At 46.4% G+C, this 71,849-nt stretch overlaps 2 protein-coding genes and 1 long non-coding RNA gene across 4 annotated transcripts in view; all 3 read right to left on the minus strand.

Moving 5' to 3' along the window:
• Positions 1-4,660: 4,660 nt before the first annotated feature.
• LOC118990958 (uncharacterized) lies at positions 4,661-27,387 on the minus strand. Its single transcript, XR_005067323.1, has 3 exons — positions 27,368-27,387; positions 22,031-22,034; positions 4,661-4,840 (listed from the first exon to the last, which is right to left on the minus strand). It is a non-coding gene; the product is annotated as an uncharacterized LOC118990958 (long non-coding RNA).
• A 10,047-nt stretch (positions 27,388-37,434) lies between these two features.
• On the minus strand, positions 37,435-50,728 carry ANHX (anomalous homeobox). Its single transcript, XM_037051776.1, has 9 exons — positions 50,480-50,728; positions 47,633-47,760; positions 45,600-45,723; positions 44,288-44,546; positions 43,761-43,875; positions 42,569-42,873; positions 39,301-39,448; positions 38,128-38,212; positions 37,435-37,928 (listed from the first exon to the last, which is right to left on the minus strand). Exons 1-9 carry the CDS (start codon positions 50,726-50,728, stop codon positions 37,842-37,844), a joined length of 1,500 nt encoding a protein of 499 aa, XP_036907671.1. The 3' UTR covers positions 37,435-37,841.
• A 9,169-nt stretch (positions 50,729-59,897) lies between these two features.
• Positions 59,898-71,849, minus strand: part of ZNF268 (zinc finger protein 268) — a 12,876-nt gene continuing 924 nt past the window's right edge. Inside the window, exons 2-5 of one of the 2 annotated variants that reach the window (XM_037051777.1) lie at positions 68,686-68,889; positions 64,258-64,384; positions 63,626-63,718; positions 59,898-62,326 (exon numbers count right to left, since the gene is read on the minus strand). In XM_037051777.1, coding sequence (XP_036907672.1) covers positions 60,312-62,326; positions 63,626-63,718; positions 64,258-64,384; positions 68,686-68,889 — 2,439 coding nt within the window. In that variant the 3' untranslated portion in view covers positions 59,898-60,311. Of the gene's footprint in view, positions 62,327-63,625; positions 63,719-64,019; positions 64,151-64,257; positions 64,385-68,685; positions 68,890-71,849 lie in introns of those variants that run through there. The other variant, XM_037051778.1, reaches the window with a different exon arrangement.

The raw sequence follows: 71,849 nt of genomic DNA on the forward strand, positions 1-71,849 counted from the left end.
TATTTAATGCTATTCAGACCTAACATCTTCATTAAAATATCAAAGTCCTTTAGGGTATACACCTACACACACACACACACACACACACACACACACACACACAGTGCTTCCTTCTCTCCCTGCCCTAACTCCGGTTACTGTAACTCAGGAAAAGGAGCACACGTCCATCTTTCAGGCCACTGGTACCATCAGCTGTGTCACTGTCCAGGCAGGATCTCCAATTAATCCAAAGTCATGCGGCACCTTCTCATGGTCCACTGGCAAGAGTTCTTTGTACCCATTTTTCCAGGCAAAGTCTCTCCTGCTTTCCAGGCCACACGGCCAAAGGGAGCACCCTAAAGCTGTGTGGGCCTCTTCTACCAAAGCTGCAGGGGTCTGCGCTCCACCAAAAGCGTGTGGCTTTCTTCTTCACCTGGCCACAGGGGTCCCCACTCTGGCAAAACCGCGTGGCTCCCCCTGCCACCTGGGCAAGAGGGGGTCCTCACTCTGCCAAAACTGTGTGCTTCTCCCCCTCTCCTGGGCAGGTGTGGCCCCATGTCCTAGAGCCAATCTTCTCCAAGCTCCCACGCAGGCGCAGGCGCAGGTGCTGTAACTCGGGGGACCTGTCGCTCAGTTACATCTTGGGGGGAAGTGACTTCATCCCCCTGGCTCCAAGCCTGGCCACAGCCATTTAACATATCCAAGTGACCCGCCAAAGGCTATAGATATGTTAAATGATCATGCCATGGATTAGCCGCAAGGCTGTGGTGGTACAAAACAGCCCTGCATGTTCCTGCTCCGTGTGTCCCTTCCCCCAACTCACACCTGTGGGTGTGAGGACATCGTATGTGCCTCTCCAATATCCCTGTGCACCTTGAGTTCGGGACACCATTCCAAATCCCTTTTTGCCCCCCCCCCTTGGCTGCATCCTGTATCAATATGATCTAGATGAAAATATCAGCAAAAGAATGTTTAATCCTCACCTGAGGACATGCTTATTGATTTCAGAGAAGGGAAGGGAGGAAGAAAGAGGGAGAGAAACATTGCTATGAGAAATATCAAAGGGTTGCCTCTTGTGTTTGTCCCCACTGGGGACCGAACCCACAACCTAGGCATGTGCCCTGACTAGAGCTTGAACTATGCCCTTTTGGTTTATGGGAGGAACTTGGTTCTCCTTGTCGATGCAATAAAGAATTACAGATCAGCCAGTCTATTAGTGAGCAAGCAGGGTTTATTAGTGATACGTTCTCATGGAAGAGAATGGGCCTTGCCAAGGTGGGAGTGAGAGGCATAGATTCCGGGCAGGGCAAGGTAAAGGCAGCAACGGGCAAGGGCAAGGGTGGCAAGAGCCTCAGGTCCTTGGTCCCGAGGACTTATATACTTGACAGGATGGGGGTGAAGAACTTGCATATTGATTGGTGAGTAAAGGTGGTGCCAGCTTGCATGGGGGACGTGACTACCCAAATGTGGGTATGTGGGGGGTCTGTTAGCCTGAATCCTTATCTCACTCCAGACCCCATTTTTTCCTTTGGTGGTAAAACAGAAACCTGACAGGAGGCAGTTAAAGTTGGGGCAGTCGCCCAAAGTTATTTACAGTCTCTTTTGGTAAACATTAGGGAATCCCTAATAAAATAGACAATAACCAGAGGTAAGCAATTAACCAAAGTCGTTTTGTGGGCTTTTTCTTTGGGCCCTATGAACCCCTCCCACCTACCAACCAGACCATGGAATGAACACACAGTTTCGAAGGCTTTCTTTCCCAGACAGTGGAAACAATACATAGAATTTCAAGGGTTCCCTCCTCCCATGCTGCCATGGTGTTTTTTGTGATGTTCCGAACACCTGGCACTATTATCAGATCTCAGATCGGTCTCAGGACGGCTGAGTCAGTGGGTGAGACATGTCTCCCTCCTCCTCCTTGTCTGGGTTTGCTCTCTATCCTACCTAACAGGACAAAGCTCCAACCAACTGAGCCACATTGGCCAGGGCTCAGCAAAATTTTTTAAAGTAAAACAACCTCAGTTTAAGTTTACCTGTTAAAATAAGGAAGAATTAAAATGTATCATATTATGAAGCTACAGTAAGTACAACAGTGGATTAATATCTTATGAATAGACAGATGGATGGAAAAGAATACAGGGTCCATTAATACATACAGGTCCACATAGAAATTGTGTTTTGTTTTGTTTAGTTTTTTAAATTTATTGATTTATTTTTCATTTGGAACACCTATCCTTTGCCTCTCATATGCTCCCAACTGGTGACCTGGCCTAAAACCTGTCACAGGTGGGCACAAGTAGCCAGGTTCTTGATGTTTGCAAACAAAGAATTGAACAGAACACAGAGATTTTATAGCAGACAGACAGAGAGCAAATTTATTAAGCAATAGTACACGATGTTGTGGACCACTCTGCTTGGTTCTAGGAATCATAACTCTACCCCCTGTGACTAAGGACCTCTGGAATTTGAGCCACAGGAGACAAAGCTTGTCTCTGGCAGCAAACGCTGCCTCAGCTTCCTCCCTGCCCCCAAATCATGGTCAGACGGGTAAGACCCCTCAGAGGAGGGGCAACCTAGGCAGACACAATCACTTGGGAGGCCTTCATGGAAGGATTCGGGGGCTGCAACAAGGAGGGAGCAATAGACTCTCGTCCCCTCGCTTTGACAAAGCCCAAGTCCCCATGTTCTCTGGGAGAAGTGCTTCCTGGCTCTAATCCCCTTAAGCCTGAATACCTGTTGGGGAGGGGTGCAGCTCCTTGCCTTGCTAGAGGGTGTCCTGGGGGAAAATCTGGCATCACAAAGACTTCCTGATAAAACTGTGAAATCTGCTCTGCTAAGAGTGCTTTCATTCATATGTTAAGGGTTGGAGCAGGAAACCCTAAAACTCTGTTCCTGACAGACTCTGACTCAGACTAAGCCCTCAGATTTCTTTGAAATATCATCTACTGTTTGATCCTTGCGGCCCTGTATTTCTGTGTATTAAAACCCAATAAAAGGCCCTGGACAAAGGGGCTCAACGCCTTTTTCCCCTGAGAAACTGGCCACTGCTCACGGCCTTTTTCCTCTGGGAAAATGGCCACTTCTCCTCCCCAAGCAGATCACATCATGTCTCAGTCATGTTTACTCTCATCCGTGGCACACGGGGGGGACTTGTGAGGAAAGTTGCCCCCACAACACTCTGTAGAACATGGAAGCGGGCTGACTCTGAACAGAGATTGATCTCAGGGGCTGGAGGGATTCTATACTTACAGGGCGATATTTCTTGGCTAGTTTTGGCAGGGTTTTATTGCCCGTGTAAAAGTAGTTATATTACTTTAAAGCTACTGTGCATGGGGTCTCCCATGATCTTCTTTGATTGACCACCAGGGAAGGGGGTCCCACAAGGCTGATTTATTATAATGCTGTTATAATGAAGCAGGGGTCATGTAGCATCTTCTGTGCAGGTGCAGTTATGACTCGCCATGATTCAGTGCTTTTCCAGAAAGCAGGAACAACTGGCCTTAGAACAGGGTCTCTGTCCTGTATTGATGTCCTTTATCTCAGCCCTGGAGCACCTCCACAGTTTCCTCCTGACCGTCTGCTGCCTCAAACCCAGGCATGTGCTCTGACTGGGAATGGAACTGGTGACCTTTTGGTTTGCAGGCAGATGCCTGCCCACTGAGCCACACCAGTCAGAGCCATTGCTTGAGTCTTGCATGTGGCTTGACCAGGGATGGAACCTGCAGCCTTGTTTACTCCCTCCCAAAAAACCCTGCATAGATATAAAAAACTTCACACACGCCCTGGCTGTTGTGGGTCAGTAGACTCAGCTCACAGGCTTGTGAACCAAACGGTCGTGGTTGGATTCCCAGTCAGGGCACATGGCTGGGTTGCAGGCCAGATTCTCAGTTTGGGGTGTGTGAGAGGCAACTGATCACACATCGATGTTTCTCTCCCTGTCTTTCCCCCTTCCCTCCCCCCCTCTCTAACAATAAATAAATAATTAAAAATAAACTTAACATGAGCAGCAAAGTTGGATTCAACATTTAGGGATGACCCCACTATACCTGACGTTTCCTTCTGATCTGCACCAGGGTGTTTTCCCAACGTGAACACCAGATGGCAGAAGAGAAGCACACTGGGAACATTTTTTCAGTGATCACATTGTACTATAAAGCAAGTTTCAACAAACTTCAAAACATTGAAATTATGCAAAGCGTATTGCTGACACTAACTGCAGTCAATCTAGAACTCAGTGACAAAAGGTTACTAAAAAGTCCTCTTTTAAAAGTGACGAAATGCACATCTAAATAACGGATTCCACATTCCTAGATGATATGCACTATACCCACTTTTCCTGCAGACCTGCAATAGGCATCATTTCCCAAAATTACCACGAGATGGCAGCAGAGACCGACAGATGCAATTCATATCCTACTAATGGCCTGGCTGAAAGATTCCTTAGCTTTTTACCCTGAGTTGCAATGACAGACACACTTTTCACTGTCCCCCTACAACAGAACTGCACAATGTCATCACTGTTTTCTTCCACTGCTCTCTGCCACCTTCATGCGATTTCACCATTCCATCATCCCACAACATTGTTCTCTTTCGGAGCAGAGAGCTCTTCCAGGTGTCTTATGCAGTCTTCCAGGGAATAGAAATTTCTCTCCATAAAGAATAATTCAGAGAGACAAACTAAATGGCCTTGGGAAGGAGCAAGGTCTTCTGAGTACTGTGGAGGAATCGGGACTGCACAGCCAGGCTGGAACCATTTTCCCTGGTCACCAAAGAGATATATGCTCTCTCACCTAACCCTAACTTTCCGTATCTCTGCTGACAAATTCCGGACTCTTTCCCTCGGGTGGAGCTTTCAGTTGGTCTGCCGGGTGCAATATATGTTGCCACTAATTTGCTGGCTTTCTGAAATGAGCTCCTACTGCGGAAGGGAGTCCTGAATTCACTACAAGGGCATCATCACTTTCTTTGGGTGAAGACCGCCCTTTGGAGGGGCAGGTGGTAGTTCCTTTGTTTGCCCACAACCTCTCCCATTCCACATTATTCTCAAATAGCAAAGATTCATCCCCCCCACACACACACAATTTTCATGGAAATGGAACATTTTCCTTACATTTCAGTGGAGAACCACTTGTGGAAATCCACTCATGAAGGGTCCCCCACCATCCCGGTGAACTCCTGTGGAGCCCAAAACAGCAAAGGGATTCATGTAACCAAGCTGATACAAATGATTTTCGAAGCCTGATTAGGATGCTTTGAACATGTTGCCTGTCTCCCGTCTGCCATGATGTAATCTGTCCTCAGTGAACATTTGTCGTTGAGGGCCCTCCATGTCACCTGGTCTGCCTGCCTGTGGGAGAAATCTCCAGCATGAAACTTGGTGATCCACTTCTGACACATTCCGTCTGTCACAGCATCTTCTCCACACACAGCACAGATCTTTTCTTGCCTTACAGTTGCCCTTGTACCGTTCTTGAAGTGACTAAGCCAGAGGGACCAAAAATATTGCTTAGTTCATGCACCTTCACTGTGAAAACAGCTAACTATACATTCACCACTTGTGGTGGGATTTTATCACACGCTGATAGGACACCTGTCATGATACAGTCTAACACAACAGTTTCAAATGAGGTTAAAGACAAGCCATGGTACCCACTGCTACCCCAACCCCTAATCCTACCCCCGAACCGTGCCACACACCAGACACCAGAGCAGGTGTCCAAAGCCTGTCCCTGACCCCAGATGCATGACTCTGAACATCATACTCCAGAGAACAGTCTGTCCTTCTATTTAAACCTGTAAACCCTTGAAATGTAATCACCTCATGTCTAAAACCATAAAGCAGGTTTCTGTGAAACCAGTTATAGTAAATCAAGCAAATTAAATAATGCAATGATGACATACATAGTATGGGTTACATAAGACCTGAAATGCATGAGGCTGCTGCTTCCATATCAAGGCATACCCTCCCAAAGCAAAACTGATTGAAGTAAATGAGTAAATGTGGGGTCCTCCTGATTAAAAAATTCTGGGGAGCAGGAGAAGCTATTCACAGCATAAGAAGACCACCCACGAAATTGAAGGAAAAGGTTGCACATTACACTTTCAATCAAACTCTTTCTTCCACAACAAAGAGCTGTATGACTCATCAATGAAGAGACACCTATACTATTTTAAACATTTTATTTATTTATTTTTAAAGAGGGTGAGGGAGGGAGAAAGACAGGGAGAGAAACATCAATCTGTGGTTGCCTCTCACACGCACCCCACTGGGGACCTGGCCGGCAACCCAGGCATGTGCCCTGACTGGGAATCGAACCTCGATCGTGTGGTTCACAAGCCCGCACTCAGTCCACTGAGCTACACCAGCCAGGGCAGACATTTATATTTTTAAAAAGCTTGACTAGTCCCTTCTAATGAGAAGACATTCATAGAAGTGGCAAAAAACACCAGAGAAGATGTTCCATGGCTACATCCCAGCACAATACCCTTTCCCAGACCCTACAAAGGCTATAATGAGAAAGCAAAACTGAGAAATGTTTATGATCACAAACTAATATTAGAACAATTGACCATTTCTTTTGAAAATGTAAAATATTGCAGACCTCGTATAAAATGGTTTGATGTTTCCTCAGAAAAATTATCCTACTCTGTTCAATACCTCTACTTGGAAATATAATCTGAGAAACTGAAGACAGGTGTTATAACAAACTTATACATGATTATATATAACAGCACTGTGAATAAGAACTGAAAGGTAGAAAGCATTCAAATGTCCATCCCCAGGTAAACAAATACACAAAATTTGGTTCTTCTGTCACTGAAAAGGGACTGGACCCAAGGGGGGGTTGCCCTGGAAAGGTCTCATGTGTGTAGGTTCTTGACGTCCTGCAGCAAAATTTCACAACACAAATTTGGGGAGTTTCGAGAGTTTGTGTATTAAATCCAAGGGCAGTGAAACAAAGAAAGGGCTTCAGAGAGAAGAGGCACAATCACAGCAACAAGAGTGAGCACAGGCAGAGCTGCTTCTTGGGAAACAGAAAAGTTAGCCGCAAAGAATAAATAAAATATGTATTTATTTATTTATTTGTCTCCGGTCCTTGGAGACAGGATCAGGGGTTAGTCCAGGACAAACTGCCCACTGCGCCCCTGACTGCAGGTCTCCTAGGACCTTTGGAAAAAGGAGAAACAAAGTGAAGACATGCAGCAAAGAAGAGAAGGCGCATGTGCGCTCAATGAACAGCTCACACTGAGTCCTTTTTTTAGGGTTTTACCTGTTTTCTAACATTGAGGACTTTAGAGGTCTTAGAAGAGCCATCTGCACAGAACACTCAGCTCTCCAGGGGTGTCACTGATGTGCTCGTGCAACAAGAGGACTACACGGAGTGATCAGGGTCCTGCTCTGGGGACCTTCTCCTTCAGAAAAGTCACCAGAGAAGGGCTGGGACTGAGGTGGGTCTTCCCCTGTGTGGTCTGGAATGTGTGAACTCTTTGCTCTCAAATGCCTTTGGTCAGGGAAGATAAGAGCCTTAGATTTATTATCTGGCTATGAATTGCTAGGCCTCATTTAGCTATCTAACTCACTTTTGCCATTCCACTTGCCAAGAAATTGTCCTACTTCTTTTACAAACCTGCCTCAACTCTATACACTTGGGGACTCACATTGGCACTGAATTTGTCAAAATGATCATCTGTTGACAGACACCAGACACCACAGCCAAACTCAGGATCCTGGACACAGACCTTTGACTCCAAAACCTGGACCCTGGAGTGGACCCAAACCAAAACCTGGACTCCAGGCCCAAAGCCCCAAACCCAAAGCCGTGTGCCCTCACCCAAGCCAGACCATGAAGTCCAAGGCCAAACACCAGATGCCAGGGACTGACATTGGACCCTTAATGCCAGATTCCATTAACCAGAACCAAAAGCTTCATCTGCACATGGACCTCACATGCAAACCCAGGACACAAAGCCACATCCTAAGAGGTGCAAGACTGTAGACACACAACCAAATACATTTTGACTCTGAAGCACAGGCCCTGGACACAGGACACCAAGGCCAGATTTTGGACTTGGAGCCAGTTGCCAGAGGTCACAGGCAGGAGCTGAACCAGTTTCTCCCCTTTCAATCAACCCCGTGATTCAATAAGACAAAACCCTTGCCTCTCCAAATGCAAACTTCAAAATTTTACCAAACCCAGCAGAAACAGGCCAAAAGACAGAGTCAAGAAAAAGAATGGTGACCATGGAGGGCATGATCTCTCAGTTGCAACAGGTTCAGGAGTTAGCACTGTCTCACCATTCATTCCACACTGCCAGCTTTTCAAAACTGTGGGAGATTAAAAAGAGATTATTTTCCACAAACCTTGTCAGCTCTAACACCAGTAGGATAATAACAAAAATAACATAATGAGACCAACACAAGATATTCAACCTTTAATACATGCATGAGAACAAAGTAATACCGGACACTGAGGTGTGATATCAGGTATATAGGACCTTTGGGAGTGTGGGGAAACAGGGTCTTATAGAGGTAAGATGGGTGATAGAGACAGGAAATTTATGAAAAGTGCAACCTTCATGGAATGTTACTTTTTGATAGGCAATTCTACAAACTATAAAATGCAAGCTAAACTAATAAACTTTCCTGAATTTTATTAACATAATCATTCAGTTTAAAATAGTTTGCTTTGCTAAAATTATTAAATCTTGTGGCAACAGCAGCAGACACGGCCTGAGAGAGCAACCAGCTGCCAGGAGGGCCTTGCATCACCCACAGGGGGGTCAAAGGTCCGAGCATCGCTGTCCAGTGCAGTGTGGACTGTCCTCCTCTGCCTGCAGCCTGCGGAGTGAAGTGGAGCCCACGAGTGCAAGGCAGGTGACCATGAAGCCACAACCAGGAGGCGAGTAATGGCCACATAGGTGGGACAATAAGATTTGTCATCTCAAGTGACACATGACATGGCAGCAGAGAGCCACACTTGGGACATTTTTTCAAAGGGACTATCCTGTGCTAGGGCCAGTTTTAACAAATTTCAAAGGACTGAAATTATACACAGTATGTTTCCTTCTGTCATTGCTGTTAATATAGAAATCAAGAACAAAAGGTAACTAGTAAGTCCTTATATATAAAACTTACTAAATACACGTCTAAATAACATTGCAATCAACAGTCATTGATATTCTACTGCATTCAACCACTTTTCCTGCTGACCGGCCACTAACGTGGTATTCCCAAAAGGCCCACAAGATGGCAGCAGAGATGCACACCGGGAACATTTTACCATCTATTTGACCAAAAGATTCATTTGGTTTTTAGGTAAAGAAACAATAAAAGAGATGTTATTCCTTTTCACCATTAATTTCATTGAAGAACGTATTTACCATTTTGTCCCACTGCTCTCTTCAATCTTTCAAGCATCTTCATAATTCCATCTTCCCAAAAGTTCTTATCTTTTGGCCAAGCCAATATAAAGCCAGTTTCAACAAGCATCGCAGCATTGAAACTATATACAATATGTTTCTCTAACTGCTCTCATTGCACTTAAGATAGAATTCACTAAAACTGAGTGACGGGAAAGTCCTTATATTTGGTAGTTATGTAATACACTTCTAAATAACCACAAAAACAAAACAATTTGAATTGCAAAATAAACTGAATGGGGATAAAGATACCACTTACTAAAACCCATGAAAAACATCCTCACCCTTAAACACACAGTATCAAAAATAAAAGCTGAAAATATACAACTTTTTTGCCCATACTCATAACCTAAAATAGTAACTAAAATCCAGAGAAAGTAGACAGAAACATGCACATCGACATATCTGCAAGTGTATATACATAAAATGATAGTAGTTCTCTTTAACTCTTAGCATAGAATTTTGAATAAATGTTTTCTCATTGTTTAAGTAAGCAGCAACAAAATAAATTTAAAATGCTTTTCAAGCACACTTGGAACTTTTGAAAAAATGACTACATTTAGCTATAAAGCAAGTTTCGACAAATGTCTCACAAACTATGTTTATTGCTCTCTTTGCCATTAATCTGAAAACCAGTCACAAGGTAACTACAAAGTCCCTGTATTTAGATGTTTCAAAATACACATCTTTTTTTAAATATATTTTATTGATTATGCCATTACAATTGTCCTATTTCCCCCCTTCATTCCCCTCCACCCTTCACATCCCCTCCCCCACCATTCCCCCCTTTAGTTTATGTCCACGTGTCTCAAGTTCTTTAGATTCTATATTTCCCCTACTATTCTTGCCCTCCCCCTACCTATTTTCTATCTACTGTCTATGCTATTTTCCGTACCTTCTCCCCCCTTCTCCTCCTCCCCCTCCCCTGTTGCTAACCCTCCATGTGATCTTCATTTCTATGGTTCCACTCCTGATCTAGCTGTCCTCTTGGTTTGCTTTTGCTTTAGGTGTGGTTGTTAATAACTGTGAGTTTGCTGTCTTTTCACTGTTCATATCTTTTATCATCTTTTTCTTAGATAAGTCCCTTTAGCATTTCATATAATAAGGGCTTGGTGATGATGAACTCCTCCAATTGGACCTTATCTGAGAAGCACTTTATCTGCCCTTCCATTCTAAATGAAAGCTTTGCTGGATAAAGCAATCTTGGATGTAGGTCTTTGGATTTCATGACTTGGAATACTTCTTTCCAGCCCCTTCTTGCCTGTAAGCTCTCTTTTGAGAAATCAGCTGGCAGTCTGATGGGAACTCCTTTGTAGGTGACTGTCCCCTTATCTCTTGCTGCTTCTAGGATTCTCTCCTTCATTTTCATCTTGGCTAATGTAATTATGATGTGCCTTGGTGTGTTCCTTCTTGGGTCCAACTTCTTTGGGACTCTCTGAGCTTCCTGGATTTCCTGGAAGTCTATTTCCTTTGCCAGACTGGGGAAGTTCTCCTTTATTATTTGTTCAAATAAGTTTTCCATTCGTGGCTGTTTCTTTCCCCCTTTTGGTACCCCTATAATTCGGATGTTGGAACGTTTAAAGATGTCCTGGAGGTTCCTAAGCCTCTCCTCATTTTTTTGAATTCTTGTTTCTTCCTTCTTTTGTGTTTGGTTGTTTCATTCTTCCTTCTGGTCCACTCCCTTGATTTGAGTCCCAGTTACCTTTCCATCACTATTGCTTTCCTGTGCATTTCCCTTCATTTCAATCAGTTTAGCCTTCATATGTTCCTCTAATTTGTGACTATAATCAACCAGTTCTGTGAGCATCCTGATCACCAGTGTTTTGAACTGTGCATCTGATAGGTTGGCTATTTCCTGGTCACTTAGAATTATAGGCTCTGGGCCTTTGAGCTCTTCTTGAGTCATAATGTTTGGTCTGTTTGCACCTGTTATGTATGAGGGGCAGAGCCCTGGGTGTTCACCAGGGCCAGGCAACCCAGGTCGCTGGGTTGTGACACTGTACGTGGGGGCGAGGTCAAAGAGGGGCAATGGCGGTCCCCTCTGCTGCTTCCTGCTGCTGGGGCCTGTGTGGTCAGTCTCACTGCTCGCTCCTTCACCTGGTTTATCTGCACGTGAATGTGTGACCGCAGTCAGTCTGCTGCCTTGCACCCTCACTGGGTCTGCCTGTTGCCACCCCTACGCCTGGGATCTGGCAACCGCCACCTGCGCTCCTGGGTTGGTCTGGCCGAGTTTTCCTGCACAGCCCCTCTCCACCATTTGCTGGCTCCGCCCCTCTTACCAGTCTGGCTGAATGGTTCATTGTTGTCGGACTCCCATATGGTTCAATTTTCTGTGTTTTGGTTGCGTTTTTGTTACTAAACCTTTGTTGTCTTTAAACTTGGTTGTGCAAGGAGGCACAGTGTTTCCACCTATGCCTCCCTCTTGGCCAGTTAAAATACACTTCTAAATACCTTTGCATAATAAATCACAGCCAGGGTGGAAAATAATTTACATGGCAAAATAATAAAAATACTGTATACCAAACCAAGATCTTTCTGGTTTCAAAAATGATAAAAGCTTCAAACTGTTTCTCAACCAAAGGGGACTTCAGGCAAGTGTTGAGCCATTTTAGATTGTCCTGAGAGGAAAGGAAGTGAGGGTGTTGATGGTGAATAGAGGTATTGGATGCTAACAGGCACCTACAATGCAGAGGACAGTCCCCCAGGACAACAAATTCTCTGGCCCCCAAAGTCCACAGTGCTCAGAATGAGAAACCGTACTCTGTATCATGAAGACTCCATTAGAATACAAACAGCATGTCCCTTCGCATCCTAGATCTGAAATGCTGCCTTTCTTGGAACAAGAAGCATGGAAGCTGAAGAACAAAAAAGAACAAAAAATGCTAGCCATCTTGCCAACATTGGGGAGAAGTGTCCTGGGCAGTAGGTCAGGAGGCAAAGGAAGATCTGTCCACTTAGGAGACCAGATCCCACTGTGACTAAACAGAGTAGTCACCTGAGGATCCCTGCTTCTTTCCATTGCTCACACATCACTTTAGTAACTGATTCATGATGTTACTTAGAACAAAGAGTCATGGTGTGTTAAGATTACAGATTTCACCATTCTGAGTTTTCCTCTTTTAAAATGTGGACATTTGCTACATTCTGTGTTCCTCAGATGACCTACCCAGGGGCACACTGCCTGTCACAAAATACTTCTGATTTCTGGAACACCATGCTTCCAGGCCCTAAACTCAGTTAAAATGCTAAGAAGGATGTTACTATTTTATTTAGTCATTAATGTATTTATGACTAACAAAGACAATTTTTCTAGCTCCTCCCATTACCTCACTTCTTCTTGTTTTCTTTCAAGCTTTAACTATTTCTAGGTCACCTACAGCTACAACCATGTAATGATCATTATTGCATGAGAGCATGTTTACCTTCATAACTCATGAGAATCAACTGAAAAGTATCACAAATAGAATTTACTGCACTGATGGGAAATAACATGAAAAAATAAATATATAGAAATAGTAAATTAAGTATACAATTTTTTTAAAAAGATTCAATAACAACAAAACAGGTAAAAAAAAAACCCTGGGAATCAACAACAATGTAAAGGATGTATATGAACAAACTTGGAAATTGCTACACAGTAACAGAAACTTAAATCAAACACATCATCTTGTTTTGGGGTTAAACATGGGTATCACTGTATATCCATTTACAAAGTTATCTATAACTGAAATATAATCTAGATAAGTATAGAAAAATGGTCTCACAGGAAGTGGTCAGCTAAATTAGACCTGAGACATGTACCCCAGAAACCGTCTGGCCCCCCGTTCCTGCTCCCCACGGGGTGGCTCTATCTGCCCCCCACCCCCTTCACCTTATAGCCCCATGCAGCTCACCTCCTGCCCTGAACTACGGTGCCTGCATCATGTTAGACTGCGAACATCACTACGTGACCGCGGAGACCCGCAGCCCGCAGCGCCTGACCTCCAGTAGGTGCAGTTGTTCATCTCTCCACCAGAACTGCCGGCCCCTTATGCCTGCCAGCCTAAATTTGCCTCCCACCCAGGCCCACCCACGTCTGTTGCCTGTCGCCCTGTCACCTCCAGCCCAGTCCTGACTCTGACCTTAGACAGCCCCCCGCCACCACACTCATCTGTAACTTTGATTTTTAGTGGTCCATGTAAACAAAACCAGCCAGGAATCAGGTGTGCTTGTGGACATGCAGTGTGATGAATAAATACACGAATAATGTATACTTTATAAAACTGAACAGTACTCTGAAAAAATTCAGATAACAAAAGGACAAGACACAAACTGGGAGAAAATATGAATGACCTAAAACATGGGGTGAAAAAACATCCAAAGTGAAAGAATGGGAAAAGATACACAGGATGGTGCAAAAGCAGCTTTACAGTTGTTCACATGGACAAAAATGTCATAATTATTAAGTAATAGGACAACAATAAACTTTGTTTCTCATATTTACAACTCTGAACCTACTTTGCCCCACCCTGTCTTATGCAAACATAAACCACATGAAAATTACATACTAACATGCAGTGGACTTCACAGTAACAAGCATGACTAGAGATGAAGAGTACTTCATACCAATGAGTTTAATTTACCAGGAAGATCCAAATTCATGAACAATGTCATAAACATAAATTATATGCAACAGAGACACAAAAATGTATAATCATAATAGATTTAACAAACCTTTTGCATCAGGAATACAACATTCCACTTTCAGGAACAATGGAACACCTCAAAAAATTAAGTGAGGATATGAGAAACACCATGAGCAGCAAATTGGATTCAACATTCACAGATAACTTACACACAACTTTTCCTGCTGACCTGCCTAAGGTGTTATTCCCAAAATGACCACGAGATGGAAGCAGAGATGCACACTTCGAACATTTTTTACATTGACCATATTGTAATGAAGCAAGTTTCAAAAAAGGTCAAAGGATTGAAATTATATGAAGTATGTTTCTTGCACTCATTGTAGATATTCTACAAATTAGTTTCAAAAATTAACCAGAAAGTTTTTACATTAAAAGTTATGAAATACACTTCTAAGTAACCCTCAAAATGAATCACAATTGGAGTTAAAAAATAATTTCAACTAAATAATATTAAATACTTTAAAAAACCTATGGGAAAACAAAGTAATAAATCCACACATTAATGGGAAGCAGTTGAAAATTCACATGTTTTGCATTCATATTACAAACCCCCCCAAAATAAATTAAATCCTGGAAAGTAGAAGAATGGAAATAGGCAAAGAGAGATGTCTGGAGGGGCATATACTTAAAACAATAGCAGCTATTACCCAATTGGGTGGGATTTTGAATTCATTTTAATTTTTCTGTATAATTTAAGTAGGCTGCCACCAACAAAAAGCATTCTCAGTTTGGGTTAAAAAAAAAGGTACAAGAGAAAAACTTGGCATAATTTTAGAATAAACAGACTGCAGTGGAAACAATACCAGAGGCCTTTTCTCTGCTCTCCCAGACTGATCTCAGAGGGGCACCTTTTCCAAAGTGCACTTTTTGTGTGTGCAAATGCAGCCCAGCAGAGAGGAAATGACAGGACCAGACCTGAAAGAGCAGAGCCCTGCTGGGCAGCACAGCCTGAGGGGGAACTTGCCCTGGGGCTGCCTCAATTTGGGGGGGTGCTCACAGCCAAGACTCTTCACAACTGAGCAACAGCACCACTGGGCTGACCCACACAGGTGCTGCTTCATGATTCACCTGGAACAACACTGAGCTTCCTAACAGTCATGCTGCACTCACACCCATTAGTACCAAAACACAGCTTTTTGCACTAAACACAGTTTCTTTCTTCCCCAGACCCCAACTCTGGAACTCCTCCTGGCATTGACTTGGAGCCAAGGACCATCAGTTCATAGACACCAGATGCCACAGACAGACTCAGGACCAGACACAGGCCCTAGACTCCAGAACCTGGGCCCCAGAGCAGACCCAGAACCAAAAGATGAACCCCAGACCCAGGCCCCAATCCCAAAACTGTCCCCACGACCCAGGCCAGACCATCGACCCTTAATGCCAGGCCCCAGATGCCAGAGACTGATGGCAAATGCTGGACACCAGATTCCACACAACAGAGACTAGAGCCAGAGCTGCACATGGACCCCACACACCCACCCAGGACACAAAGCCACACCCTAAGAGACTCCAGATCCCAGACACACAGACACAGATTCAACCCCAAGCCACAGACCAAGGAGACAGAATGGAGATCTATATCCAGGACCCCACAGCCAGACTCCAGAGCTGGAGCTGGCCAGTGGAGCCCACTTGCCAGATGCAGGAGTGGAACCAAGTCCTCACAATGTAAACAGAGCCAGGAGCCAATAAAGAACATTCCTGACTCTCTGAGTGTGAGCAGGTAGTCTGAGAAATACTTTCCCATGCCAATGCCAATGTACAAGGGAAGAAAATAACTCCCAGCACTACTAAATTATCCTGAGCCCTGCAGAAATAGACCAAAAAGGCTGACAGAGGAAAAAATAACAATGCTTACTCTTGCTGGGATATGTCCATGATCTCTCAGAGGCTGCACTTTCCAGAAGTTGGTGTCCCAACCATAAATGTCCCATGGATGGCTCACAAAACCTCTGAGGGAACAAAAAATTATTTTTGTCAAAAATTCTAAGTTCTGCCCTGGCTGGTGTAGCTCAGTGGATTAAGCACAGGCCTGTGAACCAGAGGATCGCGGTTCGATTCCCAGTCAGGGCACATGCCTGGGTTGCAGGCCGGTTCCCTGCAGGCCAACTCCCAGCAGGGGATGCACGAAAGGCAACCATACATTGATGTTTCTCTCCTTCTCTCCTTTCCCTCTATAGATAAATAAATTAATTAATTAATTTTAAAAAACTTTTAAGTTCTAACAGCTGGAATAACAATCAAATTCACATAATCTGATTAATGAGAGGTTTCCAACGTCTAATACCTGGCCCAGGGGACTTCGTATCAAAGTGAACACCAAACATAATGAGGTAATATTGAGCATATGGGATATTTTGGAAAATGGAAGAACAGAGTCTGAGATTTCAAAGGTCAAGTGGGGGGCATGCAGGTTATTTAGAAAAAAAGGCAGCATACCTGCCAGGTCAATTTCTGTTGGGCAACTCCCACAACTTTAAGACACAAGGAGTACAGGAAGACAGTCCACAAGCTCCTGCGAGGAGTCTTACTGTCTGAAGCTGAGGTGATTGTGCTGAAGCTCTCTTCCTAAACCAAGCTGTGGCAACTAAACCTCTTAGGAGGAAATGAGATGACAATCGTAAGGAATTTCTCAGTCTTCCCTTTCTGAACAGCCAGTTTAACATCAACTTGCCAAGTGCAAAATGCTGGCCCTCTCATGACCGCCCCTGATACTTTACATAGAAGTTGTATATCCACCACCTACATTAGTACGTTGTTCCATATTTCACTGACATGATCAGTTTTGAGAATCAGTTACTTTACTCAAATAGTTAAATCTTACTTAAGTAAATGGTGACATGAATGTACTCCCCAAACTCACCCCATATTAAATACCTGACTGCTTGCTTATGTGGTGGGGAAACAGCCTTTCCTGGAACCTCAGGAATCTTTGGGCTGCTCTAATAATCCAACAGGTATGACACAGATTAGCAAATGAAAATAGCCAAATGTCAGACATACACACAGCCAGGACCACCTCACTCACAGGAGAGAGTCAGAAACCCCCCACACAGAAGAGCATGAATGAGGCAGCAGTGATGTGAGGGGGCGTGGTCATTTTCTTTTTTTTTAATGTTTTATTCATTTATCTTTAGAGGGGAAGGAGAGAGGGAGAGAAATATCAATGTACGGTTGCCTGTCGTGTGTCCCCTACTGGGAACTGGCCTGCAACCCAGGCATGTGCCCTGACTAGGAATCGAACCGCGATCGTGTGGTTCGCAGGCCTGTGCTCAATCCACTGAGCTACACCAGCCCGGGCTTTCTTTGTTTTTATTTTTATTTTTTTGCGGCTGTGGTCATTTTCTATGACAAAGATCTACCCTTAGATCTGTGGGGAAAATATCTAAGATGTAACAAAAGGAGTTGGAACAACTGAATGGGAAAAATGTTGGGCCCCCTACATTACATCCTCCACCAAAATCAATTTTTACTTGATTTCAATAGCCACTCATAACTAACATAAAACACTGAAAGCTATCTAAAACTTACCAAGAGATCTAAAGTGAAAGAATGGGAAACATATACTATACAAACATTAACGAAATGAAAACTATATAACATATAATAGACTTGAAGGCAAAAAATGAACCACTACTACAAATAAAGACCAGTAGTTCATATCAGTAAGCTCAATGTACCAGTTAGCTCCAAATTTTTATTCACTTAATAACATAAACTCAAAATTATATGGAACAGAGCTTCATGAAAAAACACAAATTAATCATCATAATAGGAGATTTAACCAACCTCTATCATTCAGGTTCTGTATTGGAACCAATAAAGCCCACAAAAAATAGTAAAAGTATTTTTAAAATGACATGAGAAAAAATGGCATTCAATGTGCATAAGTACTTCACTACATCCCCAAACTGCAAATTACAGATGCTTTCCAAGCACCCTGGGAATTTTTTTAAAAACTGACAATATTGCAATCTAAAGCAAGTTCCAACGAACTTTAAAGGATTGAAATTTAATTATACTGATGTTTTATATATATATATATATATATATATATATATATATAACACATATATGTATACACACACATATATACTTCTTGCTCTCACTGACATTAATCAAGAAATCAGTAACGACATATAACCAGAAAGTACTTATATTTACAAATTATGAAATACACTTCTAAATAACCACCCCCCAAAAAAATCACAATTGGAGTTAGAAAATAATTTGCATGGAATGATAGTAAAAAACACTTCTTACCAAGGACAGACCACTCAGGTTCCAAAGATGATCACAGCTTCCAGATCAGTGGTTTTCAACCTCAGGTTGAGTTTACCCCCAGGGGACATTTGACACATTGTATGGAGACCTTTTAGAGGTTAAGGTGGGAATTACTGGCATGCACTGAACAGAGTTACTAATAAGCATCTATAGTGTGGAGAAAAATCCCCCTAAAGAAAGAATTATCCACAGCAATGAGAAACCCTACTCTCTATGGAGCAGGATGAAGAGTCCATTAGAATACAAACAGCATGTGACTTTGCACCCTAGATCTGAAATCACGCCTTTCTCTGGACAGGAAGCCTAGAGGTTGAGAGCTAGAGAACAACAACAATAAATAAGTAAAAATGGCTCTGGTTGGTGTAGCTCAGTGGATTGAGCATGGGCTGTGCACCAAAGGATTGCTGGTTCTATCCCCAGTAAGGGCACATGCCTGGGTTGCAAGCCAGGTTCCTAGTGGGGGCCACATGAAAGGCAATCACACATTGATGTTTCTCTCCTTCTCTTTCTCTTTCCTTTCCCCTCTCTGTAAAAATAAATTTAAAAATTGAATAAAAAAAATAAAAACTCCAGCCATCTTGCAAAGACTGGGGAGGAAGGTCCTTGGCTAACAAGACACCTGCAAAAGCTCAGAAGCCAAAGAAGATATGACACCTTAAGAGACTGAACCACAGTGTAATAAACCACAGCCCTGAGGGTCACTGTCCCTTTTCATTGCCCATAAATCACTCTGCAATAATTGTTTCTTAAATAACTTAGAATTTACAATTTTACTCTTTTAGACTCCAGAATTCACCATCAAATGTTCTCCTCTTTCAAAATGTGGACATTGCCATATTGTGAGTTCCTCAGATAACCTATTAGGGGCACAATTGTACTTACATAATACTTCTGATTTCTAGAACACCATTGCTCCAGGTCCTGAACTCATTTATAATGCTAAGAATCATGTTACTATTTATTTAATTATTAATGAGCTTATAACTAGCACATTTTTACTTGTCTTCATGTTTTATTCCACGCTTTAACTATTTTCATGCTTTATATAGCTAAATTAACATAATTTTATTATTGCATGATATCTTATTTACCTTGACAACTCATGAATATCAACCTAAAATTATCAGAAATAATACAACTTAGTAAATTGTGTGGTAAATAACATGCAGAAATAAATATCTTTTATATATACAAAGAATAATGTAAAGATATAATCAAATAACCAATGGTGAACCTCCAAGTGCGGTGTCTGGTCCGGATGATGTGCTCATAAAAAGTTGTTCCAGGGAACTGGTCACTGACATTGGGATCTGACACTTGTACCTCGAAACAGTCTTTTAAAAAAAATCAATGGTCACTGATATTCCGCTGTAATCAACCACTTTTCCTGCTGACCTGTACTAAGATGTTATTCCCCCAAATTTCCACGAGATGGCAGCAGAGGTGCACACTTGGGACATGTAATAGTGGCTTGGCCAAACAGTTTGCTTGATTTTTCATGTGTAAAATGATAGCGTTTTATTTTTTTATCCTCTTGGGTTAAATTTTATTCTTTTAAAAATATATTTTATTGATTATACCATTACAGTTGTACTATTCCCCACCTTCATTTCCCTCCACCCGCACACTCCCTCCCCCACCATTCTCCCCCCCTTAGTTTATAACCACGTGTCTCAAGTTCTTTAGATTCTATATTTCACCCACTATTCTTGCTCTCCCCCCTATCTATTTTCTATCTACCCTCTATGCTATTTTCTGTGCCTTCTCCCCCCTTCTCCTCCTCCCACTCCCCTGTTGCTAACCCTCCATGTGTTCTTCATTTCTGTGGTTCCACTCCTGATCTAGCTGTCCTATTGGTTTGCTTTTGTTTTAGGTGTGGTTGTTAATAACTGTGAGTTTGCTGTCTTTTCACTGTTCATATTTTTCATCTTCTTTTTCTTATATAAGTCCCTTTAGCATTTCATATAATAAGGGCTTGGTGATGATGAACTCCTTGAACTTGACCTTATCTGAGAAGCACTTTATCTGTCCATCCATTCTAAATGAAAGTTTTGCTGGATAAAGCAATCTTGGATGTAGGTCTTTGGATTTCATGACTTGGAATACTTCTTTCCAGCCCCTTCTTGCCTGTAAGCTCTCTTTTAACAAATCCGCTGATATTCTGATGGGAACTCCTTTGTAGGTGACTGTCCCCTTATCTCTTGCTGCTTCTAGGATTCTCTCCTTCATTTTGGTCTTGGCTAATGTAATTATGATGTGCCTTGATGTGTTCCTTCTTGGGTCCAATTTCTTTGGGACTCTCTGAGCTTCCTGGATTTCCTGGAAGTCTATTTCCTTTGCCAGACTGGGGAAGTTCTCCTTTATTATTTGTTCAAATAAGTTTTCCATTCGTGGCTGTTTCTTTCCCCCTCTTGGTACCCCTATAATTCGGATGTTGGAACGTTTAAAGATGTCCTGGAGGTTTCTAAGCCTTTCCTCATTTTTTTGAATTCTCATTTCTTCATTCCTTTCTGGTTGGATGTTTTATTCTTCCTTCTGGTCCACTCCCTTGATTTGAGTCCCAGTTACCTTTCCATCACTATTGGTTTCCTGTGCATCTCCCTTCATTTCAATTAGTTTAGCCTTCATATGTTCCTCTAACTTGTGACTATAATCAACCAGTTCTGTGAGCATCCTGATAAATAGTGTCTTGAATTGTGCTTCTGAGAGGCTGGCAATCTCTTGGTCACTTAGAGTTGTTGGCTCTGGGACTTTGAGTTCTTCTTGCGCCATCTTTTGGGCTGTTTGTCCCTGTTACATAGCAGGATCTGAGCCCTAGGTGTTCACCAGAGCAGGGCAACTCAGTTGCTGGGTTGTGAAGCTGTGCGGGGGGGCGGAGTCAAAGAGGAGCAATGGCGTCCCGTCTGCCGTCTCCCGCCGTGGCCCCCACAGGTGCTGCAGCTGCCACCGTCACCGGGGCCCGCGAGTTTCGTCCCACTGCATGCGAGTGTGCCACCGCCGTCAGCCCTCCACCACTGGGTTCGCCCCCTGGGGCCTGCATGGTCCGTCTCACTGTGCGCGAATGTGTGACCGTGGTCAGTCTGCCCCACACCCTGACTGGGTCCGGGCTACTTGCGCGCCTAGGTCGGGGGATATTTCCTGCCTGACCCTGCTCCGCTGCTGGCTCCGCCTCTCTTACCGTCCCAGTTGAATGGTTCGTTGTTGTCAGACTTCCGTATAATTCAATTTTCTGTTCTTTGGCTGTGTCTTTGTTCTCCAAACCTTTGTTGTATTCAAACTTGGTTGTGGGAGAAGGCACAGTGTTTCCACCTATGCCTTCATCTTGGCGGAAGTCCTAAGATTTATTTTTTTAAGATTTTATTTATTTATCTTAGAGGGGAAGGGAAGGAGAGAGAGAGAGAAATATCAATGTATGGTTGCCTCTCGTGCATCCCCTGCTGGGAACCGGGAACTGGCCTGCAACCCAGGCATGTGCCCTGACTGAAAATCGAACTTCGATCCTCTGGTTCTCAGGCCCGCGCTCAATCCACTGAGCTACACCAGCTAGGGCAGTTAAAATTTATTTTAAATGAATTTCACTTTCTTCATTGTTTAAGGAAGCTGCAACAAACAAAGCACATTACAAGTGAACTTCAAGCACATTTGGATCTTCTAAAAACCTGACTCTGTTACACTATAAAGCAAGTTCCCTCAGTGGATTGAGCACAGGCCTGTGAACCACAGGATCGAGGTTCCATTCTCAGTCAGGGCACATGCCTGGGTTGCAGTCCGGTTCCCTGCAGGCCAACTCCCAGCAGGGGACGCACAAAAGGCAACCATACATTGATGTTTCTCTCCCTCTCCCCTTCCCCTCTAAAGGTAAATAAATAAATAAAATTTTTAAAAAGCAACTTCCAACAAATGGCACATAAAACACATTTATTGATTCCTTTGCCCTAATCTGTAAACCAGTCACAAGGTAACTGGGCATTTAGATGCTTTAAAATAAGCTTCTAAATACCATTGCCATCAACAGTCATTGACATTCCACTAGAACCAACCACTTTTCTTGTTGACTGGCACTAAGGTGTTATTCCCAAAATAAACAAGAGATGGCAGCACAGAACCGAGCTTGGAGGGTTTTTTGTTTGTTTGTTTCATTGACCATATTGTACTATGGAGCAAGTTTTTTTAAGAAAATCAGATTCTTTGAGGTTCTGGCCAAGATGGAGGCATAGCTAGAAAATCTTCACTTCCTCACACAACCAAAGGAGGATAACAACCAATCTACAATCAATAAACAACCAGAACTGCCAGAAAATCAAACTGCATGGCACGCTGACAACCAAAGAATTAAGGAAACAGTCAACCAGACCAACCAGACTGGTGCGCCAAAACAAAGAAATATGGCCCAAATGAAAAAACAGCAAAACTCCAGAAAGAGAGTTAAGCAATGAGACAGCCAACCTATCTGCTGGAGAGTTCAAAGCCTTGGTAACCAAAATGCTCACAGAACTGACTGAGCTAGGTCAAAAAATGAAAGAAGAAATGAAGACTACTCCAGTGAAGTAAAGCAAAATATTCAGGGGACCCACAGTGAAAGGAAGGAAATCAGGACTCACATCAACTATTTGGAACAAAAGGAAGAACACACATCCTACCACAACACAATGAAAAAACAAGAACTCAAAAAAAATTAGGAGAAGCTTAGAAACCCCTGGGACAACTTTTAAATGTTCCAATATCTAAATTATAGGGGTGCCAAAAGGAGAAAAACAAGAGCAAGAAATTGAAAACTTATTTCAACAAATAAAGAAGGAAAACTTCCCCAATCTGGTGAAGCAAATAGACTTCCAGGAAGTCCAGGAAGCCCAGAGAGTCCCAAAGAAGGTGGACCCAAAGAAGAACACACAAAGGCACAGCATCATTAACTTACCCAAGATTAAAGATAAACAGAGAATCTTAAAAGCAGCAAGAGGAGAGGAGAGAGTTACCTACAAAAAAATTCCCATAAGGCTATCATCTGATTTCTCAAAAGAAATCTTGCAGGAAAGAAGGAACTGGGAAGACCTATTCCAAGTCATGAAAGGCAAGGACCTCCATCCAAGATGACTCTATCCAGCAAAGCTCTCATTTAGAATGGAGCGGCAGGTAAGTGCTTCCCAGATAAGGTCAAGTTAAAGGATTTCATCATCACCAAGCCTTTATTATATGAAATGTTAAATGGACTTATCTAAGAATTTGAAGATCAAAAACTATGAACTGTAAAATGACAACAAACTCACAACTATTGACAAATGAACCAAAAAGAAAAGAAAAACAACAAAAATTTAAACTAAGCATACAACTACAACAGGAATAGAATCAGAGAAATTAACATCCCATGGAGGAATTTCAGTGGAGAAGGAGGAAGGATGAATGGGGGAAAGATACAGGGAAGAAGCAGCTTAATTGGAAGGCACAAAATACATGGGGAGAGAGAAAATTGGTATGGGAAACACAGAACTCAAAGAACTTATGTGTACAACCCACAGACATGAACTAAGGGGGGAAGCTGAAGTGTTGGGGGAGCAGGGTGGAGGAGTGATAAGGGGGGAAATTGAGAAAACTGTAATAGCAGAGTCAACAAAAAACTTTTTAAAAATAAAAGTAAATTAAAAAAACAAAATAACTCAACATGCCTGATAGTAAAGATGCTCCATACCAAAACTTGAGAAAGAAGTCTTCACCCTTGAATGCACAGCTTAGGAACAGAAGATGGAAGTGCACAAGTTTTGCATTCTTAGTAAAAACCCAAAACATTAAATGAAGTCCAGGCAAAGTGGAGGAAACGAGCCTGTAGACACGTCCTGAGGGCCACAGACATGAAATGAGAGCGCTTGTATTTTACTCTACTTTTTTAACCTCTTGGTGGGAATTTCAAATACATTTGGTCTCCGTGTTATTTAAGGAAGATGCAATGGAAAAAGCAAATTACAAATGACTTTCAAGCAAACTTGGCACTTGTAAAAACCTGCCTCTATTACACTACAAAGCCAGTTCTAAGAAATGTCACATAAAACACGCTTATAGCTCCCCGGGCCAATATCTGGAGACCAGTTGCAAAGTAACTGCACAGTCCTGACATTTGGAGATCTTCAACTTGGCTCCTAAATTACACTGCTGTGAAAAGTCCCCCTGCAATTAAACCACTTTTCCTGCGGATCTGCACTAAGGTGTCATTCTCAAAAATGGCCACGAGATGGCAGCAGAAACTGACAGAGGCAACGCATATTTCACTAACGGCTTTTTTTTTTTTTAAGATTTTATTTATTTATCTTTAGAAGGGAAGGGAAAGAGAGAGGAAGAGAAATATCAATATATGGTTGCCTCTCATGTGTCCCCTGCAGGGAACTGGCCTGCAACCCAGGCATGCGCCTTTACTGGGAATCGAACCGCGATCCTCTGGTTCGCAGGCCGGCGTTCAATCCACTGAGCTACACCAGCCAGGGCGTTCCTTCGCTTTTTAATGTAAAAGGCAATGACTGGTACACTTTTCATTTTTCCCAAAAATTGTGACTACACAACGTCATTGCCACTCAGTTCTACTGCCCTCTGCCATCTTCAAGGTAGCTTCCCATTCCATCGTCCCACAGTACTGTTACCTTTAGGAGCAGAGAGCCCTTCCAGGTGCCTTCCTGCAGTCTTTCAGAGAATGGAAATTTCTCTCCACTGACAGAAATTTGAAATAATGAACTAAATGTCCATGCAAAGGTGCGAGGTCTGGTGAGTGTTGCGGATGAATCACGACTGCGCGGCCGGCCGGGCTGAAGCCCCTTTTCCCTGGTCACCAAAGAGAAACGTGCGCTCCCACCTCATCCTGAACCTTTCCCGTCTACGGCTTCGACTCTTCCCCACAGGCAGTGCTTGCGGTTGGTCTGATGGGGCAGCACGTGTTGCGAATTTCCCCAAGGAGCTCCCCCTGCAGGACGCCCTCTGGTATCACCACAGAGGCAACATCACCTCCTTTGGATGAAGACTGCCCTGGGGAGGGGATGCTGGTGGTGGTTCCTTCATTTGCCTACAATCTCTCCCGTTCCACGTTATTCTCAAATTTCAACAATTCATACCCCTCTCACAATTTGCTTGCAAGCAGAATGGTTTTCATATATTTCGATAGAGAAGAACCACATGTGGAAATGAGGTCAAGAAAGATCCCCCCTCCTGCTTAACTTCTGTGGAACCCAAACATCAAAGCAGTTCATGTAATCAGGCAGGTGCAAATGATTTTCAACACTTGACTTGGGTACTTTATGTCCCTTGTCTCCCATACGGCATAATGTGGTCTGTCCTCAGTTAACATCTGGGCTCGATGGCTCTGAACTGCAAATGGTCTGCCAGGCCTGTGGCTCACCTTCATGTGAGAAATTTTGGCCAGGAAACTTTGCAAACCACTTCTGACACATTTCATCACCTACAGCACCTTCTCCATCCACACTACCAATCCTTATTCTGCATTCCAGTTGTGTCTTCACCTTTCTTGAAATGACAAAGCCTAATGTGCCAAAAGTGTTCCTTATGTTCATCCATCTTCAGTATGAAAATGGCCCCAACATCACAAAGGTTTTGATGAGTTTTTTCTTTAAATGCATGTTGGTATGACACCTGTCACAATACAGTCTGACCCAAACCTTTTAAGTGAAGTTAGACAAGTTCGAGAACCAGAGTCACAGGATGGGGTGGGGGAGTGGCGGCAGGGGGGGGTGGGTGGACTGACTTTTGGGCCAATTTGTTATAAACAAAACTTTAACCAGAATCGCATCATTGAAATCATGTATAGTATGTTTTTTTTTCACATAGCACTTAAGCTAGAATTCACTGGAAATGGGTGACTGGGAAGTTCTCCTGCTTGTTACTTCTGAAATAGACTCTTACAGACCTTCCACAATGAACCACCATGTGAGTTACAAAATAATTTGAACTGAATGATGCTAAAGATACTACACAGCAAAACTTCAGAACAAAATCTGCACCTTTGAACACACGGGTTAGTCACAAAACCTCCAATTGTACAAGAGTTGCACCCATTTTAGGAACTGAAAAGAGTAAATGAAGCCGAGACACACTGGAGGGAACATGTGTCTAGACATGTCCAGAAGGGTACGTACATGAAATTATAGTGATGTTATTTTATTTTATTTTATTTTATTTTATTTCAGGATGAAGAATTTTATATAAATTTTATTTTCCCCTTATTTAAGGAAGCTGCAACAGATGAAGCAAATTACAAACGATTTTAAAACACACTTAGAACTTGCGAAACCTAACTCTATTACTCTACAAAGCCAGTTCCAACAAATGTCCCATAACACACGTTCATTACTCCCTTTGCTTTTAGCCTGCACACCAGCCACAAGGTAACCAGAAAGTCCTGACATTTAGACGTTTGAAATGCACTTGTAAATACCATTACGGTCAAAAGTCGTTGATATTCCACTAGAATCAGCCACTTTTCCTGCTGAGCTGCACTACGGTGTCATTCCCAATTATGGCCACAAGATGGCAGAAGAGACCAACACATGGAACGCATATCCCATTAATGGCTTGGCTGAAATGTTCCTTTGTTTTTTACTATGAGATGCGATGACAGGCACACTTTTAATTTTCCCTCAAACACGGTGACTGCACAAGGTCATTACAGTTTTTTCCCACTGCCCTCTGCAACATTTCAGGTAATTTCACCAGTCCATGGTTCTACAACATTTTTACCTTTAGGAGCAGAGAACTCTTCCAGGGGCCTTCCACAGTCTTTCAGGAAATGGAAATTTTAACTAAGAGAAATTCAGAAAGACTGAACTAATGGCTATGCGAAGGTGCAAGGTCCGGTGAGCCCTGAGGATGAACCAGGACTGTGCGGCCAGGCTGAAACCTTTTTTCACTGGTCACCAAAGAGAAATATGCATTCTCACTTTATCATGAAGCTTCTGCTGACAGATTCCAGACTCTTTCCCTCAGGCGGTGCTTTCAGTTGGTCTGACAGGGAGCAATGCTTGTTGCAAGTCACCTGCCAGCTTTCTACAAGGAACTCCTTCTGCAGGACCCCCTCCAGAACCACCACAAGGGCAACATCACCTCTCTCGGATGAAGACCACCCTTTGGAGGGGCCTGGTGTTGGTTCCTTTGCTGACCCTCAGTCTCTCCCATTCCACATTATTCTAACACATCAACCATTCATCATCCCTCACAATTTATTCTGGAAACAAAATGTTTTCCTTACATTTCTGTAGAGAACCACATGTGGATATGCGGTCAAGATGGGTCCCCTCCTTGTATCCGCCTAATTTCTGTGGAACCCAAACATCAGGGCGACTAACCTAACTCTGCTGGTACAAATAATTTTCAATGCTTGATTAGGATACTTTGAGTATGTTGCCTGACTCCCATGTGCCGTAACGTGGTTTGCCCTCAGTGAACGTCTGCCCCACGTGGCTCTCCACTGCACCTGGTCTGCCGACCTGTGGGGCAACTGCAGGCGAGAAATCTCTGGCATGAGACTTCAAATTCCACTTCAGACATATTCCATCACTCACAGCAACACCTCCATACACACCACAAGTCTTTCCTTGTCTTACAGTTGCACTTGTACCTTTCTTGAAATGACAAAACCTAGAGGGCTGAAAACATTGCTTACATTCATCCATCTTCAGTGTTAAAATGGCCACACATTCATTTGCCAGCTGTGATGACATTTTTTTTAACGCAAGCAGGTATGACAGCTGTCACAATGGAAGTCTAACAAAATGGTTTTGAAGGACGATAAAGGCAAGTATTTGCAACCAGAGGGAGATGATGGGGTGGGGGTGTGGAGGTGGGAGAGGGTGGGGGATTGAACTGACATTTTTACCAGCCCCATTTAAAACGAGGTTCAACAAGCATCGCAGCCTCAAAATCCTATACAAAATGTTTTTGCCCTCATAGCACTGAAGCAGCATTCACTGAGAATGGATGACTAGAAAGTTCTGCTGTTCGGGACTTCTGAGATAAACTCCTACAGAAGCTCTGAAATAAACTGCCATTGGAATTACAAAGTAACTGGACCTGAGTGATGGTAAAGATGCTCCGTAACAAAACTTGAGAAAGAAATCTTCACCCTTGAATGCACAGCCTAGAAACAGAAGCTGGAAATGCACAAGTTTTGCACCCATACCAGGAACCTAAACTAGTAGATGAAGTCCAGGGAAAGGGAAGAAAGGAACCTGCAGACATGTGCCAAAGCACACGTACATACAACGATGGCACTGGTATTTTATTTTTCTTATTTTGTACCTCTTTCAGCAACATTATATATAAGTTTACTTCTACATTGTTTAAGGAAGCTGCAATAGACAAAGCAAATTACAAACGACTTTCAAGCACACTTGGCACTTGTAAACACCTGCCTGTATTATGCTACAAAGCCACTTCCAAGAAACGTCCCATAAAACATGCTTATTCCTCCCTTGGCCATTACCCTGGAGACTAGTCACAAGGTAACTGTGTAGTCCTGACAGTTAGACATTTCCACATGCCCTTGTAAATACCACTGCCATCAAAGGTCGTTGATATTCCACTGGAATCAACCACTTTTCCTGCTAATCTAAACTAATGTAATTCCCCAAAATAGCCACGAGATGACAGCAGAGACCAACACTTAAAACATACTTGGCCACAAGGTTCCTTTGGTTTTCCAGTAAGATGCAAAGAGAGGTACATTTTTTCATTTTCCTCAACAATGTGACTGGACAGCTGTTTTACCGTTTAGTTCCACCGTTTAGTGTCCTCCGCTATCACTGGGCCCACTTCACCATTCCATCTGCCCACAACATTGTTATGTTTGGGAGCACAGAAGTCTTCCAGGTGCCTTTTGCAGTCTTCCATGGAATAGAAATTTTTCTCCACTAAGAGAGTTTAGGAAAGGCTGCTAAAAGAACTGGCATTCCAATGGTGCAACATCTCATGAGTACTGTGGGTGAGTTGGGACTGCCCGGCCAGGCTGGAACTCTTTGTCCCCTGGTCACCGAAGAGAAACGTGCTCTCTCGACTTTTCCTGATGGACAATTACACGTCTTCTGCTGACAAGTTCAGGACTCTTTCCCTGGGTCAGTGAGTTCCACTGGTCCAATGGGGAGCAGTGCTTTGGAAGTAACTGCCTGGTTTCCAGAGAGGAGCTCCTAGTACAGGACTCCCTAGTGATCCCACCGTATACACAGCATCACCTTCTTTGGATGCAGACTGCACTTTGGAGTGGCTGCAGGTGGTTCCCTTCCTGTGCCCAGGATCTGTCCCAATCCCCATTAGTGTAAATATCAACGATTCATCCCCCTCTCCCCAATTTGTCTTGGAAACGCAATGTTTTCCTTGCGTATCAGTAGACAATCTGCTGTGGAAATGCCATCAGGAAGGGATCCCCCTCCTCCGCAGTTAACTGCTGTGCAACCCAAACATCAAAGCGATTAACACAACCCTGCTGGTGCAAATCATTCTTGAGGCTAGATTTTGATCTTTTAAGTATGTTAGCTGGCTCTGGCGTGGCATATTGTGCTCTGTTCTCAGTTAACATCTGGTCTTCAAGGCTCTCAGCTGAAATGGGTCTGCCAGTTGCTCCTTCATGTGAGAAATCTCTGGCATGAGATTTTGCAAACCACTTCTGACATGATCCATCACTCACGGCACCTTTTCCACACATGCAACAAATCTTTTCTCTTTTTTTTGCGTTACCATTGTGCTTTTACCTGTCTGGAAATGACAAACCAAAGGGACTGAACATGTTGCTTATGTTCATGTGTCGTCAGTGTGAAAATGGCCACACACACATTTACCAGGTTTGATCAGGTTTTTTGAACACAGGCAGATATGACAGGTGTCACAAAACTCTAAAAAAAATGGTTTCAAATAACTGTAAAGACAAGTATCCGGGACCAGAGTCACATGACAGGTGGGAGTGACTCTGTGGCCAACCCAATTTAAAGAGGATCCAACCAGCATCGCGGCGTCGAAGTCCTATACAATATGGTTTTTGCTCTCATAGCACTTAAGCTAGCAGTCACTGAGAATGGGTGAATAGAAAGTTTTCTCATTCAGGACTTATGAATGGACTCCTACAGAACCTTCAAAATGAACCCCCATTGAAATTACAAAATAACTTGACCTGAATGATAGTAAAGATACTATATACCAAAACTTGAGAAAGAAGTCTTCAACCTTGAATCAGGTTAGAAACAGAACCTGGAAATGTACACATTGTGCACCCGTACGAGGAACCTGAAATAGTAAACAAAGTCCAGGCAAAGTGGAGGAAATGAGCCTGTAGACATTTTTTAACACCTAATTTCTGTGGAACCCAATCGTTAAAGCAATGAACATAACCAGACTGGTGCAAATGATTTTCGAAGCCTCATTAGGATTCTTTGAGAATGTCCCCTGTCTCCCGTGTGCCATGACGTGGTCTGTCCTAGTAAACACCTGCTGTTGACGGCTCTCCACTGCACCGGGTCTGCCGGACCCGTGGGGCAACTGCACGAGAGTAACCTCCAGAATGAAACCTGGGAATCCACTTCCGATGTGTTCCATCACTACGGCAACGTGTCCATACACACCACAAGTCCTTCTTTGCCTTACAGCTGCACATTTAACTTCCTTGAAATGACACAGCCTAAAGGGTCGAAATGTTGCTTATGTTCATGCATCTTCAGTGAGAAAAGGGCAAAACACACATTCATCAGTTTTGGTGATGAGATTTTTTTATCCCACTGTGATATGACAGCCGTCACGATCCAGTCTAACAAAAAGGTTTCAAATGACATTAAAGGCAAGTGTGCAAGACCAGCACCAGTCGACATGGTGGGTACCAGGCAGTGGCATGAGGGTGGGGGACCAAACTGACTTTTGGGCCAACCCCACGTAAAGCAAGTTTCAACTGCCATCACAGCTTTGAAATCCTATATAATATGTTTTCTGCTCTCATAGCACTTAAGCTAGCATTCACGGTGCATGGATGAGGAGAAGGTTTTGCTGTACAGAACTTCTGAAACAGACTGCTACAGGACCTCCAAAATGAACCACTATTTGAATTACAAAGGAACTTGACCTGAATGATGCTAAAGACGCTCTGTACCAAAACCTGAGAAAGAAGTCTTCACCCACGAACGCACATGTTATAAAAACCTGGAAATGTACAAGTTTTGCACCCATACGGGGAACCTAAAATGGTAAACAAAGTCCAGGCAAAGTGGAGGAAATGAGCCCGTAGACATGTCATACATACAATGACAGCACTTATAATTTGTTTACCTCTTAGTGCAAAATTATGACTAAATTTTACCTCCACGTTGTTTAGGGAAGCTGCAACAGACAAAGCTAATGACAAACGATTTTGAAACACACCCACAACTTTTAACAACCTGATTATATTACACTATAAAGCCAGTTCCAACAAATGTCACATAAACTACATTTATTGTTCCCTTGGCCATTAATCTGGAAGCCAGTCTCGAGATAACGAGAAAGTCTTTACATTTAGACATTTTGAAATACACTTCTAAATACCAAGGCCATCAACAGTCGTTGACATCCCGCTAGAATCAACCACTTTTCCCGCAGACCTGCACTAAGGTGTCATTCCCCAGAATGCCCACGAGATGGCAGCAGTATGCACACTTAGAACATTTTGGAAATGTACCATCCATCAGTTTTCAACAAACTTCAGATGACTGAAAGTATAAAAAAATGTGTCTAGCCCTCAAGGATGCTAATTTAGAAGTCAGAAACAGAAAGTAAGTAGAAGCTCCTTTCATTTAAATGCGATGAGATACACTTCTCAAATAACATTTCATGAACCCTGAGTAGATAATTCACTGTAATTAATGACTTTTCCTGCTGGCCTGCACAAAGCTTTTACTCCCAAGTGACACATGAGATAGCAGCAGAGGGCCACACTTGGGACATTTTCCAAAGGGTCCATCCTGTGCTAAGGCAAGTTTTAACGAATTTCAGAGGACTAAAATTATATGCAGTATGTCTCTTACTGTCATTGCTGTTAATATAGATCAGGAACAAAGGGTAACTAGTAAGTCCTGATGTTTAAAAGTTACTAAATAGACATATAAAAAACACTGCGATCAACATTCATTGATATTCTAGAGTCAGCCACTTTTCCCGCTGACCGGCCACTAACATGTTATTTCCAAAAACTCCCACGAGATGGCAGCAGAGATGCACACTATTTGCTTGGCCAAATGGTTCATTCGGGTTTTTTTTGGTAAAGACAAAATAAAAGACATCTTTTTTAAAATATATTTCATTGATTATACCATTACATAGTTGTTCTATTCCTCCCTCCATTCCCCTCCATCCTACACACCCCCTCCCCCACCCTTCCCCCCTTTAGTTTATGACCACATGTCTCAAGTTCTTTGGATTCTATATTTCCCATACTATTCTTGCCCTCCCCCTATCTTTTTACCTATCGTCTATGCTACTTATTTTCTGTCTCTTCTCCCCTCTTCTCCTCCTCCCACTCCCCTGTTGCTAACCCTCCATGCGTTCTTCATTTCTATGGTTCCGCTCCTGATCTAGCTGTCCTCTNTGCCCTGACTGGGAATTGAACCACGATCCTCTGGTTCGCAGGCCCGCGCTCAATCCACTGAGCTACAGCCGCCAGGGCTCATTACAGTTTTTCTATTCCTCCCTCCAATTCCCCTCCATCCTACACACCCCCTCCCCCACCCTTCCCCCCTTTAGTTTATGACCACGTCTCAAGTTCTTTGGATTCTATATTTCCCATACTATTCTTGCCCTCCCCCTATCTATTTTTTACCTATCGTCTATGCTACTTATTTTCTGTCTCTTCTCCCCTCTTCTCCTCCTCCCACTCCCCTGTTGCTAACCCTCCATGCGTTCTTCATTTCTATGGTTCCGCTCCTGATCTAGCTGTCCTCTGGGTTTGCTTTTGTTTTAGGTGTGGTTGTTAGTAACTGTGAGTTTGCTCTCCTTTCACTGTTCATATTTTTTATCTTCTTTTTCTTAGATAAGTCCCTTTAGCATTTCATATAATAAGGGCTTGGTGATGATGAACTCCTTGAATTTGACCTTATCCGAGAAGCACTTTATCTGCCCTTCCATTCTAAATGAAAGCTTTGCTGGGTAGAGCAATCTTGGATGTAGGTCTTTGGAGTTCATGACTTGGAATACTTCCTTCTAGCTCCTTCTTGCCTGTAAGGTCTCTTTTGAGAAATCCACTGAAAGTCTGATGGGAACTCCTTTGTAGGTGACTGTCCCCCTATCCCTTGATGCTTCTAGGATTCTCTCCTTCATTTTGGTCTTGGCTAATGTAATTATGATGTGCCTTGGTGTGTTCCTTCTTGGGTCCAACTTCTTTGGGACTCTCTGAGCTTCCTGGATTTCCTGGAAGTCTATTTCCTTTGCCAGACTGGGGAAGTTCTCCTTTATTATTTGTTCAAATAAGTTTTCCACTCGTGGCTGTTTCTTTCCCCCTTCTGGTACCCCTATAATCCGGATGTTGGAACGTTTAAAGATGTCCTGGAGGTTCCTAAGCCTCTCCTCATTTTTTTGAATTCTCATTTCTTCATTCCTTTCTGGTGGGATGTTTTGTTCTTCCTTCTGGTCCATTCCATTGATTTGAGTCCCAGTTTCCTTTCCATCACTATTGGTTTCCTGTGCATCTCCCTTCATTTCAATTAGTTTAGCCTTCATATGTTCCTCTAATTTGTGACTATAATCTACCAGTTCTGTGAGCATCCTGATAAATAGTGTCTTGAATTGTGCTTCTGAGAGGCTGGCAATTTCTTGGTCGCTTAGAGTTATTGGCTCTGGGACTTTGAGTTCTTCTCGCGCCATCTTTCGGGTTGTTTGTGCCTGTTCCATAGCAGGATCAGAGCTCTAAAGTGTTCACTAGAACAGGGCAACTAAGTCGCTGGGTTGTGACGTTTATGTGGGGGCGGGGTCAAAGAGGGACAGTAGCTCTCACTGGTCTTGCAGGGCAACTAAGTCGCTGGGTTATGACGCTGTATGTGGGGGCGGGGTCAAAGAGGGACTCTGGCGTCCGGTCTGCCGCCTGCTGCCACAGCCCTCACCGGTGCCGAAGTTGCTGCTGTCACCGGGCCCACGCGTTTCGTCCCACTGCACTTGAGTGTGCCACCGTCGTCAGCCCTCGCCCCTTGGGGCCTGCGTGGTCTGTCTCACTGTGCGCGAATATGCGCCCGCGGTCTGCCCCGCACCCCAACTGGTTCCCGTCTGCCTGCGCACCTGGGTCGGGGGCCCTGTCCTGCCCGACCCTGTTCGCTGCTGGCTCCGCCCCTCTTACCGTCCCCGTTGAACGGTTAGATGTAGTCAGACTTCCGTATAATTCAATTTTCTGTCCTTTGGTTGTGTCTTTGTTTCTCCAAACCTTTGTTGTATTCAAACTTGGTTGTGGGAGAAGGCACAGTGTTTCCACCTATGCCTCCACCTTGGCGGAAGTCCTTGGGTAGGATTTTAAATCAACTCTATTTTTCTCCATTGTTTATGTAAACTGGAGCAAACAAAGCCATTTTTATTTTAGAAAAAAGTACTAGAGGAAAACATGGGACAGTTAAAATTGTAATAATGAAAACTGTTCTAACAGCAACACAAGCTTTTTCTTTCTTTTTTTTTCTTTTCGTTGAATGTATTGGGGTGACACTGATTAACAAATTATTTATCCAGGTTTCGGGTGCATGATTCCACAGCACATCCTCTGTGCACTGTGTTGGGTGCTCACCACTCTGAGTCCAGTCTCCGCCCATCACCGTTCATTCCCCACACCCTCCTCCACCTCCCCCCTACTGACCCCTTTTTCTTTGCTCACCCAGCCTGGCCTCTTGTCAGTCAGAAAGAAAATATTCTCTGCAATTGCTTCGCCCAAAGAGCCTCCTATTAGACTGCACTCCTTCATGTGCAATTGCAGCAGTTCTGACAGAGGGAACTCCTGAACTTTTCATCTCAAAGTGATGTGAGCCTGGGTCTGCCACTGACCAGCTATGTTCTTTTGGACACGGAACAAACCAATCAGTCTTTGTTTTGTCACTTGGGAAATGTCTCATTTTCATACCTTAGAACATTCATTGCTGAAAGACCTCAGCTTAGGACTCAGCTCTCCCTCCTGAGAGCCTGTGAGGCTGGACCTTGCAGTGCCAAGCTCCCTGTGGGCACTCACTCCTGTACCTGCCTGACTTCATTCTCAGGGCAGCACTGACCACAGCCTCTCCTGGTCCTCTGCAAACCACCCCGCTTCTCCACAAACTCAGGGTCCTGCCTCAGCTCAGGCCGGCACCACCTCACACGTTTTCTCACAGCTCCCTTTGCTTACTGTCCTCGTCCTGTCCAGTCCGACCTCCACTCTGTGACCTGCTGACCTTCCAGAACTGGAGATCTAATCCTGTCCCTTTCCATGCATGAGAACCACCGACCGCTTCCCTCACCACAGCCTCGAGAATAAAGTTTCCCTCACCAGCACAGTGTTGAGACTCTTTACCGGGCCCCACTTTCTTCTCCTGGATTTGAGGCCACATCACCCCATTTGGTCACCAGGAAACCTGGAGGTTGACATCAGCCTCTCTGGTTGGAGACTGGTGAGGCCTCTAACAGAGACACACCAGCACTGGGACTGAGCCTCAAACGTCTTAGGAGTCACACTATCGACACAGGATCAAAATTGTGTGCTACAGGAAGAGGCCCTAAGGACCCAGTGTTACTTCTGGGCCATTCCTCCCAAAAATGCATATCCTGAATTGCAAGGGGGCATCAGAGATAGCCACTTTGGAAGACATTCTGCAGAATACCTGGCTTATAATTTTCAAGTATGAAGGCCATGAGAGCCCAAGAAAAACTAAGACTGTTCCAGACTCGAGGGCATTGTGTCTTGTCACCTCAGTGCAACATGTGAGGCAGGGTGGGACTCGTTCACAATTTAGGGCATGACTGAAAGGATTCATTAAACTTTAATAGGGTGTGGCAATTAGAAGGTAAAGTATCAGTGCTGATCTGATTGTGACTATGGGACAATTCTGTATCTGAAACACAAAGGGTTAGAGGAATGATGGGGGGTGGGATTTCCTTTCAAATGGTCCAAACAAAAGAGATCTTCATATCTATATATTTCAGCATTTTTCTAATTTTGCTATTTAAAAAAAAAAGATTTTATTTTACTTAGAAAGAGGGAGAGGGAAAGAGGGAAACGTCAATGTGTGGTTGACTTCCGCTCGCCCCCAACTGGGGACCTGGCCTGCAACCCAGGCGCGTGCTCCAACTGGGAACTGAACCCATGACTCCCTAGCTCGAAGGCTGGGACCCCACCCAGAGCCACACCAGCTAATGCTAAATACTTTAACACTGAAAGATGGGTGGTGTGGGGAACAGTGAATGCGGGAGAATGTCTGTGGTGGAAGCACCTATTATTACTTGTTCAGACATGAGGTTTGCCGATGAAGGAGGGATGGGATGGTCTTCAGGTCTTCAGGGTGCAGCGAAGGTGGAGGACGCAGCTGAAGGTCCTAAAGCTGCGGTGGCCGAGCTCGGTGGGTTATCAGTGGAGGCCTCCACCCCAGGAGCCCCCTGGGTCTCGTTACGTAAGCACTGGCTTCCACACGCCCCAGGTCTTCACCCACCCCTCACTCATGACATCCCGGAGGCAACTGCCCACACGCCTGCTGTTCCTGTCTCCCCCACTACCCTGTGAGCAGAGGGCATGGATGTGGCTTTGTCCCCTCTGTATCACACAAGCTACCTGGAGGTGACAGTCTTGTCAGTCGCCTGTCCAAAAGAGGGTGACGTGTGCCAGGAGATGCACCACGCCCAGCCCTTGGTGCCCTGCGTGCCTTCGTACGGCCACTTCCACCACTGCTTATGGGACGGGAATGTCAGGGACAACGTGCTGCCCCTCAGCAGACTGTGACATGGGGGTAATGCACTCCTGTGGTGAAGCGCTGGCCAGGGACTGATAGTGTGCAGTGTGCAGAAGGCAGTTAAGTAAATAAAAATGAGACATTCAGAACATTAAACTTTAATTTAATTAAATAGAACATTTGTTCTGCAAACATAATGAATTGCAACCTGAGGGTGGAATGCACGTACCCCACCTTGCAGGACCGCCACACGGCCCACAGACCCTGAAGAGGTGGGCTGCTGCCCGTGCCCCACTCACCCAGCGAACTGGGTGGGAGTCTGTACTGTCACAACCTGCTCAGAAGCTGGAACCCACCTCTGGCTTCCGATCGCACGAACATCTCTCCAATGCTTCCTCCAACACCAGAAACTGCCAACCCAACTACCCAACCAAGGCATGAGCCAAGGAGCTCACAATGCTTCTCAGCAGAACCCCCAACCCTGGGAACTTGAGCAACCTCCTTTTCTCATCAGGACAACGAACGCTCTGTAACTTGCGTTGAATGGCTGCATGTCCACACCTGCTGCCCTGGGGCGCTGGCTTCGGAGGGCAGCTCAGCCCTGGCTGCCTCCCGACAGCTCAAGGAGCATCCTGGCCCCCCAGAAGGCATCGCTGGAGGCCGGGCTGTTGGGCCACTGTACCTGGAAAGCCGACACAGCATTACCCACCCAGGGGCCCTCTGCCTGGCTCCCCGCCACCCTGGCCCCAGGCACCCCTGCCCCACAGCGCCTGCCCCCAGGGCCCCTTCCACAGACACCTGGCCTCGAGGCCTCATGCCAGTGTCCATCGTTGGCTGCCGGATCCAGGAGTTAGGAAGAGGTCACCTCCTGAAAGCCTCACCTGGCTGGGGGGCGGGGGCTCGCTCAGCTCCACAGTGGGCACAGGGCCAGGGAAGGCGGGGGAGGCAGGCGAGAGCTCCAGGAGGCTGGAAAAGGGGCACGTCAGAACAGGCCTTGACTCAGGGAGCACCACACCCCGCCCTTCACCCCATGAGGAATGTGCTCTGAGGTTCGCTGCGCATCAGGAACCCTTCTAAGTGCCTGACGCTCAGAAACAGTCTCCTCCCTTGGGGCCCTCAGGTGTGCAGAGGGCTGGAGGGGCCAGTGTGACACCCGCGCACAGTGCCTGGGGAGGTCAGTGTTTATCAGAGCAGGCTTACAGAGAAGAAACGTGAAGGAAGAGGAGGTCACGTAGAAGGGACAGGACTATGGTGTGAAGGAGACAAGAGGACCTTGGGACCAAAGCAGAGGGAGCATCGGGGACAGCAGGGAAGATGCCGGGTGCAGCTCCCAGGGACAGCTGTCACACACGTACCCTGTGAGACAGGCACTTCACTCCTAGGTGTGTGCTGACGGCAGACAGGACACGGGCAGACGTGCACAGGCCACGTGTCCAGGAACGGTTACTGCTGCCCCAGACCTGAGGCTCCCAAATGTCCTCCAGGTGATGAGGCAACAAACCCCAACCCACCCGCACCCAGGGGGGCCACTGCTTCTTAAGGACCAGAGCCTGAGACCTGGGGGACTGCCCCTCTCTCCTGTTCCCCGTAATTCTGCCACCAGCAGGCATCTGGCCTACTGCTGCCAGACGAGGGAGACCCAAACCCCGAGGACCTGGCCCTGGGGGCACTCCCAGACCCCCCTCCAGCAGAGGCCTGTCACACTCTCCATCGCTCCCATCTGCTGCCCCAGCCCCACGGCCGCTTGAAAACTACAACCTGGACATAGAATCAAAATCTTTATCCTGCTCAGAAACTCTGACAGTCTACATTTGGGACCAGGAAGATACCAGAAGAGGGTTCTGGGGCCCCGGGTAATCCCAGGGAAGAGGCCTGAGCACCATCCCCAAGACGGACGTCCACATCTACCCTCAGGTCTCCAGGTGTTCCTGTGTTTGAGGTAAAACTACCCTGTTCTTTCTGGTAGATGCAGGCTGGGGGGGTCTGTTGCAGTTCCCAGAAACCTGCGAACGACAGGTGCCATCGGCACCATCGCAGGGGGTCTGCAGACTCACCTCTGGGGAAGGACCAATTCCGGGGCCTGCAGGGGCTGCCGTGTCACCAGGAAGCTGCCCGCCTGTCTATCTGCCGGGCCAGTGCTGGCACCCGGACCCTCCTCCAGGTACATCCTCTGGGGGTCTCTGCTGGGTGTGTCAGCGAACCCTGCATAGGAGCACAGTCCGCAGCCCGCTCGAGTGCAGCACAGCCAGGGTCTACAGGACAGGAGCGTCCAGCCTGGCTGGCCCCAGGCCGCAGCCTCCCTCCCACAACCAGGACTGGACCCACCTGGGCCCCTCCGGCTTCCGGAGAGAACAAAACAGAGGCAAATCCTGCTTGGTCATTCCAGACCTCATGCTGTCCCCACGCAAAGGCTCAGCCCCCGAATCTGCTGCAGCCCCCACTGCCACCCGAGGGCTGGACACAGGCCTGCCCTTCTGGGTCATTTTCGCCTGGTACCTTAGGGTTCACCAAGATTTCACGGAGGTGCAGGATGCCATGACCGCACAGGGCCCCTTTCTGCACTGAAACTGTCTCACAGAGGATCTCAGAATCTCTCTTAGCCTTGAAGACAAGCTCCTGCAGTCAGCTCGTACTCTGTTACAGACGTTTGGAAGGGCAAGTGAGCTGAGAAGGAAGGTCCCTTCCTGCCCTGAGTCAGCCAGGGGGTGAGGCCAGACCAAGCAGCCCTGCCCTCAGCTCACGACAGGCGAGCAGCCCTGGCTCACACTGCCCAGACCTTCTCTGACCAGAGGAATCTCCCTGACCATCTGCTCTTTGCTGTTTCCTGCAGAACTTTCAGAGGTTCTGAGGTACAGAGCCTACAGTTAAGTGCAAATTTGAACATTTTGGGTTCGAACATAATAGATCAATGGGATGTATCTTCTTCCTCCGAGAGAAGTACAAAAGCCACAATCTCCGAACAAACGGAGGGCCGTGGAGGGGCCGTGGCAGGTGGTGACCTCCAGTTCTCCACATGGCACCCCTTCTGAGAGGAACCCTGGAACTCGGGTCAGGGAGGGAGGGGCCCAGGGGGGAGAGTGCAGTGACGTCCTGGGGCTCAGGGGTCCACAGGGCATTTCACAGGCTCCTGCCAACACTGCCCATCACAGGGGCTGGACGCCTAGAGACCAGCTAGCCCCCAGTCCTGCAGGGGGCAGGTGGGCAACTGTCCCCTCCGCCACTAACCAGGCACACGGAGTCTCTAGTGGCAGAAACAAATGGAGAGCCAGGAACGAAAGGCCCGTCCGATCAAACTGAAAAGCTGCCTCTGGAAGAACAGTGCCCAGGCCGTCCCTCTCTCCCTGCCCCTCAGCCTCCTCTGTTCGGAAGAGCCAGGCGCACAGGCCCAACATTCTGCCGTCAGACCACAAAGCACAGTTTCTGAAACTTCCAATCACACACTCAGAGAAATACAAGATATTGCGAAGACCTAGAATCATCACTATGAAATTTCAGAACATTAAGATATTAAAAAAAACACCTCCTTTTCAGTTTTATCCATTCGCAGTGGATGGAATAAACAAAAAATAACAAATGAACTAAGAAAACCCCCCAAACTCATAGATGAGGACCACAGAATGGTGTTACCAGGGGAACTGGGCGGGGGTGGGGGGGAACTGGGGGAAGGGATCAAGCTGTATGGTAACAGAAGGTTGAGCACACAGTTGAGTATACAGGTATCATATCACCAGGACGTACGCCCTGGCTGGTGTGGCTCAGTGAATTGGGCGCGGGCCTACGAATCAAAGGATCTCGGTTGGATTCCCAGTCAGGGCACATGCCTGGGTTGCAGGCCAGTTCCCATTAGGGGACACATGAGAGGCAACCATACACTGGTATTTCTCTCCCTCTCTCCTTCCCTTCCCCTCTACAGATAACTAAGTAAAATCTTTAAAAAAAATTACCATGACGTACACCTGCAAATTATATAGAACTAACAATATTACCTCAATACATTTAACCCTTAAAAAACCTCCAATACAGGAATCTCAGGCGATCTGCAAGGAAGTGAACATCAGAGTGACATGTGACTGGATACTGTGGCGACACGACACTTGATGCCTTCGGGTTTCTGGCGGAAAAGGCACTTTAAACTCAGAATTCTTTCCCTGCCAAACTGTTCGTCAAATGTGAGAGGAGATGAAAGACAACTTGAGAACACTGATCGTAAAACACCTTGCATGCATCTCGCTGCGTGGTTAGTTGAAGACACTCTCAGACACAGCAAAGGTGTTAGGAAGGAGAGAATGAGGCCTGTGACTCAGGACGTGCTGGGGCAAACCCAGGGAAGCAATTCAAGGGGCTCTCGGGACAGTGGTCGAACCCCAGGCCCAGGGAGAAGACAGCACTGGAGGGGTACGGGGACAAGGCAGCTCCCAGCAGCCAGGCTTCAGAGGGGACATTTGAGTGTGTGGAAAAAGCAGGCAATGGAAGGGTAACAGAACGGCAGTTGAAAACCCCAGAACACCATGTTACATAAGCACAGGAGGCTCAGAAACGTGGGTGGTGGGCTGAATTCACGGCGTCAGTATCTTCCTTACAAGGAAGGATGTCATAAGATGCTACCATACTGGTGGGCAAAATACATATACGCATCCAAATACATATTCTGAAGGTACTTATAGCTACAATGATAATCAGGAAGAAACTAAGATAATGGTATTTTCTTACCATTATCTGGGTTTGAGCGTGGGGTGAGAGTGGAGAGAAGTAGGGTCGGAGAAGCTCCACCCTCTGTCTAGCAGATGCTGACAAGCAGTTAGGTGCGTCTGAGAGGGGGGCCCAGGGCTGGCAGCCACCTCATTTCATTTTTGCTCTTCCCTCGCTGCCTTATTTTGTTTCCTGTGTATATGTTTTAAAGATTTTATTTATTTCTTTTTAGAGAGCAGAGAAGGCAGGGAGAGAGAGAGAGAGGAAGAGAAACAGCAATGTGTGGTTGCCTCTCACATGCCCCCTACTGGGAACCTGACTGGCAGCTCAGGCATGTGCCCTGAACTGGGAATTGAACCAGCAACCCTTTGGTTTGCAGGCTGGCGCCCAGTCCATGGAGCCATACCAGCCAGGGCTCATGTGCATATTTTACTTTGACTATTAACTAAATGAGAATCATTGCCTGGAATGTTGTGGGAAGAGCCTGTTTCAGGTACATTGGTTCTGGGTCTAACTAAACACAGGATCCAAGCGGGAAGTCCTGGCCCTTCCCACGCCTCTCTACCCTCCAAAAGACCCCAGTAGTTGCAGTGTCTGGTGCAGAAACTCACAGACTGTCTGGAGCAGACTCACCTGTGGGACTGGGCCCAGCGAGAGTGGCGATGGACACAGAAGTGATGGATGTCATGGAAGCGTCCGTGGGGTGCGTCGCAAAGTCCAGTCTGGGACTGTAGACCAGCTGTCCAGTCTGAAAGGAAACGTCCCTGGAGGACGCCAGTGCAAGGGACATCAGCCATGACCTGGGGGCAGCTGAAGAGGGGTCCAGCATGTCATTGCAGGCTGCCAGCGTGCCAAGGCCAGGGTCGGGGCAGACGGGGGGCAGAGTGGCAGGATCGTGGCCAGGCCCCTCCTGGTACATCTCAGCACCCTGCAGAGACCTGGGAAACACCACCAACACTGTTCCTGGGTGGACAGAGGCTCGCTCGGGCCAGAGCTGTCACTGATGGCATGGGGCCCACCCCTCCCTCATCCTGCCACCCTCCCTGTCCTTGTGGCTGCAAACGTTCTAGAGACACTCAAAAAACATGACTGTTGGGAACTTAAGAGGCACTAGCAGTTCATTTACCAGGACCTTCCACAAAGTGTTCTTCTGCAACACCCTGGAAATGATTAGCAGGAGCTCACTAACTGGCTGAGTACGTGCTAGCTGATGTTGAGGGAACACTGGGCGGCAGCCAACACAGCACAAGGAACTCATGTCCCACAGACAGTGTCTCGGATGGCACTCTCAGGCGTTTGTCCACAGCCCCACCCGAGTCATCTCTGACAGCCCACCTAGCAGGTCCTACAGCCCCCTGCTTCACAGGGGAGGAAAGTGGGGCAGGGAGGTCACAGGAACCTGCCTCAACAGTGCTGCTGGTCTGCACGTTGGGCGCCAGGCCCAGTTACTGTCACTGGTACACAGGAGGACTTCAAGCAGTGTTGTCTGTTACCAACTCAATGAAACACAAGCCACACAAAATACCAGAAATAAGCAAACCATGACAGCTGGGTCTGCCTTTAGGTGACACGTTTGCCTATTTTTCTTCCTATGTCTGTTTTCCCCATTCTCCACAATCTAAGTGACAGCAGGCTGTGTAAAGAAGTGCAGGGCCCCCGACCTGGGTTCCTTGCCAATGGCTCCCTGACCCCTGGGGTCACAGCTGTCCCTGACCTGGTCCCAGTGTTGGCCCCGCATTCCCATGCCCACTGCAGGCCTGGTTTCCTACTGAGGACAGGGGAGCTGAACAGGGAGATGGTCCCCAGCCTGTGGGGATGACAGTACCTGGGAATCAGTGGTTGTGGCATTGTCTCATCTCCAGAAAAGTCAGAGGCCAGGGCCAGAGGCTCCCACTGACCGTGGGTGGCCGCCAGGGACCGAGCACGCCCGTTTCCCTCACCTGTCGAAAGCCGATCAGATGGGATGGGAGGCTGGGTAAGTTCAAGTTCCAGCCTCCTTCCCAGCAGGTTACCAGTAGCCCCAGATGGCTGGAAAAGGGTGTAACCTATGAGTCATCCCAATATTCCCTGTCCCCTGATTCATTTTTGGTCCTAATGACAATCCGTGATTAAGACACCCTACAACCTGGAGCTTGTCTCACTTCCCAAACAGACCTGACTTCTGGCCCTGGCCACAGAGGCCTCGAAGCACAAATTGGCAGAAGCCCCACCGGACCCTCAGCCTCAACGTTCTCGATCCTTAAGGGTTAAGTCCGGACCCTGCAGATCAGGGGCCTTGCCCATACCTGGCCCTGACAGCAGGTGCAGTGATCTGACGTCAGCCCCAACCACCAGAGACCTTGGGCTACTCACATGACCACAGAGGCCGGTACACACAACGGAAGCAGGGGCGGCGGTAGCGTGAGGGCTGCAGGGGGTCCTCGGCCGTGTCCTCCGCGGGCTCAGTGCGCTGCAGACCGGTAGTGTCCTGCAAACCGGTAGTGCGCTGCAAACCGGTAGTGCGCTGCAGACGGGTAGTGCGCTGCTGACCGCCTCTCTGGCGCCGCCGGTAATTGGCGAACCAGTTGTAGACCTGCTCTACCGTCAGGCTGGTCTCCGCGGCCAGGGTCTCCTGCCGGAAACGAGCCTCAAGCCCTGCTTCCGCCCACGCTGCGATGTCCACAGGGGCGGCGACCTCGCTGTCACAGTGGGCGGGGGGACAGGGGGAGAGCCGAGGGACGGCCAGGGCTCCTTCCTCCCTCTTGCCAAGGCCCCCCGATGGCCACCCAGTGCCAGGAAGACTCGGGAAGGACCTGCAAACCCGCAGCCTCCAAGTCCGGAATCAAGCATGGCCCACTGGAAAGGACAACGACCTCTGACCTGCACCCTTTGCTTCCTCGGTAGCAGGCACAAAATTCAGCGGTCAGAAAAGGCGGGCAATCACTGGAGAGCCCTCCCAATTGGACAGCGAACAAGTAAGCGGAGGCGGGGCGGGGAATCACGGAGAGCCCTGGCGATTGGACGCTGAGAGAAGTGGAAGAGCTGGACCGGAAAACGGGAGCGCACAGCGCAAACCCTGCTAATTGGACAGGAAGAATGGTGGGTGGAGCAAGCATCAGGAGGACCCTCTTGATTGGATAAGCTCCAGAAGTGGGCAGAGCGACCACTTGGAAGACCTTTGCTGATTTAATGGGGGATTATAGAGTAGCCTGGCCGATCCAGGAAGCAGCAAAGCGGAAGAGGCACAGGACCCCGTTTCTGAGCAGCGGGAAACTCCCTCCTGCCCCGTCGCGCCGCCGTTTCCCCGCGAGCTCCCCGCTTCCTGACTCCAGCATCAGCAAGTACCAGGCTTCACCGGCATCTGCCCCGCCAACGCTGGAAGCTCCATGAAGGCAAAGACTCAACACCCTCACCCAGTACTTCGTGTCTGGCCACAGCGGGTGCTGAGGGAGCATCTGGTGGAGCCACAGGCCACCTCACGTGAGAAAACTAAACCCTCTATGTGTGCAGGCTGGGCTGTCAGGGGCTGCCAGACAATGAGCTATGGTCCCCTAGGCCAGTTCAAGGAGAACTGGAGACCACCAGGGCCCTGGCAAGATGGGCCACTGGGGAGGCCTGGGGGTGGGTCACCTAACAGCAGAGATTGGCTAAGGGGAGGGTTGCCTGACCTGTTATTGGCTCTTACCCGCTCAGCCTTGCTGGGGTTGCTGCTCACTCCGGAGGCGAAGTCATGCAACTTCTGGCGAACCTCTCTAGAGAAGTTCCTGTTCTTCAAGCCCTCAGGGCAGAGGGAGGGGGGTGGTGGGTTCCTAGGTGAGGACAGTGAAGAGGTGGTTAGACATCCCTTCTCCTGGATACACTTCGAGTGCTGCAGAGCACCGGGCACCCCTGCACTTCCTCTCATCTCATCGGCCACTCCGTGCCCCTCGCTGCTGCTAAATCCCAGGGGCCCACCCAGAAGGAGGAAGGGGCTCCCCTGGCCGCCACTCTGCTCTACACACTCACAGAGGTCTCACCACTCAGTGAGATGTCAATGCTGATCAATGCCGATAAACTGTCGAAGCTGGAGGATGCTTCACTGTTGTGTAAATTTGAGTTTTTGCAAAAGAAAGTAACGACATAGAAACAAATAGTACCTGTCTATACCAAGACTTGATATCCAAACACCAACTGAACAAACCCCCATGATGTCAAAAAAGACATCCTTCCCATTAATCCCAGAGCCGAACAGGAGCTGGACCTGCAGCTCTCCAAACCTCCCCCCAGCCCCCACCCCGTGCGTCTCGGTGAGAAGCCACCCTATTCCAGCCACTCGAGCCAAGAGTATTGGAGTTGGGCTTTATTCTCTTTCCCTCCTCCAGTACATCTAAGCTATCAGCAAACTCTCCAAAATTGACCTTCACACACGCCTTTCTCCAGCCACTCCCAGAAAATCCAAGAACCTCCCGCCTCTGCTCCTGCACTGACCATCTGCTGGAGCCTGATGGTCACCCCCTCCTTATGACCCCGAGATCCACTTGCTCAGATCTGCCCTCCAAGGACTGGACCGGCCTGCACTGCAGCCCCTCCCCGCAGCAAAAAATACTGTGTCCCTGTCCTCATCTGAAGGCTTTCTGTCTAGCATTCCTCGCTCCAAGTTGTGGAGTGTACCTGGTTTCCTTGGTACTGTCCAGCATCCACACCCAAGGTCAGCTCTGGGAGAGCAAAGCTGTCTCTATCCTCAGCACCTCCAGTAACACCCAGCAATTTGGGGCCCCTCACAAACACCGTCTGCTGGTCCCGTATCATTTACTTTGCTGAACCGCACGCGGACGGACCATCAGCATCAATATGCAGGGACGCAGCTACATCCCTGTGGTCCCCAAGACTCACATCTCACTTGTTTGGTGGAAAGCATGAAAAAAATCCTCTCTGGTATAAAAGGAATCCATCTCTTCTGGTGACCAGGCCCCATGGCTCAGGAGTCCCGGCACTTGGGCTGTCAGGAGCACAGTGGCCCTGCAGACCAGCAGGGAACAACCAATGTCATGATCAAAGGCTCCATGGTCTCAATGTCTGGGCTAGAATCTTGGCTTTGCCTCTGTCTACTCTGTAACCTAGGCAAGTCACTAATTTTTCTGTGCCTTGGTTTCCTCATCCATGAATGGTGACAACGGTAGCAATAACTAACAGTTGTAATGTTTCCTTAGTGCTGACAAAGGTTATGTGGTAATTACTATACACTACCTCTCTTTAATAACTACTGTGCCGGGCAACCTAAGTACTACCCACAGCACTCTCTTCTCTAACTCTCTCTAAAGGTCCTGCAGCTCTGAGGGCCACTGCTAAGACTGAACCACCTGCAGAGCCTTACCTGAGTCACGTGCACTGGGCCACTCCCACAAGACAGAGGGTAGTGAGGCCCCATTCCCTGCCCGCCGGCCCTCACCAGGGGCTGCAGCTGGAACTCTCTGCCTGGGTCCTGGGAACCACTCCCAGGTCCCTCTCCCCCACTGGCAAACGTGGGAATGCACCCCCATGGCCAACAGAGCAGACAGAGGGTGCGGCTGTGTCACACACATGGGTCGATAATGAGTCTATTACCTTTTGACCAGGTGCTTCATCTGACTCTTCCTGCCCTATCATCCTGCCTGTTTCACCGAAGTCCTCCTGTGGTTTGGGGCGGCACATCACTCAGGAACCCCAGGGAATAAGCACAAGCAAGGCCCACGGGCGTACCTCTTCCTGCAGCGGAACTTTTGCACCGGGGTCAGTGTGGCCACGCCCAGCCTCTTCATGACCAGATGGTAGTGAATGTCATTCCAAAGCTGCACCAGCTCCTGGCTGCCTCCTGGCACGTGGCACCCCTGCGGAGAAGAACCTGCTGAGACCTGGCCACCCTCACCTACCTGGAGCCCTGCCATCCAACCTGGAGCCCTGACCCTTGGGAAGAGCTGCTCACTGATGGGCCAAGTAGCAAGGGCGTGACCATATGGCCAGCGCTCTGACTGCCACCAGGTGCAGTGCTGTGTCCTTGGTAGCCCAACTGGCCTCCCACTCACATTAGCACCTCAGCCCTCCCACAAAGCACTAAGGTGAGCACAGCTCTGTCACTCCTCCCAGGTGAGGAGCATGAGGCAAAGGGCAGGCCGATGACTGGCTGATGGCCACACGAGAGGCAGGGGCAGAGCACCACACTGTCAGAGTTGAGGTTCTGAAGCTTCACGCACATCTTATTTTTTTTCAAATATTCTTTTCTTTTAAAGATTTTATTTACTCATTTTTAGAAAGTGGGGAAGGGAGGGAGAAAGAGAGATAAACATTAATGTGTGGTTGCCTCTCCCGTGCCCCCTACTGGGGACCTGGCTCACAAGCCAACCATGTGCCCTGACTGGGAATCACACTGGCCACTCTTTGGTTCGCAGGCCCGCACTCAATCCACTGAACCACACCAGCCAAGGCTTGACCCACAACTTATGTCAAAGACTTTCTCCCTCCAGCAGGCTGGCTCCTGGGTCCTCAAAGAGTGCATTTGAGCGAAGTGGGAGGAAGGAGTCCTAGTCTGTTCACATAACCAGACTCTGAAGGTGGCCAAGGACATCCGACACTGGCCTCCCCAGACATCTTGGTCAGGGTGTGTCTTGCGCCTTTAATTCCAGTGTTCTCAGGACCACCTTGGTGAGAGAGGTGCTGAGAACCAGACACGGAGCCCCTCCTATGTCCCAGATGTTATGCTGGGTGCCATGGACCCTGTGATTCAAGGGGCGGCCCCTCACTCATGGGCCCACAGCACAGCAAACGGAGGCTGAAGAAGCACAAATTGACAAAGAATTCCAGCACGGCCCGAGGAAAGCCTCGGCAGGTGGAACGTGCGACTGCACTGGGGGATAAAGCAGGTGTTACCTCGACAGGGTGACATTTATTTTTCTTTTTATAATTTCTGTCATTGTTTTTAAAGAGGAAGGGAGAGAAATATCAATTTGAGAGAGAAGCATTGATCAGTTACCTCCCATACACACCCCAATGGGGGATCGTACCCACCTGGACCAGGCATCAAACCCACAACCTAGGCGTGTGCCCTGACTGGAAATCAAACCCACAACCTTTCTGTTCTGGGACGATGCTCCAACCAACTGAGCCAGACCGGCCAGGGCTAGATGGGGTGACATTTAAAGCAGAAACTAGCCCTGGCTGGTGTAGCTCAGTGGATTGAGCACAGGCCTGCGAACCACAGGATCACGGTTCAATTCCCAGTCAGGGCGTGTGCCTGGGTTGCAGGCCAGTTCCCAGCAGGGGACTCAAGAGAGGCAACCATACATTAATATTTCTCTCCTTCTCCCCTTTCTCTCTGAAGATAAATAAACTAAATTAAAAAAAATAAAAATAAAGCAGAAACTAGAAAGGTGGGAAGGCACCAGCCTCTGGCAGACGGTATGACATGCACATAGGTCCTGGCACAAAGAAATTTCTTGGGAATCCTAGGGACAGCAAGGAGGCCAGCACGGCCACTGTGGAGGAAGCCAGGATGAAGTGTGGAGACGCAGTGGAGAGCAGGCAGGCTCAGACCCCAGGCCCTGGGGCCACTGCCCTGGCGCACACAAGGGCCCACCTGCAGTTTTACACGTCTTCCTGCTGCTGCATGAAGGCAACTTGAGGGGCCAGAGGACACCCCTTGGCTGGGAAGGAGTGGAAATACAAAGAACTGGGGAAAATTGAGTATCTTTAAAGTAAACTCAGCATGAATTATGCATAGACTGTAATATGGGGTGAACCAGGGAAAGGCAGGCCCTCAGATCCCTTACTGAAGCCCTCTGAGCTGTTTATGTTTTGGAATTCAGAATGGCTCAGATTTTGGAAAGTAACACAGGCACATACTATATAATGTCTACCCACAACGTCTGGGGCATCCTGCAATCAAACACGTTAATATTTAGACAGCAAAATGCACCTCTGTCCTATTAAATGGATAAATAAAAACCATAGCCTCAACTGGTGTGGCTCAGTGGGTCGGGCGTTGTTCTGCAAGGCAAGTTCTGCAAGGCAAAAGGTCGGCAGTTCCATTTCCGGTCAGGGCACACGCCCAGATTGTGGGTTGGGTCCCTGGTCGGCAGCTGCATGGGAGAGGCAACCAGTCAATATTTCTCTCTCTTTCTCCCTCCCTTCCCCCCTCTCTAAATATAAATAAATAAAATCTTTTTGTAACCATAAATTCCTTCACATCAATGCAGTTTAGTTTTCAAGGCCAAATGACTTGATGTTCCCAGTACCACTGGATGAATAACAAAGATATTTTCGGTTTCAGAGTTCTCAGCTGCATACCTTCGCTCACGGGACTGAGATCCTGGGTCTGTCTGACTGGGGGGCTCACTGATTGGTATGCTGGTCTCCAAACCGGGACCACCACTCAGTAAAGATTTGATAAATGGATTTTTTTCTCAGATCACCAAACTATTTAGAACGTAGTAAAGTGAGAGTGGACCACAGCACCTCTCCCTAGGCTCTTGCTGACTTCCGGGCATTCCGCCTCACTCAGGACGGTCGTGGCTGCTGCCCCTTTGCACTGCCCGCCCTCTAGACCAGTCGTACCTCCAACAGCCGGCAGGCAGCCTGGTGCTGCTCCTGCTGGACCAGCACTCGGGCACACACTAGGGCCACATCTTCGTTGTCAAGGAGGTACAGGCGGAGCTGGCTGTCCAACACAGCTGTGACCAAGGGCTGCACCTGGGTAAGGTCGTCCTGAAGGTCCCGGCACAACCTGCCAGCGAGGGTCACCAGCTCCTCTGGGGGTGGGCTGGTGCCCCCACTCCCCCTCAGCATCTTCAAGAAACTCTGCATCCTGTGTTGGGTTGCACCCCTCTATAAACAAGGTGACAGTCATGACAATGGCCAGCACTGATGATAGGCTGATTGTACATCAACCCTCGACCAACTCTGAGGGGCCCCTCCTGCCACAGACCCTTGCAAGGTGCCACTAATGAGAGGTTGCCTGAGAAAAGGCCAAAGGGAGCAGATGCCCGTGGCATTTCCTCCCAGTCCCCCAGTTGTGCATCACTCCTGGGCGAGGTGCTGTCACTCACTCCTCTGCACCTTCCCTCTATCCCTGGGTGGTCCGCACACAGGCTCCACCCTGGTCCTCTGACCATCCTATTTCCATCTGTCCTTATGCACACAGTGATGACGTTTTGTTTTGCTGCCCCTCTGGACTCAGTGGGGCAGGGACCATGGTGGGGCTGTGTCCAATTTCCTCAGCATCTGCCAGATGGATGCCAAGGCCTCTACCAGCCTTAGCAGTGCCCTGGGCCAGGCACTGGGCAGAGGCCATTTACATCCCTTGAAAGGGGAGCCATGGGGCCTGCAGGAGCAGAACAAGTACCATCTGGTTTTAACTATTTTGAGTTTTAAAAAAACCCTGAAACTTATTATTTGAAAAGCACAAAGAGTTAAAGGTTGCCCTAATCACACAAATTAAAAAAGAAAAAAACACCCTACACAATGGAACACACCCTTGCTCAGCCTCCCTGTGCCCACTAGTCCTGGAACTCTAGCTCCCTCACCCTCACAGCTTCATTCAGTGGTGGCACTAAGGGAGGACGACCAGCAGGGACCTGACATAACCTGACCCCAGAAGGCAGCTTCAGTGCCCAAGCAAAGAGAACTAATTCATTATTCCACAAAGCCCACACTACCCCGCTAACACATGAAAGCTATAGCAAGTGGATTTCAAAGCTTTGTGAGTTTCTTTTTTATACAAGTCTGTGTATACCTACACCTGTTTTTTAAAAATATTTTATTTATTATTCTACCCTGGCTGGTGTGGCTAAGTCGATTGAGCACTGGACTGGGGGAACCAAAGGGATCATTGGTTCAATTCCCAGTCAGGGCACATACCTGGGTTGCAGTCCAGATCCCCAGTAGGGGGCGCATGAGAGACAACTACACACTGACGTTTCTCTCTCCTCTCCTCTCCCCTCTCTCTAAAAATAAATAAATAAAATATTTAAAAATATGTAAAAATTTAAGAAGTAAAAAAATTATTTATTATTTTTAGAGAGAGGGGAAGGAGGAGGAAAGGGAGAGAAGCATCCACCGATTGCCCTTCGCACCACCTGGCCCTTAATGCAGGCATGTGCCCTGACCAGGAATCAAACCTGCAACCTTTTGGTTCACTGGGCGGCGCCCAATCCACCGAGTCACACACCTATTTTTTCAAACTAGTTTATTGTTGTTCAATTACAGTTGTCTGCATCTTCTCCCCTCCCCTCCCCCCACCATACTTATTTTTAACAGCACAAAGGGATAGCTTATCTGGCTAGTACCAAGGACATTTACTGGCGCATATGCATGGTCCTGCAAAGTATCCCATGAAAGGAGAGGCTGTAACGTGTGCAAACGCCCTGCAGTCGTGAACATTTCCAAGGATAAGGCCTTATTTCTGTGGATCATATTCCTGAGGGCCAAGTTAACAGGTGGTGCTATGGAACATCTAAGTTTTTAGCAGATTCTGCCGAACTTTCCACTAAGGTCATGAAAAATCTGCGCGCGCAACGCCCGCTTTAGGATTTGCGCCCCCCGCCCCCCGCGCCGTCCTCCTGGCTCCACGCCCACCTGTCCACGTGGACCGGCTCTCGCCTAGGCCGCCACTTTACCAGGTCCTGACTCGGAACCTTAAGATTCACCCCGTCCTCATGGGCAGAAGGCCCAGACCCCGCGTCCCCGAGGGAGCCGAAGCTGCAGGGGTTCGACGGGGGCAGGAAGGGGAGAACTAGGGTTAGGACCCGGGTTCCTTCCAGCGCCGACCCCACGGGCTCCAGGAGAGGAGGAAAACAGGCTAAGGGCCAGGCTCCTGCAGAGAGGACCTGAACCCTGAGAGGACCCGGCCCTGGGCGCAGAAGGAGCGGACGGGAATATGGTAGGCAGGTCAGCCTAGAGTCCTGACCCCTGCACCCCTATGGCTGGGGTCCGACGCCACGTACCTTTCACCACGAGCTGCTTGCTGCGGAGGCCACGAGTCCGGACCCGCCTCATCCACTTCAGAGCTCGGGGTCCACACCCCACCTCCCAGTCCCACTTCCGCGCTGGTCCTGCGCGCACGTGCTCCGCCCGCAGCTCCAGGGAGGCGCCCTGGCGACTGCCAGGCAGCGCAGAAGGTGCGGTCGCTACAAAGTATCGAGGCTGCAGCCAATCCCGGCGAGGGTCTCGCCTGACTCCCCCTGTTCCCGGGGCCTGTGCAGTCCAGGGGGCGCCAAGAAGTTCTGGCGTTCCGAGACGCCATATAACCCGGCTCTGCTAGTCCTCTGCTAGTTCCTGGACGGAACAGGCAGGTCTTGAGGCTGCAGCGGAGACAAGGGCGTCACCACCCCCACCCTCCAGAGGCGGGGTCCGGAGGAAGCAGTGACCCTTGGCTGACCCCGGGCCACCAGCTTAGGTGGATCTAGGAGCCGAACCCCATGGGGGTCGCTTCCTGTCCCCACGGGACGACGGTGTCTGTCAAACCCAGGACCCAAGGACACAGGGCGGGAGCAGGGACCCCCTGCGGGACGCGGGGCTGGGGATTCAGGAGGGGGCTGCACTGAGTCGGGCCGAAGGGGCACCCAGGAACAGCCCCGAGCGAACTGAATCCCCGCCAGGCTGACCTCCGCGTGCTCCCGAGTGTCGGGCAGCGAGCGGCGTGCCTTTGGGACATCTCCACCACCAAAAGGAAGGGGGCCTGGGCACTCGCTGATCCTAGTCTAGTCGGTGGGAGTCCTGACGTCCTGCTCAGACGTGGTCTTCGGTGCAGTAAACACTTTGAGCTGCCCCACCCAGCGCGCTAGACGGTGTTTCAGAAATGAGAGGAAAGGAAGGCTGCGTGCTGGTTTTTAAAGGGTGGTCAAAGTCTGACTAGAAAGAAAAAAACTCTCTTGACAAAAGACTTAGGCACAAATACAGACATTTTGGCGTTTGTTTGAGTGAAAATCTGGGAACAATCCAAGCGACTGGTAGAAGATTTGCTAAATAATCACACTTAATGCTCACTGCCCGACCGGGGATCATGACACCTGGTACAATAAAAATGGCGAGTTACGGGACAGTTTGAGTGATAGGAGCCCATTTGAAAAGTACATATAATAAAACGTTGAATTCTGGTTGACCCTGGGTGATATAATTATTTTTACTAGGCACTTTAATTTTTTTCCTTATTCATGTTTTCTGATTTTTTATAAAAAGATACTTTGTTTTTTCTATTTTAGATTCCAAGGCGAGAAAAAAGAAAACAAAACGGAGTTGGGGGAAGCAAACCCGACAGACCCGGTATAAACGAGAGGAACTGAGAAGTTGCTCGCAGCAACGCCATCCTCCCTGGCGGTTTACCAGGAAAACCTTCTGGCGATGGAAGCGTAGTCCCTTCCCCTGAGCCGTATACTATGTGTGCAATGAGACATTCCTGATGGCCGGCCCTCTTTACCCAGTTAACATCACCGGAGTCAGTGAAACGTAAACATCAAAAGATCAAAGAAACTGCTTTAGAATGTGCTAATGACTGCATTAGACAGACATTAGACGGCATGGTAAGAGGAAAGGCAGCCTGTATTTACAACTCAACTCCGTTAATGACCTTTCCTTGGAAGATTAGGCCTTTTTTACAATGGGAGCTGGTGAAGACTTTGTCCTGATTTAGATTCTTAGGAATACAAATAGTTCTGTGCTGAAGTTAGGAATGTAGGCTTTCAGTCCAAGTTAAAGGCGGCCACTAAACGGTGGAGGAACTCTGGAAACTGTTTCAGTATCTCTTCATCAATAACAAGGGAAGGGAACTTAACTGGGTCCTAGCTCAGAGTGGGGTAGAAGGCCACCGTAAGACAATGTTGGTAAACAATAATATCTTATCTGGGACAATCAGTGTTCAGCAAATGCCAAGCAAAAAAGTGACTGAATAGGCCTGGCTGGTGTAGCTCCGTGGATTGAGCGCAGGCCTGTGAACCACATGATCCTGGTTCGATTCCCAGTCAGGCCACAAGCCTGGGTTGCAGGCCAGTTCCCAGCAGGGGACTCACGAGAGGCAACCATACATTGATACTTCTCTCCTTCTCTCCTTCCCTTCCTCTCTAAAGACAAATAAGTAAAATCTTTTTTAAAAAAGTGACTGAATAACAATGAATTAGGACCATAAAATTCAGTGAATTACATGTGATAATTTCTCATACGAGGTATGAAGTTTATCTTAATAATTTTAAGATTTTTCACTTTGAATAAAGTTTAATTTCAACAACTTTTTTCTGTCTGGACCAGGTTTTTCTCTTTTATTTTGAAATTGTGAAATAGTTTTTTCCCAATTAAGTCATATTTGCATGGATAGAATAAACCACATGTGATGATACAATTTTTACATATCACTAGATTCAGGCTAATTTTTTGTTTAGGATTTTTGCATCTATGTTCATGAAGGATACGCCTACAATTCTGTTTTTTCGTAACTTTCATCTGCACCACAGTTATGCTGGTCTCTTTAAATCGATTGGGAAGGACTGTTCCTATTCTCTGAAATTTTTTTTAGAAAAATCTGAGAAATTTTCAAATTCTCTTGAAAATTTCCTATTCTCCGAAAATTTTATAGGATTGGAATTATTTCTTCTTTAACTGTAAGGAAGAATTAATTCACTAGTGAAGTCATTCAGACTTCAAGCTCTTGTTGTGGAAAGGTTTTTAAATTTGGATTCAACTTTTTCAATTACTTTTTTGCACTTAGTTTTAGGTTTTGTTTTTCAAGAAGTCTGTCCATATCATCTAAATTGTCGAATGTTTTTGCCTATTACATGACTTTTACCTGTTTAAAAATTTTTAATTTTAGTGTGGGAGAGAAATGTCAATTTGATTCATAACAAAAACCAATGCGTAATCTGCAGTTGAATATTCTACAAATGTCTCAGCTCCACTTTGCCGGTGGCATTACTCAGTTCATCTATGGCCTTGCTGAGATTTGATCTCCCAGTTAGAGAAATAAATGTGCTCAACTAAAATGGTAAGAGTGTATTCCTTTCAGCTCAGTTTTTGTATGATTTTGAAGCTTCAGTTTCGTGCACACACACTTAGGATTTCTTTGGTGAAATGAAGCCTTCATAATTATATATAATCTCTTTATTCCTGATTTACTTTTTTTGCCCTGGGTCTGTTTTTATTTCTATTAAAGGGTGCATATTTTTTTTAATTTTTAAAAAGATTTTATTTATTTATCTTTAGAGAGGAAGGAGAGAAGGAGAGAAATATCAATGTATGGTTGCCTCTCATTAGTTCCCTGCTGGGACCTGGCCTGCAACCCAGGGATGTGCCCTGACTGGGAATTGAACCGTGATCCTGTGGTTTGCAGGCCTGCGCTCAGTCCACTGAGCTACACCAGCCAGGGCCAAGGGTGTGTATATTTCTAATGCTAGCTGTTAGACTGCGTGAGACCGATTCAGTCCCAGCTATAGTTAAGCTGGCCTGGGCTTCGTTGCAGTTTTAGACTATATTTAGATCACACCTTTCAACTGTTTGGAGGGCAGGATCAGGAAGTTTCCCTCAGGAGGACCCAGGATCAGAACATGGGAATGTCTGACATCAGCTTGTGCTCAAAGCCCAACTGCCAGCTTTTGTAGTATAATATCTGCTTGCCTCACAGCCTGCACACTTTCTGGGATGCGTCCCAGTCCCCTTGCTTTCCAGTTCTTCTGACCTCTGACCTCTGACCTCTGCAAAGGCCTACAATGCCTTGGAGACCCTGTCAGCTCTCCTGACTCTTCTGCCATGTCCTGTACAAAGTCCTGAGTGCCTTGGGGTGGTTTTCATTCACATGGGAGGGCGGCAGGGGTTCTTTACCCATCCTTTCACCTGAAAGTAGACTCCTCAGGGATTTCTTTCAGTTGCATTGTCCACCTTCTTGCCTTCACACAGTATCTGCCTTGTACAGGAGGGGACCTGGGCACCTCAGCACAATCCTTTCTCATTGTTCTCTGGCGACATTGCACACGTCATACCATCTGCAAAGGCCCCATGATGCGCCATGGGAGTTGGCTGGAAACCCCTGTGGCGGGGTTGTCTGGGAGTCTGGACCATCGCGCCAGTCCAGGGGCACCTGTGGTGTGTTGTTTCCCTCCACTCTGCAGGACCTCTCCTCCTGCTGCAGTTGTGCCAAGAATGAGAGCAGCAACATTTTCCTGACAGCCTAATTTATGAATTTCTGATGCCTTCACTTTAGTGTTTCACTGTATTTTTTCCATCATCACCCAGTCCCCTCATATTCCACTCCCACTGCAATCACCACCCTGTTGTCCACATGAGTTCTTTTCCATTTTTGCTCCCTCTCTCCACCCCCTGGCCTCCCCCGACTCTTAGCTGTTACCCTGCTGTCTCAATTTTGTTTAGTTTTTTCATTAGATTCTATGTGAGTGAAATCATAAGGTGTTTGTATTTCTCTGACTGGTTTATTTCACTTTGAATAATGTTCTCCAGGTCCATCCGTACTGTTGCAAAGGGTGCAACATTTTTCTTATATAGAATGTTCCTTACTTTCTAGTGTTTTGTTGATTTGGGTTTCTTGATTTTGTAGCTTACCCAGTTTGTTTAACTGGAATACAATGGCTAGGTGTAAAATTTGATTTTTTTTTCTGAACCAACCTCCCATTCCTTACAACTTGTTTTCACACCTTGGCTACTACCTCCATTTCTCTGTTCAATAAAATTAACATCCTTATAATTTTCTTGAAGGTACATGTCCATTGTTTTACCACTTTGCATGACATTAGTCAGTTTTAAGAACACACTCCTTGGAGTTAAAGGGGTTCGTTTCTAGCCCTAATTTAGTTATCTACACATATCTATAATATGGGGCTTTTCTTTACCTGGCAGAGTGGTTATTTTTATGAAACAATTTTCTACTATTGTCTTCCAAACACCCTAAAGCAGGGTCAGATTTGGGTGCATGTAACATAACCAAGTCTTTCCCCACCCAAAAGTGGCTGAAACAAGGCCCTGTACTTCTCTTCTGGGTGAAACACACCCAGACGTCAGTGGTGTATGGCGGCTCTGTGGCGTCCTGCCATTGGCTTCCTCCACAACATGGTATCTGATTCCAGGACGGCTCCTGAAACCCAACCATGACACGTTGCATGTGGAAGGGGAACGAGAGGACAGCAGGGGACATCTCCCAGCTGTTTCTTTTCCTTCTGAAGAACCTTCCCATCAGACCCTCTCAACAACCTGTATTCCCATCTGCGCGTGGTTTAGTAGCATAACTACACTTAACTGCAAAGAAAATGGAGAGAGGGGGCTTTGTAGCATTGCCACCAGGAAAAATACCGTGCCTCCGTTGGGAATGAAGGAGCACCAGGCCCACTATCAGCGGTCTGCTACACGGAACAACATCAAGGCTTTTAAGAAAATATACATGATTGCACGCATTTTGCTAAAAATTTCACTTAGGACATTAAAATCTATGTTCATACGTGACTTAAAATTCACCCCCCCACACCCAATGTTTATTTTCTGGGCAATATGATAAAATATTGGAATCATCTTTCCTTGAACTTTTCTGTAATTATCAACTGTTACAGAGAAGTCTCTGGAATGTCTTTGTCTTCTGGGGCTGGTTTGCAGGGATTGGGTAGATTTTCACACCAGAAATTCAACTTTTAATGTAAGTTGTTTTATTTACTGGTTGTTCATCTATTAATTTCCTCTAAGTTTCAAATATCTGGTATGTTTAAGATTAAACTTACCACTGCATTTCAGATTACAACCGAATCCAGCACCATCCTTCCCCACAGCATCTGACAGTCTGTGAGGTGTCATGTGGATTTGCATCACAGAACACAGCAACTTTTAAAATCTCACCGACTGTGGGAAGTAAACTGCAAATGTAGATTTTTTCCCCTTATGTGTTTATTCGCATTGTGTGTGCCTTCACAGTACATCAGTGACAAAACACACATTCGTGAGGTTTTCCAGATTTAGGGGATATCCTTTAGCAAATATCTGAACTTATTTCTTTATCCAAGCCTTCTCTTCCCTTCTGTGAATCATCATTCATCCCAGGTATCTTGAGATTATATCCTGTATAATAAACTGAAAACAATAAAGACTGGTCACTCGGAAACTGTTAAATAGCTCCTTCAAGGAAGAAACAGGAGACAGATTCCCCCAAGAAGTAAAGGGTGCAAAGTGGAGGGTGCCTCAGAAATATCTGCAGTTTTCAACCTTCATGTTCCTCCAGGACGGTGCTAATCTAACTGCCAGGGACCCAGCTCTTTCCACATTCATTCTGCTCGTTCACGTAAGGAAGCTGGTGAGGCTGTGAAGCAAACAGACTTCGTGAGTAAGCAGCTGGCAAAGGGCTTTCTCACCACCCTGACACTACAACTATATGCACATATTTCCACATCAGTTAAATGTATTACAAAAATACCACAAAGCTAAAATAAACTAAACTAGAATTAAAAAGAACAATTGTGCCCTGGACAGATTGCTTGGTTGGAGCATCGTCCTGTGCACTAAAGGGTTGCAGTTCAACTCCTGGTCAGGGCACATCCTTAGGTTGTGGGTTCAATCCCCAGTCAGGGCACATACAGGAGGAAAGTGATTGGTGTTTCTCTCTCACATTGATGTTTCCCTTCCTCTCTCTAAAGTCAATACATATACTTGCAGGTGAGGATTTAAAAAAATGACAACAGCTAAAGGCACATTGGGTAATCGATATAGAATGAACTAATTAATAATGGAAAAGTAATAACAGAAAACAAGATCTCAGTTTACTTTTCTGTACTTAAGGAGTCCATTAAAATTTTCACACCCAGTACACCAGCCCACCTTGGTGAGAGACTCTGCCCCTCGGCAGAGCACGTGCAGGGAGTGTGTGCACTGTGACAGGTTCTGAATCTCCAGACGTCAGGACACCCTGCCCAGTTAGAAATGTACACACAGTGACGCACGTCATCACTAAAGAGGTGGTGCTGGGCCCACTCCCAAAGAAAACAAATAACAGAAGTCATTTCTATTATTAAAACACATTTTTAATAAGTCATTTTATCCTGGGAAAAAGTTGCATCTGTTAAGAATATTGCTATGCAGAGTAGAAATTTTCTGTCATTAAAATTCCAGCGTTTAATTAATAAAGTATGGATTAAGGAAACACCTTTGTGGGGCCCTGGCCAGGCAGCTCAGTTAGAGCATCGTCCCACTGTGCCAGTGTGGCTGGGTCAACCCTGGTCAGGAAACGGACAGTGATCAACCAATGAATACATCAATATTTGGAACAACAAATGTTTCTCTCTTTCTTCTAAAATAAATAAAAACAGTTTTCTGTGGATACCCTTCCACATACTGTACATTCATAAGGTTTTTATTCAGTATAAGATTCCTGGTATAAAAAATTATTTCATTTAGTTTCTCTTCTATATGAATTTGCTGGTTATTTCCTATAAACTGACTTTTGAAAGTTTCTTACATTGAACTTGTCAATAGGTTTCTCATCTGCATGAGTTCTCTGATGCATAAGGAACTGTGACCTCCAACAAAAAGCCTTCCCACAGCCAGGGCACTGCCAGGGTTTCTCTCCTGTGTGAGTCCTCTGATGTGCACTGAGAACGGACTTCTGCGAGAAGGCTTTCCCACACTCTATACATCCATAGGGTTTCTCCCCCGAATGAGTTCTGTGATGTACAATGAGCTGAGATTTTCTAATGAAGGCCTTGTCACACTCACTGCAACCATAGGGTTTCTCTCTTGTGTGCGTTCTCTGATGTGCAGTAAGCTGTAGTTTTCCACAGAACGATTTCTCACATTGACTACATCTGTAAGGGTTTTTCCCTGCATGAGTTCGTTCGTGTACAATGAGTAGTGACTTCCAAATAAAGGCTTTCCCACATTTGTTACATTCATATGGTTTATCTCCTAAATGAGCTCTCATGTGTACAATGAGGTATGATTTGCTACGAAAGGCTTTCCCACATTCGCTGCACCTATAAGGTTTCTCCCCTGCATGAGTTCTCTGGTGTGAAGTGAGATGATCTTTCCTATTAAAAGCTTTCCCACACTCACTGCATTCATAAGGACTTTCCCCCGTGTGAATTCTCTGGTGTACAATGAGGTGTGAATTGAAACTGAAGGCTTTCCCACATTCACGGCATTCATGAGGTTTCTTGCCTGTGTGAGTCCTCATATGTATAACAAGGTATGACTTACTCGTGAAGGCTTTCCCACATTCGCTGCATCTGTAGGGCTTCAGGGCTGTGTGACTTCTCTGGTGGACGAGCTGTGACTTCAAATTAAAGGCTTTTCCACAGTGGTTGCATCCACAGGGTTTTACCCCAGTGTGTGATCCCTGATGTACGATGAGCTGTGACTTGAAAGTAAAGAATTTCCCACACTCACTGCAACTATAAGGTTTCTCCCCTGTATGGGTTCTCTGATGTACCAGGAGATTTGTCTTTGTACTAAAGGCTTTCTGACATTCATTGCATTCATAGGGTTTCTCTCCCGTATGAGTTCTTCGATGTATAATGAGCTGTGACTTCAATCCAAAAGCTTTCCCACAGTCACTGCAACCATAGGGTTTCTCCCCTGCATGAGTTCTCTGGTGTGAAATAAGCTGATATTTACGACTGAAGGCTCTCCCACACTCACTGCATTCATAAGGACTTTCCCCCATGTGAATCCTCTGGTGTGCAATGAAGTGTGAATTGAAACTGAAGGATTTCCCACATTCGTGGCACTCATGAGGTTTCTTGCCTGTGTGAGTCCTCATATGCACAACAAAGTATGACTTACTCGTGAAGGCTTTCCCACATTCATTGCACTCGTAGGGTTTCTGTCCTGAATGAGTTCTGTGGTATGAAACAAGCTGGTCTTTCCTACTGAAGACTTTCCCACATTCACTGCACTCATGTACTTTCTCTCCTGTGCGACTTCTCTGGTGTTCCCTGAGGTGAAACTTGGGGCTGCTGTCTCTGGCACACCCATCACACTTGCAGGTCTCCATCTCTGCATAAGTCCGCTGATGCACTGCAAGGCATGACTCGCTGCTGAAGACATTCCCACCGTAACTGCATTTGAGGGGCTTTCCTCCCATACAGATTTGTTGGCGCATGGCTTGTGGCTTCTTGTTGACAATTTTCCCAGATTCATTACTTTCACAGTGTTTTACTCCAAAAAGAGTTCGTTCATGTTCAGAATAGAGGAATGATTTCCTTTGTGTATAAAACCCATTAGAGTTCTTTCCAACATAATTACTACTGAAGTCTACATTGTATTTCAAAGTCTTCCCACATATGCCACATTTGTAAAGCTTTTGTCTTGCAGAAATACAAGCTGCAGTAAGAAGACACAGTGCTCCAAATGCAGGACACTCACAGCAACCTGACACACTTCCCGTCTTGTCTTGATTTTCCTGACAACATTCCACATGATCAATTTCACAGGCTTTATCTAAAAATGGAAACATGGTATAAATGATAATACACTCCTGGTACAGCATAAAATTGCCTTGAAAATGTCACTTCATGAGGTTATTGTTTTACGTTCAGAGATCAGACCTGAATATATGTCAAATCTGAAGTATAAATGTCCCCAAACTCCTGGGCACTGGAGAAAACAAAGCAAAACCAAAAATGAACACTGGCATAGGCAAATAATGATAATTAAAGATCGTTTTGTCTTTAAAAGGTTTGCATAATGGGTAAAGAAGGCAGAATAGGCAAAATGAAAAATGAAAACCTACGCTGACCGCCCCGGCCCAGGAAGAACACGGAGCACGGCAGGATGAACAAGCAACAACTGGAATGATGAGGAGGCAGGATGTGGCTCCGGGGCAGTGGAAGGGACGTTCCAGTTGGTGAAATGAGACAAGAGAGTGGCTCAGGCAGGCAAGATGCCCTGTGGACCAATCCCTCCCAGCACAAAAGAGGGATGGCCTGTCGATCACCAATAGAGAAGAAAGAGCTTAAATCTTCAGAATGAAAATCTTTTAAAAGTTACAATATATGAGGCAAATGGTAAATATAAAATGAAACTCCTGCCCTGGCTGGTGTGGCTCAGTGGAGTGAGCTCAGGCCTGCAAACCACACGATTGCGGTTCGATTCCCAGTCAGGGCACATGCCTGGGTTGCAGGCCACTTCCCAGCGGGGTTCTCACGAAGGGCAACCATACATTGATATTTCTCTCCTTCTCTCCTTCCCTTCCCCTCTAAAGATAAATAAATAAATCTTAAATATATAAATAAATAAATAAAATGAAACTCCTTTGGGCTCAGAGGAAACAGCAGGAGCAGCTAATGGAGCATGAGCAGAAGCCTGTGGAGTGTGCAGTGCGCGAGGGGGTGTGGTGTGGTGCCACCTGGGTAAGGGGGAGGGGAAGGCGTCAGGCAGGAAAACCGACACTATCGACGGTGTAGGAATGCACCTGGCAAGGGCGGTGAGGACATTACAGCAATCGGCACAAAGAAACTGGGAAGGCGTGGTTTCAGGGAGAAGGAAGGAAATTGGGGCTGCCGTCGTGGAATATAAGTGTAAGGGATATAAAGATATATTGAAAAAACAGAAAGGAAGTTGAAGGGATACAAAAGTCACACTAAGATGCATGGGAAAGTAAAAGAAGACCAAGAGAGCCAGAGAGGAGAGTAACTAAGAGAGAATGCTTACAGGTGAGACAAGAAGTACAAGCATGAAGTGCACATCACTTCAGAATTCACACCAATTCTAAATAAAAAGGAAAAAAATCCAAGTCACCTGAATGGCCTGGACTTGGAACTTGGGCCTGCATCACCCGCAGCTCTCCGTGTTCCAACTGGAAGATGGTATCAGGCTTGGTGGGCTGATACCCTGTGAACGGAAAATCACAGACAACCTTGACCAAAGCTGCCTAGGGTTCGGGGTTACTGCAGAAATGGGGACAATCTGGTTAAAAGGCAGCACGATGAGGCTGCCCCTTTGTACTCTGGCTAAACAAACACCACTCTCAGAGCACATTCTGATGGCAGTGGGAGACTAAGAGAACCTGGCCTCTACACAGAAGTCTACAATCACTCAGTATTTTACAAAAGCTCCACCTCTACCCTCCAGCTTAAAGCAGCTGGGAAATAGCCTGGCACCAGGCAGCCCCGCCCAGGGCAGCAGCGCTCACCCAGGAACGCCAGGTTGCTGTAGTTCTCCAGCATGACGCTCCTGTGCAGGTGTCTCTGAGCTGGGTCCAGCAGCTGCCACTCTTCCCAGGTGAAGTGCACAAACACATCCATGAATGACAGTGACTCCTGAAATGGCATATTCCCATCCAGTTACATTACCTGACTGAGTNCCCCAGCTTAAAGCAGCCGGGAAACAGCCTGGCACCAGGCAGCCCCGCCCAGGGCAGCAGCGCTCACCCAGGAACGCCAGGTTGCTGTAGTTCTCCAGCATGACGCTCCTGTGCAGGTGTCTCTGAGCTGGGTCCAGCAGCTGCCACTCTTCCCAGGTGAAGTGCACAAACACATCCATGAATGACAGTGACTCCTGAAATGGCATATTCCCATCCAGTTACATTACCTGACTGAGTGTGTGAGCAACAGCAGACTGCTTCTGAGGGTTTCCATCAATTACATTCTATTTTGCAATAAAAGAAAAATGTATTGAAAATTTTCCCACCAATATGTGCTGTATTAGTCAGCCCTTCACTCGACATGTGAGAATATCAGGTACCAGGTGTTCAGCTAAGAACAGCAGGTGAAACAAATACCTGCCCACAAGTGTCCGACAACGTACAGGAAAGCAAAGTTAACCACGTACAAACGGCAAGTGGGAGTCAAAGAAGCCAAGACAGAAGGACGCACAGAGTACAACACGGGCACAGCAGAGCAGGAAAGAGCTGCTCATGAAACACACACAGGCACACCCCACAGACCACTGCAGTGACGCAAGTATCACCGTGAAGAGTCACGTAAACGCTGTGGTTTCCTAGTGCATAGAAAGGTTATGTTCACACCACAGTGGAGTCTATTAAGTATGCGACAGCATTATGTCAAAACCAAAAAACAATGTACAAACCTTAATTAAAAAAATACTTTATTCCTAAAAATGATAACCAGCACCTGAACTTTCAGCGAGTCATAATCTTTTAGTTTGTAGGGGGTCTGGTCAAATTGCAGTATCTTCAAAGAACAAAAATGTGAACTGCAATAAAGCAATGCCTGTATCTCTGAAAGCTTAAGCTACCCTAGGAGCCACGTGGACAGGATAACCAACTGTCCCAGTCTGTCAGGGTGGAAGGGTTTTCCTAGACATGGCCAGTTGGAGGCACACATACTGGTGGGTGACCCTACTTCTGCAGCAGTTACTGAATGCAGCTGCTGGGTGTTCCGCTGGGTGCAGGTGATATAAAAATGGATGACACAGTCCTGCTCCCAGGAAGTATTCAGCATCTCAGAGAGGAAAGCAAAGTTAAATACATACAAATGCAAAGAGGTAAAGATGAAGTCACAGAGCACATGAGACGCACAGAGAGGGCACAGAGCAATGCTGCCTGAAGGTGTCAGGTGGAGTCTGGGAAAGGGTACCACAGAAGTGACCACTGCGAGAGAAGAAGCATTAATACTCGGGGGGTAGGCCCTGGCCAGCTAGCTCAGTTAGTTGGAGCATTGTCCCAAAGCGCCAAGGTTGCAGGTTCAAACTCTGTTGAAGGCACATACAAGATTCAACCACTGAAAGCATAAATTAGTGGAACAATGAATCAATGTTTCTCTTTCTCTCTCTTGACTTTATGCTGTCTACAAGAGACTCATTTTATTTATTTATTTTTAGACAGAGGGGAATGGAGGGAGAGAAACATCAATGTGTGGTTGCCTCTCATGGGTCCCCCACTGGGAACCTGGCCTGCAACCCAGGCATGTGCCCTGACTGGGAATCAAACCGATGACCCTTTGTTTCGCAGGCCATCCTTCAATCCACTGAGCCACACCAGCCAGGGTGAGACTCATTTTAGATCCAAAGATGCATACAAAAAGCATTCTACCCCAAACAGCATACCTGTTCTCAATTGCAAATGGGGCATTTTCCAGGATAAACAATATGTTAAGCCACAAATTAAACATCAACAGACTTTAAAAGATAAGTATTATACAAAGTATTGGCTCTGGTTGGGTAGGACAAATGGTTAGAACAGTGTCCAGACAGGCTTCTTTCATTTGACAAAATGCCCATGAGGTTTACGCACAACGGAGTGTATTGCACAGTTCCCCTCTTCTAAAGGCCACGGTTCCCTGCAGGCCAACTACCAGCAGGGGACGCACGAAAGGCAACCATACATTGATGTTTCTCTCCCTCTCTCCTTCCCCTCTAAAGATAAATAAATCAAAATAATAATAATAATAATTTAAAAACATTGTCCAGATTGAACCCACAACCACAAGGTTGTGGGTTCAATCCCCAGTCAGAGCACATACAAGAATCAACCAATGAATGCATCAGTAAGTGGAACAACAAACTGATGTTTCTCTCTCTCTCAAATCAATTTTAAAAAATCTATCTTTAACCTGTGGCTTAAAAAAAACCTCAATAAAATACTAGCAAATCAAATTCAACAACATGTTTAAAAAAGTTATACACTATGACAAAATTGGAAAAAAAACAAAAAAACATAAAAAATTAACTCGATGTAGAAAAAAATGGCAAAATTTGCCCGGGCTGGTGTGGCTCAGTGGATTGAGTGCCAGCCTGAGAACCAAAGGGTCTCCGGTTAGATTCCCAGTCAGGGCACGTGCCTGGGTTGCGTGCCAGATGCCCAGTGGGAGGCGCACGAGAGGCAACCACACACCAATGTTTCTCTCCTTCTTTCTCCCTCCCTTCCCCTCTCTCTAAAAATAAATAAAATCTTAAAAAAACAAACATTAAAAAAGTGACAAAATTCAACATCATTTAACAATAAAAACGCTCAACAACTAGAAATAGAAGAAAAGTGCCCAACATAATGAAAGCCACGTACTAACGGCCCACGGTGAACATCATTCTCAGTGGTGAAGGACTGATGCTTTCCCTGTAAGATCGGGAACAGGGGAAGGATGCCTGCTTTCCCCACTTCCATGCAGCATGGGGCTGGCTGTTCTGGCCAGGGCAATCAAGGCGAGAGAAGACAGAAAAGGTATCCAAATTGCAAAGAAAGTAAAATGATCTGTTCAGAGATTCTATGTTCTTACATGTATAAAACCTTAAAGATTCCACCAAAACAAACAAAAAACAGAACAAACAAATTCAGCAAAGTAGCAGGATACAAAGTTGACACACAAAAGTCAATTGTATTTTCTTATACAAGACTCTTATTTTTTTACACTTTTAAAATTTATTTTCAGAGAGGGAAAAGGAGGGAGAAAGAGAGGGAGAGAAACATCCATCGGTTGCCTCTCACACTCCTCCAACTGGGGACCTGTCCCGCAACCCAGGGACCTGTCCCGCACATGCCCTGACTGGGAATCAATCCCATGGACTTTCAGTCTGGAGGCTAGCGCCCAATCCACTGAGCCAAAAGCCAGGGCCCTGGTATTTCTGTACTCTAACAATTATCAATCTGAAAAGCAAATTACGAAAACAATTCCATTTATAATAGTATAAAGAAAATAAAATAGGAAGAAAATAAAATTCCTAAGTATTTTATTAACTAAGGAGGTAAAATGACTTGTAGAATGAAAACTAAAAAACCTTGCTGAAAGAAATTAAAGAAGACATAAAAAAATAGAAACATGCCCTGGCTGACGTAGCTCAGTGGACTGAGCGCGGGCCTGCAAACCAGAGGATCGCGGTTCGATTCCCAGTCAGGGCACATGCCTGGGTTGCAGGCCGGTTCCTTGCAGGCCAACGACCAGCAGGGGACGCACGAAAGGCAACCATACATTGATGTTTCTCTCCCTCTCTCCTTCCCCTCTAAAGATAAATAAATAAAAAAATAATAATAATTAAAAAAAACAGAAACATATTGGGAATAGTGAACCAAATAGCTTCGATAGGAAGTGATATGGCGGGGGGGGGGGTGTCTTCCAACAGTTAAACAACCAATGGATTGAAGAAGTGAAACGAGAAATAGTAAATACTTAGACTTGAATGAAATCCAGACACAACATACCAAAATTTATCAGATGCAACAAAAGCAGTGTTTAGGGGAAAATTTGGGTCTATACTGAAAGGAACTGAAAGCAGGGTCTTTAAGAGACGCTCACATCCATGTTCACAGCCGCATTACTCACGACGGCTACAACGTGGAAGCAGTCCCAGTATTCACCAATGGGATGAGTAAATGTGGTATGTCCGACAATGGAAAACCATGCGGCCTTTAGAAGAGGGAAACTATGCAATACACTCCATTGTGCATAAACCTCATGGACATTTTGTCAAATGAAAGAGGCCTGATCCCAAGAGACGCCTACTGTGTGAGTGCACTGACAGGTGTCCAGAGCGGCGGGGACCACGGGAGAGAATGGAGAGAGGTGACTGCCAGGGGCTGCGGGAGGGGGGAGCGGGAACTAAAAATACACAGCAACAACAACACTCATTTTATAAACATATAAGCAAAAGGATATCCATAAAGCACATAATAATTTGGGGGAGGTGGAAAAGGAGATGGAAAGTGGGTATGGGGAAACCAGGAAACATGGAAAGGAAGGCAGACGGAAAGTACAGGGACCATCAGGATGAGCTGGCCACCTACTGGGAGTGACCAGCTTGCCCCTTCAAGCTAAGAATCACATCCCTCTCCCCCAACAAAAAATCGCACAAATAAATAAATGAATAAAACTAATAAAGAATCTGGCATCAATAAACAAGCAACTCACCTGGGACTTGGTGGTTTTCAGCTGTTCCTGGGAAGTAAACAGCCAGTCTGGGACCTGCTCTGTCCTGTGACCCTTCCGCCTCTGTTGGGGTCCTCCTGGGAAAGGCTTCTTCCGGCCAGGGGTCCTTTGACCCACAGTGGGTTCCTGACCTCGGGGCTTTCTGATCCCACTGCCTGAACTGTCTTGTTCCTGAAGGGGCGGGACCTGTAGACTCACGAGGAAACCATTTTACCATTTTACATCCTCTGGGCCCCACTCTTGGTCTCTTTTGCCAGAGAACGTCTGCAGACTGTGGTCAGCGCCACTGTGGGAAACCTGGCACCTGAAGACAGTCCCCCCTGCTCTGAGGGAGCCCCAGGGACCCCGCAAGCACAACCACCACCCCGAGAGTCAGACAACCTTGGGCGGCCACTTAAATAGAACCAGATGCCACGTGCTCAAAAGTAAACACTGTTTTGAGGGGGGAAGGTGCACAAGCAATGAATTTTGAATGAAACAGTCTGTTTCAGGTAAGAGTTCCTTCTCTCACTATTCAGATGCTGATGAATAAATTCACTTCACCTCTCCCATTGACTGTTACTTTGTGTTGTTAAAACATTGAGAGAGGATGAGATTAGGGCAGCAGTGTCATTATTTAATCTCCCAAAAACTCCCAATAAAAACAAGAGGCCAGAAAAAGCCCAGACACCTACAAGTGAAACCGAGGTGACAGGTCTCCTCACAGAACACAGTTCCCAGCAGAGGAAGTGTGGGAAATGACGGAAAACTCTGATGAGCCACAAGCTGCAAATCTCTGAAGTCACCAATAAACGTTCATCCCCAACAGGACCTCCCTTGAGTGGACTCTGAGAAACATTTCTCAAATTCAGAGCTGCAGGTGACTAAAAACTATATTCCCATATAGTCACAAAGTGACCTCACAGTGTTGTGGGCATGCAAGAACAGCAGGATCTGTCTTGGCCGGGTGGCTCCGTTGGGTGAGGCACTGTCCCCGTGCCCCAAAAGGTTGCAGGTTCCATCCCTGGTCAGGGCATGTACCGGAGACGACTGATGGGTTTCTAGCTCACATCAGTGTGTGTGTGTGTGTGTGTGTGTGTCTCCCTTCCTCTCTCTCTAAAATCAATAAACGTATTCTCATGTGAGGATTAAAAAAAAAAGAACAAGAGGATCTAAGAAACAGTCAGAGAGGGGGAGGAGGAATGGGAGGATATAAAGAAGGAAGTATCCAGAGTTACCTTATTCCAGAAATTTTCTTAACAAAATACATGTACACGTGAGACAAGGCACGCTGAGCTCTAGGAAACAGCTTGAGGCAGAAACATAGGCTTCCTGACAAAGCTTTGCAATGAATCAGGTCAGGGGTGTGTGTACAAGTATGTGTGTGCCTGCTTGTATTTCCAAAAGAATCACTGAAAAGAAGAACTAGAACCACTGTAAAAGTGGTTACCTCTGGACAAGAGAAGGAGAGTGGAAGGGATGAAGGCAAGGACTGTCTGAATGTCCCATTATATACTAGTAACAAATTGATATTTAAACAGCATTTCATGACACTATCGGGTAGGAGAGTCACAACTGTCCTATGTTGCAGTGAGGAAAGCAAAATGGAGCAGCTACCTTGGACCACTTCGGCAGTTCCTCAAAATGTTAAACAGAGTTACTTTATCACCTACAAATTCCAGTCCTAGGTATCTGGCCAAGAGAAATAAAAGCACATGTCCATGCAAACACTGCACGAATGTTCGTAACAGCATTATCCATAACAGCCAAAAAGGGGAAACAATTCAAACGTCCATTAATGGATGATGGATAGACAGAATGGGGCCCCATCTCTACAAAGGAGTGTTATTAACCGATAATAAAGTACTGATAAATGCTAACTTTTGCAGTTTAAGTGCCTGACAATTAGCTTTTTATCCTGTAAGTCCTTGACATTAAACTTTTGATTGCTGAGGCGTCCACTTCAAAGACATCCGAGATCCACACAGTCAACTACATAAATGACAGCAAGAGCCGGGAGGCCTCACGCAGGAACTTCCCCTTACAAAAGCCCTGGTTTACATAGGTAACGGCTGATATGAGTGACCATGCTTTTCCCTTCCTGTGCTTTAATCCCCAGCCTTATATTTTAAATTCCCCCCAAAAGTATGAACCTGTAACACCAAAGGCACCCCACCCTTCCACCCCAACCAGGGCAGAACCCCGGGTCTGTGTGTGCTTGCCCTCTCTACCCTGACCTTACTGTGTGGTCCCTGGGTGTGTCGTGTACCTTCCAGGACCTGGGAGTAAGAATCCTTGTTTTCTCAAAGTTCCCTAATGGCTGTTGCTGACGTGTTTCTTACAACCACAGAAAGCAGCACAAAGGCTGGTGCAGCCACATTAGGTCCTGGGGAGGAAATGTCTTCGGGCACCACCCAGAAGAGTGTGCCCTGCAGCCCCGGTCATTAGCATCATGACTGAAAACAACGGGCTGAGCGCAACACAGAGCGACCTTGAAAACATGCTAAATGAAAGAAGCCAGATACAGAAGGCCACATATGGCCACATATGGTGCAATTTACAGAAAAATGTCCAAAATAGGTAAATTGAACACACAGTAGATTAATGGTAGCGGGAAGGAATGGAGAGTTTCTCTCAGCAGCAACAATGTTCTGGAATCAGATGGTGGTGATATTTGCACAACTCTATGAAGGCAGAAGTCGCCCCTCATCTGCTGTTTCACTTTCCATGGTCAACTACGGTCCAAAAGCACTAAATGCAAAACTCCACAAAGCAAGCAATTTATGAGTTTTAAATTGTAAAGCATTCTAAGTAGTGTGATAATATCCTGCACTTTTCCGCTCTATCCCACCCAGAACACGAAATGACCCCTTCGCCAGGATGGGCACACTGTGCGCTGCAGCGGTACCGCAGCCCTGCGTTCAACGAACCCTTACTGTACTTAGTAACGGCCCCGCAGCACTACTGGAGCGAGGCGGTTATTTCGAATACGCCACAAAGAAGCCATAAAGCGCTTCCTTTAAGTGAAAAGAGACGTACACAAAGTGGGGGATGCTATTATACTAATGACTATACGATATAAAGATTTTATTTATTTTTAGAGGGAAGGAAAGGAGAAAGAGCAGGAGACAGATGTGAATGTATGGTTGCCTCTCACACGCACCCAG

Source organism: Sturnira hondurensis, unplaced genomic scaffold (genome assembly GCF_014824575.4).
Source record: "Sturnira hondurensis isolate 20B ecotype Veracruz unplaced genomic scaffold, ASM1482457v3 Scaffold0007406, whole genome shotgun sequence".
Classification (NCBI taxonomy): domain Eukaryota; kingdom Metazoa; phylum Chordata; class Mammalia; order Chiroptera; family Phyllostomidae; genus Sturnira; species Sturnira hondurensis.

What these genes read in the sequence shown, in the direction of transcription:
- ANHX (XM_037051776.1), bottom strand. Translation starts at nt 50,728, where the DNA reads ATGCAGAGTTTCTTGAAGATGCTGAGGGGGAGTGGGGGCACCAGCCCA. An exon ending in ACCCCAGCAAGGCTGAGCGG is followed by an intron (nt 44,547 to 45,599) that starts GTAAGAGCCAAT and finishes CGTTTCCGGCAG; the next exon opens with GAGACCCTGGCCGCGGAGAC. An exon ending in GAATTGGTCCTTCCCCAGAG is followed by an intron (nt 38,213 to 39,300) that starts GTGAGTCTGCAG and finishes CCCCTTTTCCAG; the next exon opens with CCTCCTGGAGCTCTCGCCTG.